Source organism: Salvelinus fontinalis, chromosome 18 (assembly GCF_029448725.1).
Source record: "Salvelinus fontinalis isolate EN_2023a chromosome 18, ASM2944872v1, whole genome shotgun sequence".
Classification (NCBI taxonomy): Eukaryota; Metazoa; Chordata; class Actinopteri; order Salmoniformes; family Salmonidae; genus Salvelinus; species Salvelinus fontinalis.
In genome coordinates this window covers 2,186,835-2,251,744 of record NC_074682.1, presented here as the reverse complement: position 1 = coordinate 2,251,744, position 64,910 = coordinate 2,186,835, and the positions used below count along the sequence as shown (strand labels likewise).

The 64,910-nt window shown below is 42.9% G+C and overlaps 2 protein-coding genes across 2 annotated transcripts; both read right to left on the bottom strand.

Annotated features, from left to right (window-relative positions):
* Positions 1 to 31,873: 31,873 nt before the first annotated feature.
* LOC129814812 (bladder cancer-associated protein) lies at positions 31,874 to 39,786 on the bottom strand. The gene is made up of 2 exons (XM_055867851.1): positions 39,355 to 39,786; positions 31,874 to 32,958 (listed from the first exon to the last, which is right to left on the bottom strand). The coding sequence occupies exon 2, from the start codon at positions 32,816 to 32,818 to the stop codon at positions 32,555 to 32,557; it is 264 nt and encodes an 87-aa protein (XP_055723826.1). The 5' UTR covers positions 32,819 to 32,958; positions 39,355 to 39,786; the 3' UTR covers positions 31,874 to 32,554.
* Positions 39,787 to 58,313: 18,527 nt separating this feature from the next.
* On the bottom strand, positions 58,314 to 63,441 carry LOC129814811 (transmembrane protein 74B-like). Its single transcript, XM_055867850.1, has 2 exons — positions 62,565 to 63,441; positions 58,314 to 61,536 (listed from the first exon to the last, which is right to left on the bottom strand). Exon 2 carries the CDS (start codon positions 61,477 to 61,479, stop codon positions 60,733 to 60,735), a length of 747 nt encoding a protein of 248 aa, XP_055723825.1. The 5' UTR covers positions 61,480 to 61,536; positions 62,565 to 63,441; the 3' UTR covers positions 58,314 to 60,732.
* Between the last annotated feature and the right edge of the window lie 1,469 nt (positions 63,442 to 64,910).

The window sequence follows — 64,910 nt, the reverse complement described above, 5'->3', positions numbered from 1 at the left end:
TTATGACTCCATAGTCTTGCTTCCTGTTTACAAGCAGAAGCTGAAACAGGAAGTAGAAACGATTCACTCCGTTGAGAAATGGTCTCCAGAATCAGAGGTTATGCTACAGGACTGCTTTGCTAGTTCTGATTTGAATATGTTTAGAGTCTCTGGCGATAACATTAACGAGCTAACCACCTCTGTCACCGGCTTCATTAGAAAATGCATCGGCAACGTTGTATCCATGGTGAGGGTTCGCTGCTTCTCCAATTAAAAGCCCTGTTCACCGGACGTGCTACCTGTCCCAGACCTGCTGTTTTCAACTCTCTAGAGACAGCAGGAGCGGTAGAGATACTCTCAATGATCGGCTATGAAAAGCCAACTGACATTTACTCCTGAGGTGCTGACCTGTTGCACCCTCGACAACCACTGTGGTTATAATTATTTGACCATGCTGGTCATTTATGAACATTTGAACATCTTGGCCATGTTCTGTTATAATCTCTACCTGGCACAGCCAGAAGAGGACTGGCCTCCCCTCATAGCCTGGTTCCTCTCTAGGTTTCTTCCTAGGTTCTGGCCTTTCTAGGGAGTTTTTCCTAGCCACCGTGCTTCTATATCTGCATTGCTTGCTGTTTGGGGTTTTAGGCTGGGTTTCTGTACAGCACTTTGAAATGTCAGCTGATCTAAGAAGGGCTATATAAATCAATTGGATTTGATTAACCCTGAGATTGGCACGAAACTAAAGAACAAGGCTACCGCACACAGAGCTCAAATCAAATAAAATAAAATGTTATTGGTCACATACACGTGGTTAGCAGATGTTAATGCGAGTGTAGTGAAATGCTTGTGCTTCTAGTTCCGACCGTGCAGTAATATCTAACAAGTAATCAACAATTTCACAACACATACCTTATACACACAAGTGTAAAGGAATGAATAAGAATATGTACACATAAATATATGGATGAGCGATGGCCGTGCGGCATAGGCAAGCTGCAGTAGATGGTATAGAGTACAGTATATACATATGAGATGAGTAATGTAGGGTATGTAAACATTATATAAAGTGACTAGTGATACATTTATTACATCCAATTTTTAATTATTAAAGTGGCTAGAGATTTGAATCAGTATGTTGGCAGCAGCCACTCAATGTTAGTGAGGACTGTTCAACAGCCTGACGGCCTTGAGATAGAAGCTGTTTTTCAGTCTCTCAGTCCCAGCTTTGATGCACCTGTACTGACCTCTGTAAAAGTTAGTGAGGGTTTTCGGTGACAAACCAACTTTATTCAGCCTCCTAAGGTGGAAGAGGAGCTTCTGCGCCTTCTTCACCACGCTGTCTGTGTGGGTGGACCATTTCAGTTTGTCCCTGATGTGTACGCCGAGGAACTTAAAACTTTCCACCTTCTCCACTACTGTCCCGTCGATGTGGATAGGGGGGTGCTCCCACTGCTGTTTCCTGAAGTCCACAATCATCTCCTTTGTTTTGTTGACGTTGAGTGTGAGGTTATTTTCCTGACACCACACTCCGAGGGCCCTCACCTCCTCCCTGTAGGCTGTCTCGTCATTGTTGGTAATCAAGCCTACCACTGTAGTGTCGTCTGCAAACTTGATGATTGAGTTGGAAGCGTTGAGGATCAGTGGGGTCAGATGTTGTTTCCTACCCTCACCAACCTCTCCTTGTCCCAGTCTGTAATCCCCACATGTTTTAAGATGACCACAATCATTCCTGTTACTAAACCCTCTAAAGCTTCATGCCACAATGACTACCACCCTATAGCAATTCTGTAATTATGAAGTGCTTTGAGAAGCTGGTTATGGCACAAATCAACTCCACCATCCCAACCACCCTAGATCCAATCCAATTTGCATACCGCCCCAACAGATCCATAGACAACAATCTCAATTGCACTCCACACTGCCCTCACCCACCTAGATAAGAGGAATGTGAGAATACTGTTAATTGACTACAGCTCAGCGTGCAACACCATTGTCCCCTCCAAGCTTGTCACCAAGCTTAGGACTCTAGGTCTGAACATCTCCCTCTGCAACTGGATCCTGGACGTCCTGACGGGCCGACCCCAGGTGGTGAGGGTAGGACATATCACCTCCGCGACGCTGACCCTTAACACAGGGACTCCACACAGGTGTGTGCTTAGTCACTTCCTGTACACCCTGTTCACCCACAACTGTGTGGCCACGCACGACTCCAACACCTGATCACCGACAACGATGAGTCAGCCTACAGAGAGGACCAAGGAGTTGATGGTGGACTACAGGAAATGGGGGCGAGCATGCCCCCAACCACATCGACGGGGGGGCAGTGGAGCAGGTAGACAGCTTCAATTTCCTCTGTGTTCAACTCACTAAAGACTTAAAATTGAAATCGATTACATGGCGCTACAGAGGGATGTGCGGACAGCCCAGTACCTCACCGGCTGCCGAGCTCCCTGCCATCCAGGACATCTATATCAGGCTGTGAAAAGAAGCCCCAGGAAATCGTCAAAAATCACCCAAGCCATAGACTATTTTCTCTGCTGCAGCACGACAAGAGGTACCAGTGCATCAAGTCTGACACCAACAGGCTCTTGAACAGCTTCTATCTCCAAGCAATACGACTGATAAATAGCTAACAAAATAGCTACACACACTATCTGAGTTAACCTTGTATCTTTATTGACCTTTTATTTCAATCTTTGCACTGTCTCTATGCACACTCTCAGGGCCCTACACACTCACACACACCGTCACTCCAACACACACACAAACACTCACTCCGTAATTTGCTCACTCACACATAATATGCACATATATTTATACTGACTAAATAATAAACAGAGTGGCAACAGTGTATTTGAAGAGTGTGAAAGTGTCTATATGTGAGTGTGGGTGTTTGGCGTCAATATGCATGTGTGTGAGAGTATGTAGTGTCAGTGTAATATGTGTGAGTGTGTGGGTAGAGTCTAGTCAGTGTGCATAGAGCTATTGCATGAGAGTCAGTGCAAAACAATAAAGTTTTTTTTTTAATTGAGGGAGTTCATGTAAATGGCATATATTATATTACTCTAAAATATTTATAGGATGGCTAACCCTCTTGGGTGCAAAGCCAACATTGGATCTGACTTCAACTTTCCCAAAAATTCTGTGCTGCAGGACGACACGCACTCGAAAATGCAGTCATGCAGAGCAAAACACATTAGTAGGGCCTTTTAAAATCAATTTAAATATTTTTGCCTAATTCTGTATTCATTTTTTTAAATTCTATTTTCTCAGTTTTGTTTTTTCAGGATTTGGATTTCCCCTGTTTTTTCTGGTTCCCCCCCAGTTTTTCAAACTTTTTTCATTTAAAAATACTACGACATTTGATTTTCTGTGTTCACAACAATGATTAAACCGCATCCGTGGACCACTTTTATGGTCTGTGAAAAATCGAAGAAACTTTTGTGTAGTTACCCTTTAAGTCAGTGCAAAGGAACTGTTGTTTGGTTAACAGTGTTCCTGTAACGCAGTAAGCGCACACGTATTGGTGTTCGCAAATCAGACAGAGATTTGTATTTATTTAAATTAGTTTTAGTAATTAAATGTTGAGTTAGATGACATAGCAAGCTACCTCAACTGTTATTTCAAATAATTTTGGTTACTTCACAGCAATTGCTAGCCTGCTAACGGTAGCTGTTAGGGATAACTTCCTAGGTGTTAACACATTTGTTTTTACATTTAAGCCTTTATATACAGTACCAGTCAAACGTTTGGACACACCTACTCATTCAAGGGTTTTCAATATTTGTTCTATATTCTCCAATATAGAGTAATAGTGAAGACAATTAAACTATGAAATAATAATTATGGAATCATGTAGTAACAAAAACAGTGTTAAATTAATCAAAATACAAAAGCTTCTTCAAAGTAGCCAGCCTTTGCCTTGATGACAGCTTTGCATTCTCTTTGCAATCTCTCAACCAGCTTCACTTTTTTTTTCAACGGTCTTGAAGGAGTTCCTACATATGCTGAGCACCTGCTTTTCCTTCACTCTGCTGTCCAACTCATCCCAAACCATCTCAATTGGGTTGAGGTCGGGTGATTGTGGAGGCCAGGTCATCTGATGCAGCACTCCATCACTCTCCTTCTTGGTCAAATAGCTCTTACACAGCCTGGAGGTGTGTTGGGTCACTGTCCTGTTGAAAAACAAATGTCCCACATAAGTGCAAACCAGATGGGATGATGTATTGCTGCAGAATGCTGCGGTAGTGTAACCGATGTAGAATGGCCAGCTAGTTAGCGGGGTGCGTGCTAGTAGCGTTTCAATCGGTGACGTCACTCGCTCTGAGAGGGACGGAAGCTAAACTCTTACATCGATGCTGTTGACCCAGATGACTGGTTGCTGCGGAAAAGGAGGAGGTCAAAAGGGGGGGTGAGTGTAACCGATGTGTAATGGCTAGCTAGTTAGCAGGGCGCGCGCTAGTAGCGTTTCAATTGGTGACGTCACTTGCTCTGAGACCTTGAAGTAGTTGTTCCCCTTGCTCTGCAAGGGCCGCAGCTTTTGTGGAGCGATGGGTAATGATGCTTCGAGGATGGCCGTCGTCGATGTGTGCAGAGGGTCCCTGGTTCGAGCCCAGGTAGGGGCGAGGAGAGAGACGGAAGCTAAACTGTTACAGTAGCCATGCTGGTTAAGTGTGCCTTGAATTCTAAATAAATCACCGACCGTGTCACCAGCAAAGCGTCCCCACACCATCACACGTCCTCCTCCATGCTTCACGGTGGGAACCACACATAAGGAGATCATCCATTCACCTACTCTGCGTCTCACAAAGACACGGCGGTTGGAACCAAAAATCTCTAATTTGGACTCCAGACCAAAGGACAGATTGCCACCGGTCTAATGTCCATTGCTTGTGTTTCTTGGCCCAAGCAAGTCTCTTCTTATTGGTGTCATTTAGTAGTCGTTTCTTTGCAGCAATTTGACCATGAAGGCCTGATTCACGCAGTTTCCTCTGAACAGTTGATGTTGATATGTGTCTGTTACTTGAACTCTGTGAAGCATTTATCTGGGCTGCAATTTCTGAGGCTGGGAACTCTATTGAACTTATCCTCTGCAGCAGAGGTAACTCTGGGTCTTCCATTCCTGTGGCAGTCCTCATGAGAACCAGTTTCATTTTCCAGAATCCGGCTATCTTCTGTATACCACCCCTACCTTGTCACAACACAACTGATTGGATCAAACACATTAAGAAGGAAAGAACTTCCACAAATTAACTTTTAACAAAGCATACCTGTTAATTGAAGCTGGTTGAAAGAATTCCAAGAGTGTGCAAAGCTGTCATCAAGGCAAAGGGCTGCTATTTTGAAGAATCTCAAATCTAAAATATATTTTGATTTGTTTAAGACTGTTTTGGTTTCTACATGATTCCATATGTGTTATTTCATAGTTTTGATGTCTTCACTATTATTCTACAATGTATAATATAGTAAAAATAAAGAAAAACCCAGGAATGAGTTGATGTGTCTAAGCTTTTGAATAGCCAAAGGTGTCTGACTTTATAGTAAGTACAGCATCATAAGATGCAAGGTATTTATGTATGTGTAATAAATGACCAAAGGGCTCATACTTTTAAGTAAGTACAGCGTCATGCGATATAGAGTCTTTATGGATGTGTTATGAATGTGCTGAATACAACAGGTGCAGACTTTACCGTGAAATGCTTACTTACGAGCCCTTTTCCAACAATATAGAATTAAAAAGTAAGAAAGAAATATAAAGAAAACATTTGCTAAATAAAAAAAGGGCAATAGTAACACAATAACATAACAATAAGGAGGCTATATACAAGGAGTATCAGTACCAAGTCAATGTGCAGGGGTACGAGATAGTTGAGTAAATTTAAGTAATATGAGTAGCTGCAGCATACAGTGCATTCGGAAAGTATTCAGACCACTTCCCTTTTCCCACACTTTCTTACGTTACAGCCTTATTCTAAAATGGGTTCAATAATTTTTTCCACATCAATCTACACACAATGCCCATAATGACAAAGCGAAAACAGGCTTTTAGAGCTTTTTGCAAATGTATTAAAAATTAAAAATAAAATCCCTTATTTACATAAGTATTCAGACCCTTTGCTATGAGACTTGAAATTGGGCTCAGGTGCATCCTGTTTCCATTGATCACCCTTGAGATTGATCGTCCTTGAGGTTCTCCAACTTGATTGGTCCACCTGTGGGAAATTCAATTGGACATGATTTGGAAAGGCACACACCTATCTATATAAGGTCCCACAGTTGACTGTCCATGTCTGATTAAAAACCAAGCCATGAGGTCGAACAAATTGTACGTAGAGCTCCTACCTCGGAGGGTACCAAAAAAATGTCTGCAGCATTGAAGGTCCCCAAGAACACAATGACCTCCATCATTCTTAAATCGAAGAACTTTGGATACACCAAGACTCTGCCTAGAGCTGGCCGGCCGATAAAACTGAGAAATCGGGGGAGAAGGGCCTTGGTCAGGGTGATGCTGGCCTAGATGGAGTCGCCTGGATTCGCCTCTTCACTATTGACATTGAGAATGGTGTTTTGCGGGTACTATTTCATGAAGCTGCCAGTTGAGGACTTGCGAGGCGTTTCTCAAACTAGACACTCTGATATACTTGTCCTCTTGCTCAGTTGTGCACTGGGGCCTCCCACTTCTCTTTCTAGCCGTGTTCAGCTACAATAGTCATTTGCAACATTAACAAGGTCTACACTGTATTTCTGGTCAATTCTATTTTATTTTAATGGACAAAAATTTTGATTTTCTTCAAGGACATTTCTAAGTGAACCCAAACTTTTGAATGGTAGTGTACATATTACCTCAATTACCTCGACTAACCGGTGCCCCCGCACATTGACTCTGTACCGGTACCCCCTGTATAAAGCTTCGCTACTGTTATTTTACTGCTGCTCTTTAATTCTTTTTTATTTTAATGTTTTACTCAATTTTTTCCTTCTTAAAACTGCATTGTTGGTTAAAGGCTTGTAAAGTAAGCATTTCACTGTAAGGTCTAGTCGGCGCATGTGACAAATACAATTTGAATTGATCAAGGTAAGTGTTTCCTGGTGTATTGCGCACACAGCAAATCTAAACCTAACCTTAACCACACTGATATCCTTATGTCTAAATCTTAAATTAAGACCAAATAGCACATTTCTGTTTTCAATCATTTTTATGATCTAGACAATTTTGACTTTGTGGCTGTGCTATCTAGTGGAAGCAATTCCCTCTGGCCTCAAAGGAAAAACAGCTACCTTCCAGCTAGCTAATTAGCAAAGAACATAGATAGCTAGCTAATGGTTTCACCGAGAAGAAGAAAGACTACACCCTTAAAATCTGTGGTCAACGTGTAAAATGCTTGTGGGGAAAACAACACCAATGAAAGTTACAAACACAAACCCTTTATTATCAAGACTTAGGACCGATATGACGGAGATGCACACGACACGTGGGGAAGGTGTTACAGGAAGTCATTGGTTGATAGATTAAGCCAATGAGTAATGCGTATCACGACACTTTGTATTGGCTAAGGAAGGCCAAGTTCGATGCATTGTTATTGTTACGTTGTTTTCACTTTTCATCATGTCACAATAAGCTTTGTTAAACAACTGGTAACAATGTTACAAAAACATTTCATATTTTTTCATGTTGAAAAAATGTTGCATTCAAAACTTTGGACACTCTTAGCCAGTGCTTCTTCTTGGTCAGGACGTTATTGTAAAAAATGTGTTCTCAATGACTATAGTTTGATAGGGCATTCATAAAGTCTTCAAAAGCACTCGTATCAATACCTCACAAATCATTTTGCCACCATTTAAATAGCATGACTAGTTATTGAATGGTTTCTTTTGCATTTAGTTAAGCCTTAGTTTTGAAAAAGCTTCTTTGAGTGTATAGTTTGTTCAAATTGGAACTGAAAGCTTTAATGCAAGTTGCTACAATGTTTCAGGTAGAAAATGCGACTTGGGCATTTGATGAGAAATATATTTGGTTCCTTAAGGGTTAAAGGAGTTAGCCATATGTTCCGTGCACCCCTGCAATCCCTGGCACTCTCCTGGTTTCCCTGTGCTGCCCCTCCTCACTCCTCCCCTCATTCGCTTGGCCCTCAGCCCAGAGAGCGCTGGAAAGTCCCAACATTTTCCCCCTAAGATTTAGATCTTAAACTTTTTTAAAGGGAAAAAAATGGGCCAGTCTGTTAGAAATGCTGTGCCGATTTCTGGTCCCAGTACATCCCTGTGTGAATGTCATGCATCTTTAACCCAACGTGCTGCTGCATGTCAATCATACTATCTTGCCTCATCCATGGAACATACGTATATATTTTTATTCATTTAACCATTATTTAACCAGGTAAGACCCATTGTTTGAAACCTCTTTTGCAAGGGTGACCTGGCAAGAAGGCAAAACAGGGTGTCACAATTCCAAAAGTGGTGATGAAGGAGTCTGGCGCAGAGAGCAGGGTAGTGAGAAGCAAGTGGATTTAATATTCCAAAGGAATATAACGAGACGGCTACGCCACACATACAAGGGCGCGTCAAGTAACAGTCCAAAACAAACAGGACAAAATCCACATGGAACAGACACCACAAGAAAATACAACACCACAAACAGAAAAACAAGCCCAGTCGGCGGGCCAACTGGGTTAAATAGCCCACAATGAACCTAAACACAAAACATGTGCAACAAATCAGACAAAACTAAATGAAACAGAAAAGGGGATCGGTGGCAGCTAGTAGGCCGGAGACGACGACCGCCGAGCGCCGCCCGAACGGGAAGAGGCACCATCTTCGGCGGGATTCGTAACACAGGGAAATGGCAGCGTGTAGATAAAATGTTACAGAAATACACATACACACAAAAGACAATGTTATAAATACATTTGAAGATTACCAAACCCTGCAGATGAGAAAGTTTAACGTGCATGTCACAGTAGGAATTAAATGATAACACAATCAGATCCCTCTGAAAGATCCAAGCTGATATACTATCAGTCAACGTAAGGTTTGGCGGGATCTCTGGGGTACTGCAATGGAGAGATGTCTAATTTATTTAGCAAGTTACACATTTAACAACAGAGGGCGCTATTATGTCACAATAGTCAAATGCACAGACAGGTCATATCCAGATCACTGGCTACATACAGAACAAGATATCAGTACACCTGAATGTATGATCGCTCGCTTTGATGGGGGGCAGTATTTGTGTTAACTCTGGGCCAGCAAGACAAAGAAGAGAAGTGACACTGAAAACAGTGGGAGAGGGGAAGAGAGATAGAGAAATAAAGCATATGGGGTTTGGGAAAAGAGAGAGTGCAGGGGAGACCAATAACTTGGATGTGAGATGGAGTACGAGGGGGAATGAAACGGAGCAGGAGAGAGAGAGGTTACAGAGGAGAGAGTGGGAGCAGAGAGAGGGAGAGAGAGTTTGCTGAGTGTGAGTAGTATTTGATGTGTCTAGCCTCTCTTCTAAGCAACTTCTTGGAATTAAGTGTCACTTCTACCTCCTGGAGCCTCTCAGTTGAGCCATCTCTCCGCTCTCAGGAGTTAGCAGGCAGCTGCCCAGCCTACTGTCACACACACACACACACTCACACTCACACTCACACTCACACACACACACACACACACACACACACACACACACACACACACACACACACACACACACACACACACTCACACACACACACACACACACACACACACACACACACACACACACACACACACACACACACACACACCAACAGCGCTGGAGAGGAGCAGCACAAAGGCACTTCAAGAGGCAGTCGGATACACAGTCACCCTGGGATAGGAGTGTGTTTTCTATCAGATAAGATCAAACATTTGCTGTCAGTACTACTACTACTGTACTTCCTGCCTCTTTGCTTGGGCTGTGTTCATTCAGTGTCCGCGTTTACATTCCAAGGCAATTGCTCATCAAGATGACATACATGCAATTGTGTTTTCAGGGGATGAAAAGGATACTTTTAGCACAAATGCATGTATGCATTTGCTGAGTGCCTATACAGTTGATAAAGTTGTTTACAGTGTCTACTCGGCCATAGTTTCTCATGAACCCCTTATGCTGTTGCTTGCCAGATCAAACATAAACAATGAGGCTTATCCTCACTCCTACTCAGTGAGTCAGTGGGTCTGGAGCAGGATTTGACATATTTTAAAACAAGTAAGCCTCGGGCCTTCTCACAAGTCTGCAGCCTCCGTGTTTATTTTTTTAAACTCTTGCTCGTGCTTACGGAAAATCTATCTGATTGGGAAACGGGAGGGGACAGATGTCTTTCAAGCTGTGCTTCCCACAGATGGTGGAACCTCTAGCTTAGAGTGAAATACTGTATAATGTTGCAGTGACATTTCAGGGAGGTTGTATAGAAGTTGTGGCTGTGTTTATTGTACACGAGGGTGCTCTTAGCTTGGGGTTTCTCCCAGAGATTGAAAAGCAGATTACGTATTTTTTTAAGTAAAACACGCTTTTGGATGCCTAATGAAGAGCTTTGACATGCGCTAATTCGAAAGCAGTGTCCATGGAAGAGTCGGACAGATCCCATGCAGGCTTAAAGCGTAGGGTGACAGGGACTAAAATATGACTAAATTACAAAAAATGGCTGAACTATGCCTTTGAAAAATGGCTCAACAATGCCTCAGACCCGGGACATATTTCCATTGGTACAATTCCACTTAGTAGTGTACTGTAATCATAACTCCCCATCCCCTCCCCCCTCGTCCACTCCATCATACCCCTGTCAGGATCTATTACGTTACACAGAAAAGCTATTAACTTGAGATTGTTGTGAATTTCCCTTTTGTGTACAGCACTCCCAGTGCCAAAAAATGTTCTCTAATAGTGTAAACCTATTTCCGTGATGATACTCAGGGATTCCTGAAAGTTGGGACAACTCAACTTTTTTTCCGACAAATGTTTTTCTTAATATTAACAGCATTTGAAATATATACACTACCGGTCGAAAAGTTTTAGAACACCTACTTATTCAAGAGTTTATCTTTATTTTTTACTATTTTCTACATTGTAGAATAATAGTGAAGACATCAAAACTATGAAATAACACATATGGAATAATTTCCAATCCCCCATATATTTTTATGGTAAATATATATATTTATACATATGTACATACACATAACCACATATAAATTCAGCAAAAAAAGAAACGTCCCTTTTTCAAGACCCTGTCTTTCAAAGATAATTCATAAAAAATCCAAAAAACTTCACAAATCTTCATTGTAAAGGGTTTATACACTGTTTCCCATGCAAGCCTACAGACGGTAGGCAATTAAGGTCACAGTTATGAAAACTTAGGACACTAAAGAGGCCTTTCTACTGACTCTGAAAAACACCAAAAGAAAGATGCCCAGGGTCCCTGCTCATCTGCGTGAACGTACCTTAGGCATGCTGCAAGGAGGCATGAGGACTGCAGATGTGGCCAGGGCAATAAATTGCAACGTCCGCACTGTGAGACGCCTAAGACAGCACTACAGGGAGACAGGACGGACAGTTGATCATCCTCACAGTGGCAGACCACGTGTACCAACACCTGCATAGGATTTGTACATCTGAACATCACACCTGCGGGACAGGTGCAGGATGGCAACAACAACTGCCCGAGTTACACCAGTAACGCACAATCTCTCCATCAGTGCTCAGACTGTCCGCAATAGGCTGAGAGAGGCTGGACTGAGGGCTTGTAGGCCTGTTGTAAGGCAGGTCCTCACCAGACATCACCGGCAACGTCGCCTATGGGCACAAACCCACTGTCGCTGGACCAGACAGGACTGGCAAAAAGGGCTCTTCAGTGACGAGTCACGGTTTTGTCTCACCAGGGATGATGGTCGGATTCGCGTTTATCGTCGAAGGAAAGAGCGTTACACCGAGGTCTGTACACTGGAGCAGGATCGATTTAGAGGTGGACGGTCCGTCATGGTCTGGGGCGGTGTGTCACATAATCAAACTGAGCTTGTTGTCATTGCAGGCAATCTCAACGCTGTGCATTACAGGGAAGACATCCTCCTCCCTCATGTGGTACCCTTCCCGCAGGCTCATCCTGACATGACCCTCCAGCATGACACTGTCACCAGCCATACTGTTTGTTCTGTGCGTGATTTTCTGCAAGACAGGAATGTCAGTGTTCTGCCATGGCCAGCGAAGAGCCCGGATCTCAAACACATTGAGCACGTCTGGGACCTGTTGGATCCCCCCAGAAATGTCCGGGAACTTGCAGGTGCCTTGGTGGAAAGTGGGGTAACATCTCACAGCAAGAACTGGCAAATCTGGTGCAGTCCATGAGGAGGAGATGCACTGCAGTGCTTAATGCAGCTGGTGGCCACACCAGATACTGACTGTTACTTTTGATTTTGACTCCCCTTTGTTCAGGGACACATTATTCAATTTCTGTTCGGCACATGTCTGTGGAACTTGTTCAGTTTATTCCTCAGTTGTTGAATCTTCTTATGTTCATACAAATATTTACACATGTTAAGTTTGTTGAAAATAAACGCAGTTGACAGTGAGAGGACGTTTCTTTTTTTGCTGAGTATAAAAGCTCAATAAAAGGGCCTCCCAAGTGGCGCAGTGGTCTAAGGCACTGCATCGCAGTGATAGCTGTGCCACTAGAGATCCTGGTTCGAGTTAAGGCTCTGTCGTAGCCGGCCGCGACCGGGAGACCCATGGGGTGGAGCACAATTGGCCCAGTGTCGTTAGGGGAGGGATTGGCCGGCAGGGATGTCCTTGTCCCATCGCCCTCTAGCGACTCCTGTGGCGGGTCGTGCGCATACACGGTCACCAGGTGTACGGTGTTTCCTCCGACACATTGGTGCGGCTGGCTTCTGGGTTAAGCGAGCATTGTGTCAAGAAGCAGTGCAGCTTGGTTGGGTTGTGTTTCGGAGGATGCACGGCTCTTGACCGTCACCTCTCCCGAGTCTGTACGGGAGTTGCAGCGATGAGACAAGACTGTAACTGCCAATTGGATATCATGAAAAAGGGGTTCAGAAATGTATAAATGCTCAATAATTGTAATGCTAATAAATGTTTAATAATAATATACTCATGTATTAGTAGTATGTATACTACTGATAAATCGTTTATTTATTCTCAAAGAGTCCTGGTATATATACGAAACATTAATCCATTACCAAAGGACAACACAAGCATCCCATCCTAATTATTCTTCACTGTAGCTGTAGTCTAGATCCATCATGCCTCCCTCAGTTGGTATGGTATTTATTACAATTGATTCAACTAAGACTCAGTGATATGAGCAGCAGTTCAAAGATAGTGTGAGGCAAGAGGCTGCAATCGTCAGCACCCACACAGATTCTGCAAATGCACGGGAGTTTGCTTCACTCTCTGCAACATGATAGCTGCTTGACAACTTTGGTTGAGATCAGCCTCTTACTTTGTGCTCTTTGTTGTTGCGGGTGGAAGGCATCGATTCTGCTAATGCTCATTTCATGTAGAGCAGGGGTGTCAAACTCATTCCACGGAGGGCCTAGTGTCTGCAGGTTTTTGGTTTTTCCTTTCAATAAAGCCCTAGACAACCAGGTGTGGGGAGTTCCTAACTAATTAGTGATGTTAATTCATCAATCAAGTACAAGGGAGGAGCGAAAACCCGCAGACACTCGGCCCTCCGTGGAATGAGTTTGACACCTGTGATGTAGAGTCTTTAATCATGGCCTTTACACTTGGGTTGAAAACCTCTCCCATGCTCAACCACTTTTTTAGTCCAGGACTAGATTTAATCTGAGTCTGGGAAAACTAAACATAAAGTCTTACTAAAAAATATGACATGCTATCATTTCAAAGTTGGATGGATTTTATGTCCTTATAGTCTTATTATCCTCCTAGGCTATAGTCTACTACACGGAAATCCTGAGGAACAAGCGATGTCCAGCTCCAGCAGACTGCCTGTCCGGCCCTCAAGTGTCTCAAAGTGAGTGCTCTTGGTTGTGTGCAATGTATATGTGCCAAAGCCACAGGGTGTCGCAAGAAGGGGACATGTGTCGCCAATTGCCACTCTGCATCAGCACACTTGATCTTATCCTGGACAGTAAGGCCTGTAGATTACTAGCCCCTGCCGCCTACCAATGCTTTAATTATGTTTGTTTTGGCATGGCAGTTCTCTCTACTGCCTTATTTCACTGGGATGTTCTGATGGCATATTTTAGGGAGCCACTGAAGTTGTAGACGTTTGGCCCTGCTTGAAAATAAAGACACCAAGCCAATTAAAAACTAAGGGATACCTTTAAGTGTTTGTATTTGAGATGTATTGCCGTCGTGTTTTTGGGAGACTTATCATGCACATGAGGGTTATCATGTGCAGAGACAAGATTACGTTTTGAAGAGATGGCAGCCTAGCTGTTTGGTTTATATGACAAGCTTTGAACTTTGATCACCTGTGTTTGGCAGGCGATGGAGAGCGTGGAGCAGGTGGCTGAGTTGTGGCGGTCATCTGAAGAGGACCTGCGCAGTGCTGTTAGAGAGACGGTGCTATCATTTGGTAATTATTCAGCCCTGTTCATTTGCATGCAATTACATTATTTGATAAGTAATAATTAACCTGGTAGGTTAGTCAAATGGAAATGTCTGTGCTCATCTGAATCGGAATATTGTGTTCTTGAATGAATGAATGAATAAATGAATGAATGAATGATGAGAAATCTGTGAATTCCTCTTGGCCCATATTCACAAAGCTTCTCAAAGTAGGAGTGCTGGTCTGGGATCAAGTTCCCCCAGGTATTTATTATGATTTAAAGGGTAGGTAGCATAAACGTAACCCCCTTTAACATATAGATTTGCATTAGTATACACATCAAAAGTCCCAATGCAAAGTTACCTCACTTTTCTATCTTTCATGTCGAAAAATATTTTTCCTGGGTGTGATGTAATATGGAGGACCTGGGAAGCCAGCATATTCCCTACAATGTAAGCTCCAACAGAAATAACTTCAAATTAAACCAAATCGTTTGCACTCATGACTACTGGTTTAACTTGCTAGCCAACTAGCCTATTAACGTTAGCTCTACTAGCCTTCTAACGTTAGCAATAGATGAGTCAGACAGTTGCTATCTACACCTATCTTAAAGGCTGTCTCATCATTGTTGGTCATTTTATTTTTTTATGTTATTTCTACATTATTAGCCCAGAACGTTTTTTGTGTTATTACATACAGCCAGAAATAACTTTTGGATATCAGGTCGGCCGTAACTCACCAGCATTCCGACCAGAAAATCAACTTTGACAAATTGGATCCTTTGTTTGTACCCCCCAAGGCAATTCAAATTATCTCAGAGGCTGCTCCAAGACGCCGCCGGCCCAGAAGAGGTTTAGGACTGGACTTCTAGTCCGACTCAAGAGACGTGCACACCATCCACCGCTTCCAAGTATATTACTCGCTAATGTTCAGTCCCTGGACAATAAAGGAGACAAGCTAAGGGCGAGGATCTCCTTCCAGAGAGACATCAGGGACTGTAACATACTCTTTTTCGTGGAATCATGGCTCTCTCCAAATATACTCCCCCCGTCCATACATCCTCCTGAATTCTCAGTACATCGCACAGACAGGAATAAAGAACTCTCCGCGAAGAAGAAAGGCGGAGGTGTATGTTTCATAATTAACTACTCATGGTGTGATTGTGATTACGTATTGGAACTCAAGTCCTTTTGTTCACCCAACCTAGAATACCTCACCATCAAATGCCGACCGTATTACCTCCCAAGAGAATTCTCTTCGGCTATCGGCCGTGTAGATTCCCCCTCAAGCCGAAACCACAATGGCACTCAAGGAACTACGCTGGACTTTGTGCAAACTGGAAACCACATATCCTGAGGCCGCATTTATTATAGCTGGGGACTTTAACAAAGCAAGTTTGAGGAAAATGCTACCGAAGTTCGATCAACACATTGCCTATAGTATTCGTGCTTCAAAAACTTCATCAAACAGGCAAAACGTCAGAAAAGAGACAAAGTGCACTCGTAATTCAATGGCTAATGTTTAACCCTTGCGTGTTAACCCTTGCAAGGTGCCGGTCCAGACGGCATCCCTAGCTGCGTCCTAAGAGCATGTGCAGACCACCTGGCTGGAGTGTTTACAGACATATTAAATATCTCCCTATTCCAGTCTGCTGTCCACACTTGCTTCAAGAGGTCCACCATTGATCCTGTACCCACGAAAGAAAGAAAGTGAACTGAACTAAATGACTATCGCCCCGTAGCACTCACTTCTCTCATCATTACTTTTTTTGAGGGGCTAGTTAAGGATCATATCACCTCCACCTTACCTGACACCCAAGATCCTCTTCAATTTGCATACCGCACCAATAGATCCACAGACGATGCAATTGCCATCGCACTGCACACTGCCTTATCCCATCTGGACAAGAGGAATAACTATGTACAAATGCTGTTCACTGATTACAGTTCAGCCTTTAACACCATAGTACCCGACAAGCTCATCATTAATCTCGGGGCCCTGGATCTGAATCCCGCCCTGTGCAACTGGGTCCTGGACTTCCTGACAGGCCGCCCCAGGTGGTGAAGCTAGGAAACAACACCTCCACTATGCTAATCCCCAACACAGGGGCCCTGCGTGGCCACGCACACCTCCAACTCAATCATCAAGTTTGTAGACGACACAACAGTAGTAAGCCTGATTACCAACAATGATGAGACAGCCTACAGCGAGGAGGTGAGGGCCCTGGCGGAGTGGTGCCAGGAAAACTACCTCTCCCTCAACGTCAACAAAAGGAAGGAGCTGATCGTGGACTTCAGGACACAGCAGAGGGAGCACGCCCCTATCCACATCGACTGAACCGTAGTGGAGAAGGTGAAAAGCTTCAAGTTCTTCGGCGTACACATCACTGACAATCTGAAATGGTCCACCCACACAGTGGGGTGAAGAAAGTGCAACAGCACCTCTTCAAACTCAGGAGGCTGAAGAAATTCAGCTTGGCCCCTAAGACCCTCGCAAACTTTTACAGATGCACTATTGATAGCACCCTGTCGGGCTCTATCACCGCCTAGTACGGCAACTGCACTGCCCACAACCGCAAGACTGTCCAGACGGTGACGCTGTCTGCCCACCGCATCACCGGGGGCACAGTACCTGCCCTCCAGGACACCTACAGTACCCGATGTCACAGGAAGGCCAAAAAGATCATCAAGGACATCAACCACCTGAGCCATAGCCTGTTCAGCCCGCTATCATCCAGAAGGCGAGGTCAGTACAGGTGCATCAAAGCTGGGACTGAGAGACTGAAAAACAGCTATTATCTCAAGGCCATCAGACTGTTAAATAGCCAACACTAGCCGGCCTCCACCCAGTACGCTGCCCAGAGAACTTATTCACTGTCACTAGCCGGCTACCACCCGATTACTCAACCCTGCAACTTAGAGGCTGCTGCCTTATGTACATAGATATGGAATCACTAGCCACTTTAATAATGGAACACTGGTCTTTATAATGTTAACATACTGTTTTACTCATTTCATATGTATATACTGTATTCCAGTCAATGCCACTCCGACATTGCTCGTCCAAATATTTATATAATCCATAATCCCATTCTTTTACTTTTTGATTTTTGTGTATTGTTGTGAATTGTTACATACTGTTGCACTGTTGGAGATAGGCTCACAAGCATATCGCTACACCCACAATAACACCTGCTAAATATGGGTATACAACCAATAAAATTTGATTTGAACTTGACGGAGCTTGAACAATAAAACTAATTATAATGTGCAAATATTGTACAATCCAAGTGTGCACAGCTCTTAGAGACTTACCCAGAAATACTCACAGCTGTAATCACTGCCATCTGCTCCTTGTTTACGTCACATTTTCTGTGATTAGTGGATTTTAGCTCACCACCGCCAACAGTTGGTCTGGAATGTAATTATATGCTAGCATGGCTAGTGGCTAACATTAGCCAGCTTGAGTTAGCTACCGAGCTAGCATACAAACTCGGTAGCACAGAGTACAGGCGTGGCCAAAAGTTTTGAGAATTACACAAATATTAATTTCCACAAAGTTTGCTGCTTCAGTGTCTTTAGATATTTTTGTCAGATGTTACTATGGAATACTGAAGTATAATTACAAGCATTTCATACGTGTCAAAGGCTTTTATTGACAATTACATGAAGTTGATGCAAAGAGTCAATATTTGCAGTGTTGACCCTTCTTTTTCAAGACCTCTGCAATCCGCCCTGGCATGCTGTCAATTAACTTCTAGGCCACATCCTGACTGATGGCAGCCCATTCTTGCATAATCAATGCTTGGAGTTTGTCAGAATTTGTGGGGTTTTACTTGTCTACCCGCCTCTTGAGGATTGACCACAATAATTCTCAATGGGATTAAGGTCTGGGGAGTTTCCTGGCCATGGACCCAAAATATAGATGTTTTGTTCCCCGAGCCACTTAGTTATCACTTTTGCCTTTTGGCAAGGTGCTCCATCATGCTGGAAAAGGCATTGTTCGTCACCAAACTGTTCCTGGATGGTTGGGAGAAGTTGCTCTCAGAGGATGTGTTGGTACCATTCTTTATTCATGGCTGTGTTCTTAGGCAAAATTGTGAGTGAGTCCACTCCCTTTGCTGAGAAGCAACCCAACCCTCAACCCCACACATGAATGGTCTCAGGATGCTTTACTGTTGGCATGACACAGGACTGATGGTAGCGCTCACCTTGTCTTCTCCGGACAAGGTTTTTTCCGGATGCCCTAAACAATGGGAAAGGGGATTCATCAGAGAAAATGACCTTACTCCATTCCTCAGCAGTCCAATCCCTGTACCTTTTGCAGAATATCAGTCTGTCCCTGATGTTTTTCCTGGAGAGAAGTGGCTTCTTTGCTGCCCTTCTTGACACCAGGCCATCCTCCAAAAGTCTTCGCCTCACTGTGCGTGCAGATGCACTCACACCTGCCTGCTGCCATTCCTGAGCAAGCTCTGTGCTGGTGGTGCCCCGATCCCGCAGCTGAATCAACTTTAGGAGACGGTCCTGGCGCTTGCTGGACTTTCTTGGGATCCCTGAAGCCTTCTTCACAACAATTGAACCGCTCTCCTTGAAGTTCTTGATGATCTGATAAATGGTTGATTTAGGTGCAATCTTACTGGCAGCAATATCCTTGCCTGTGAAGCCCTTTTTGTGCAAAGCAATGATGACGGCAAGTGTTTCCTTGCAGGTAACCATGTTTGACAGAGGAAGAACAATGATTCCAAGCACCATCCTCCTTTTGAAGCTTCCAGTCTGTTACTCAAACTCAATCAGCATGACAGAGTGATCTCCAGCCTTGTCCTCGTCAACACTCACACCTGTGTCAATGAGAGAATCACTGACATGATGTCAGCTGGTCCTTTTGTGGCAGGGCTGAAATGCAGTGGAAATGTTTTTTTGCGATTCAGTTCATTTGCATGGCACAGAGGGACTTTGCAATTAATTGCAATTCATCTGATCACTCTTCATAACATTCTGGAGTATATGCAAATTGCCATCATACAAACTGAGGCAGCAGACTTTGTGAAAATAAATATTTGTGTCATTCTCAAAACTTTTGGCCACGACTATAGATCCTCCATATGACATTGAGAAATAGTGCATTGTGGGTAGTTTAGAACATATTTGTAAATAATTTATTAAATATGTAATAACCCAAAAACTATTTTTGTAGTTATAGGTAGCCAGATTATGACTACAACTAAGTTACTTCGTCTCTGACCACATTGTGTTACATTGGTAAGTAAAAACTCAGGCTTTCTAGCCTTTAAAGAGCGACTGCACTTCCTGATTTGGCCTTGATTTTCATCAATGCTCATTAGGCCATAACTGAAGGCAAATGAGAGCCATTCAATCACAACAAACAAGGGCAGTAGTGAGTATGGTGAGGTAAGTTAAGATAGCTTTGCTATGAAGAGAACAAAGTTTTGAAGTTGAGGAGCACTCATCGATCCACTTTTAATTTTCCATTTGTTTTGTCTTGTCTTCCCACACACCTGGTTTAAATTCCATCATTACATGTTGTATATTTAACCCTCTGTTCCGCCCATGTCCTTGTACGGAATTGTTTATTGTAAGTGCAGGTGCTCGTTTATTCTGGTGTGCAACGGGTTTTTATACCCATTTATTGTTTGTTCTGATTCCGGTGGTTTTTGTTTTTAAACTGCTCCGTTGTAAACCCAGAGTTTGCTCTCCTGCGCCTGACTTCTCTGCCGCCAGTACGCACCCCGTACACAACGTTTCATCAAGGTCATGTAAATACAGTGCCTTCGGAAAGTATTCTGACCACTTGACTTTTCCCACAATTTATTACGTTACAGCCTTATTCTAGATTTTTTTTTCATTTATGAGTGTTACAAAGACAACACATGTGATGCTGTAAATATCATATTTTATTTTTATTTTTTATTTTTTATTTATTTCACCTTTATTTAACCAGGTAGGCTAGTTGAGAACAAGTTCTCATTTGCAACTGCGACCTGGCCAAGATAAAGCATAGCAGTGTGAACAGACAACAACACAGAGTTACACATGGAGTAAACAATAAACAAGTCAATAACATGGTAGAAAAAAAAGAGAATCTATATACAATGTTTGCAAAAGGCATGAGGTAGGCAATAAATCGAGTAATTACAATTTAGCAGATTAACACTGGAGTGATAAATCATCAGATGATCATGTGCAAGAAGAGATACTGGTGTGCAAAAGAGCAGAAAAGTAAATAAATAAAAGCAGTATGGGGGGTGAGGTAGGTAAATTGGGTGGGTGGTTTACAGATGGACTATGTACAGCTGCAGCGATCGGTTAGCTGCTCGGATAGCAGATTTTTAAAGTTGTTGAGGGAGATAAAAGTCTCCAACTTCAAAGATTTTTGCAATTCGTTCCAGTCGCAGGCAGCAGAGAACTGGAAGGAAAGGCGTCCAAATTAGGTTTTGGCTTTAGGGATGATCAGTGAGATACACCTGCTGGAGCACGTGCTACGGGTGGGTGTAGCCATCGTGACCAGTGAACTGAGATAAGGCGGCACTTTACCTAGCATAGCCTTGTAGATGACCTGGAGCCAGTGGGTCTGACGACGAACATGTAGCGAGGGCCAGCCGACTAGGGCATACAGGTCGCAGTGGTGGGTCGTATAAGGTGCTTTAGTAACAAAACGGATGGCACTGTGATAAACTGCATCCAGTTTGCTGAGTAGAGTATTGGAAGCTATTTTGTAGATGACATCGCCGAAGTCGAGGATCGGTAGGATAATCAGTTTTACTAGGGTAAGTTTGGCGGCATGAGTGAAGGAGGCTTTGTTGCGGAATAGAAAGCCGACTCTAGATTTGATTTTGGATTGGAGATGTTTGATATGAGTCTGGAAGGAGAGTTTGCAGTCTAGCCAGACACCTAGGTACTTATAGATGTCCACATATTCTAGGTCGGAACCGTCCAGGGTGGTGATGCTAGTCGGGCGTGCGGGTGCAGGCAGCGAACGGTTGAAAAGCATGCATTTGGTTTTACTACCTTTATAGAGCAGTTGGAGGCCACGGAAGGAGTGTTGTATGGCATTGAAGCTCGTTTGGAGGTTAGATAGCACAGTGTCCAAGGAAGGGCCGGAAGTATACAGAATGGTGTCGTCTGCATAGAGGTGAATCAGGGAATCGCCCGCAGCAAGAGCAACATCATTGATGTATATAGAGAAAAGAGTCGGCCCGAGAATTGAACCCTGTGGTACCCCCATAGAGACTGCCAGAGGACCGGACAACATGCCCTCCGATTTGACACACTGAACTCTGTCTGCAAAGTAGTTGGTGAACCAGGCAAGGCAGTCATTAGAAAAACCGAGGCTACTGAGTCTGCCGATAAGAATATGGTGATTGACAGAGTCGAAAGCCTTGGCCAGGTCGATGAAGACGGCTGCACAGTAATGTCTTTTATCGATGGAGGTTATGACACCATTTAGTACCTTGAGCGTGGCTGAGGTGCACCCGTGACCGGCTCGGAAACCGGATTGCACAGCGGAGAAGGTACGGTGGGATTCGAGATGGTCAGTGATCTGTTTGTTGACTTGGCTTTCGAAGACCTTAGATAGGCAGGGCAGGATGGATATAGGTCTGTAACAGTTTGGGTCCAGGGTGTCTCCCCCTTTGAAGAGGGGGATGACCGCGGCAGCTTTCCAATCCTTGGGGATCTCAGATGATACGAAGGAGAGGTTGAACAGGCTGGTAATAGGGGGTGCGACAATGGCGGCGGACAGTTTCAGAAATAGGGGGTCCAGATTGTCAAGCCCAGCTGATTTGTATGGGTCCAGGTTTTCCAGCTCTTTCAGAACATCTGCTATCTGGATATGGGTAAAGGAGAAGCTGGGGAGGCTTGGGTGAGTAGCAGCGGGGGGGGGGGCGGGGCTGTTGGCCAAGGTTGGAGTCGCCAGGAGGAAGGCATGGCCAGCCATTGAGAAATGTTTGTTGAAGTTTTCGATTATCACGGACTTATCAGTGGTGACCGTGTTACCTAGCCTCAGTGAAGTGGGCAGCTGGGAGGAGGTGCTCTTGTTTTCCATGGACTTTACAGTATCCCAGAACTTTTTGGAGTTAGAGCTACAGGATGCAAATTTCTGCTTGAAAAAGCTGGCCTTTGCTTTCCTGACTGACTGCGTGTATTGGTTCCTGACTTCCCTGAACAGTTGCATATCGCGGGGGCTCTTCGATGCTATTGCAGTTCGCCACAGGATGTTTTTGTGCTGGTCGAGGGCAGTCAGGTCTGGAGTGAACCAAGGGCTATATCTGTTCTTGGTTCTGCATTTTTTGAACGGAGCATGCTTGTCTAATATGGTGAGGAAGTAACTTTTAAAGAATGACCAGGCATCCTCAACTGACGGGATGAGGTCAATATCCTTCCAGGGTACCCGGGCCACGTCGATTAGAAAGGCCTGCTCGCAGAAGTGTTTTAGGGAGCGTTTGACAGTGATGAGGGGTGGTCGTTTGGCCGCGGACCCGTGGCGCATACAGGCAATGAGGCAGTGATCGCTGAGATCTTGATTGAAGACAGCAGAGGTGTATTTGGAGGGCAAGTTGGTCAGGATAATGTCTATTAGGGTGCCCATGTTTACGGATTTAGGGTTGTACCTGGTGGGTTCCTTGTTGATTTGAGTGAGATTGAGGGCATCAAGCTTAGATTGTAGGACTGCCGGGGTGTTAAGCATATCCCAGTTTAGGTCACCTAACAGAACAAACTCTGAAGCTAGATGGGGAGCGATCAATTCACAGATGGTGTCCAGGGCACAGCTGGGAGCTGAGGGGGGTCGGTAGCAGGCGGCAACAGTGAGAGACTTATTTCTGGAGAGATTAATTTTTAAAATTAGAAGTTCGAACTGTTTGGGCATAGACCTGGAAAGTATGACAGAACTTTGCAGGCTATCTCTGCAGTAGATTGCAACTCCTCCCCCTTTGGCAGTTCTATCTTGATGGAAAGTGTTATAGTTGGGTATGGAAATCTCTGAATTTTTGGTGGCCTTCCTAAGCCAGGATTCGGACACGGCAAGGACATCGGGGTTGGCAGAGTGTGCTAAAGCGGTGAGTAAGGCAAACTTAGGGAGGAGGCTTCTGATGTTGACATGCATGAGGCCAAGGCTTTTTCGATCACAGAAGTCAACAAATGAGGGTGACTGGGGACATGCAGGGCCTGGGTTTACCTCCACATCACCCGAGGAACAGAGGAGTAGTAGGATGAGAGTGCGGCTAAAGGCTATCAAAACTGGTCGCCTAGAGTTGGGGACAAGGAATAAAAGGAGCAGATTTATGGGCGTGGTAGAATAGATTCTGGGCATAATGTGCAGACCAGGGTATGGTGGGGCACGGGTACAGCGGAGGCAAGCCCAGGCACTGGGTGATGATAAGAGAGGTTGTATCTCTGGACATGCTGGTCTCAATGGGTGAGGTCACCGCATGTGTGGGGGGTGGGACAAAGGAGGTATCAGAGGTACGGAGAGTGGAACTACGGGGTCCATTGCAAACCAAAACAATGATAACTAGCCTGAACAACAGTATACAAGGCATATTGATATTTGAGAGAGACATACAATAAGGCATAAAGTGATTGCAGGTCTTGATTGGGAGAGCTAGCTAAAACAACAGGTGAGATAACAGCAGCTAACACAGCAACAGCAGGTAAAAATGGCGACGACTAGGCAGAGAGGGTCGGATTAACTACACACAGATCCTGAGTTAAAGCACAGAGCCGACAGATAAAACACAAATAAACGGAATGGAGTACCGTGAATTAATGGACAGTCAAGCAGGCATCAGCTATGTAGTTAAGTGATCATAGTGTCCAGGGGGCAGCCGTAGATGGAGCAGTGAGGCCTCCACTAAGCTAGCCCGCGGCGTTTAAAGTTAGTAGCCCGGGGGGTGGTCTGCTCAGACGGAGGGGGTCTGCTCAGACGGAGGCCGGTTGAGGGCACAGCGGATGGAGTATTCGTCTGCAGACCAGACGTGGTCGTGTCGACAGAGAATCCAAGCCGGATGGCGATGGCGAAAGAGAGGTTGTGAATTGTAGAATTGTGTTTGCTAACTGGTGCTAGCTTCGTGATTCAGACAGCTAGTCATGGGTAGCAAGCTAGCAGAAGATGGAGGTCTGTTTTTAGCCACGCCGTGCATTTCCGTCGGTAGATTAGTGGGGTTCCGTGTGGTAGAGGGGACCAATCCAATTGTCAAAATAGTTATAGTGGCCTAAGAAGATTGTTCGATAGACCTGTTCAGATAGCAGCCGATATGCTCAAGACAGCTAACGATTAGCGGGCCGCAGTTAGCATATGGGCGTTCAGGTTACGTCGCGATGGAGGGGCCAGTTGAATAACTCCCTCGGGCAGATAACGTCGGTATCCCAGTCGTGAAGGCCCGGTGGGGCTCCGCATCGGCAGTAAAACGGGTCCGGATAGGTGATTGTAGCCCAGGAGTGGCTGATGGAACTCTTCAGCTGGCTAGCTCCGGGATAATTGGTGTTTGCTCCGGAATTGATGTTAGCCAATAGTCACTCGGATAGCAGCTAGTTAGCTGCAAGATCCAGGTGTAAATGTCCAGAGCTTGCGGTAAAAATCCGGGGATATGGAGAGAAAATAGGTCTGGTATGCTCTGGTCTGAGTCGCGTACAAAACTGGCAATAGTTTTCCGAGCTAAAGGATAGCTGATGAGCGCTAGCTGTGGTTAGCTGAACTACTAACGTTAGCTTGTGAGCTGGCTAACTTCTGGCTAGCTTCTGTTGTAGATTTCGGATACGAGGTGAATAATACTTTTGAGGAAAAAAAAACAGTTCCGCACCACATTTGGTGAGGTGGGTTGCAGGAGAGTGTTTTGAAGTTGAGTTTTTAAGAAGAAAAAAAATATATATATAAAAAGATGTGCGAAGAAAAATATATAAAATATATATACACGGGACAAGACGAGGACAAAGGACGTCTGACTGCTACGCCATCTTGGATTCGGATAATATTGATATGCTTAAAAAGACAGCATAACTACATTTACCAAGAAAAAGTTAATCAATTGTGGGCTCCTGAGTGGCGCAGCGGTCTAGGGCACTGCATCTCAGTGCAAAAGGTGTCATTACAGTTCCTGGTTTGAATCCAGGCTGTGTCACATCCGGCCGTGATTGGGAGTTCCATAGGGCAGCGCACAATTGCCCCAGCTTCGTCTGGGTTTGGCCGGGGTAGGCCGTCATTGTAAATAAGAATTTGTTCTTAACTGACTTCCCTAGTTAAATTGTCTATTTGGCAAATCTAAGAATTGACTGTCTAGCCACACTGTGTGGCTCCATTGGTAGAGCATGGCGGTTGCAATGGCAGGATTGTGGGTTTGATTCCCATGGGGGACCAGTATGGGAAAAAGTCAAAATATGTAAGGTGTTTTTTAACCAAGGTAGCCAGGTGCACAGTGTTTCCTCCGACAGGGTCGGAGGCGCGCTGTGTTAAGAAGCAGTACGGCTTGTTTGAGTTGTGTTTCGGAGGACGCATGGCTTTCGGCCTTCGTCTCTCCCGAGCCCGTACGGGAGTTGTAGCGATGAGACAAGATAGTAATTACTAACAATTGGGGAGAAAAGGGGGTAAAACATTTTTTTTTTTTTTAAATGCAATTAAATCAAATCAAATTTATTAGTCACATACACATGGTTAGCAGATGTTAATGCGAGTGTAGCGAAATGCTTGTGCTTCTAGTTCCGACAATGCAGTAATAACAACAAGTAATCTAACCTAACAATTCCGCAACTACTACCTTATACACGCAAGTGTAAAGGGATAAAGAATATGTACATAAAGATATATGAATGAGTGATGGTACAGACGGCATAGGCAAGGTGCAGTAGATGGTATAGAGTACGGTATATACCTATGAGATGAGTACTGTAGGGTATGTAAACATAAAGTGGCATAGTTTAAAGTGGCTAGTGGTACATGTATTACATAAAGATGGCAAGATGCAGTAGATGATATAGAGTACAGTATATACATATACATAAGAGATGTGTAATGTAGGGTATGTAAACATTATATTAGGTGGCATTGTTTAAAGTGGCTGGTGGTACATTTTTACATAATTTCCATCAATTCCCATTTTTAAGGTGGCTGGAGCTGAGTCAGTTTGTTGGCAGCGGCCGCTAAATGTTAGTGGCGGCTGTTTAACAGTCTGATGGCCTTGAGATAGAAGCTGTTTTTCAGTCTCTCGGTCCCTGCTTGGATGCACCTGTACTGACCTCGCCTTCTGGATGATAGCGGGGTGAACAGGTAGTGCTTGGGTGGTTGTTGTCCTTGATGATCTTTATGGCCTTCCTGTGACATCGGGTGGTGTAGGTGTCCTGGAGGGCAGGTAGTTTGCCCCGGGTGATGCGTTCTGCCGACCTCACTACCCTCTGGAGAGCCTTACGGTTGTGTGCGGAGCAGTTGCCGTACCAGGCGGTGATACAGCCCGACAGGATGCTCTCGATTGTGCATCTGTAGAAGTTTGTGAGTGCTTTTGGTGACAAGCCAAATTTCTTCAGCCTCCTGAGGTTGAAGAGGCGCTGCTGCGCCTTCTTCACAACGCTGTCTGTGTGGGTGGACCAATTCAGTTTGTACGTGATGTGTACACCGAGGAACTTAAAACTTTCCACCTTCTCCACTACTGACCCGTCGATGTGGATAGGGGGGAGCTCCCTCTGCTGTTTCCTGAAGTCCACAATCATCTCCTTTGTTTTGTTGACGTTGAGTGTGAGGTTATTTTCCTGACACCACACTCCGAGGGCCCTCACCTCCTCCCTGTAGGCCGTCTCGTCGTTGTTGGTAATCAAGCCTACCACTGTAGTGTCGTCCGCAAACTTGATGATTGAGTTGGAGGCGTGCATGGCCACGCAGTCGTGGGTGAACAGGGAGTACAGGAGAGGGCTCAGAACGCACCCTTGTGGGGCCCCAGTGTTGAGGATCAGCGGGGTGGAGATGTTGTTACCTACCCTCACCACCTGGGGGCGGCCCGTCAGGAAGTCCAGGACCCAGTTGCACAGGGCGGGGTCGAGGCCCAGGGTCTCGAGCTTGATGACGAGTTTGGAGGGTACTATGGTGTTAAATGCTGAGCTGTTTAAATGAGGTGTGTTTGCTAGGGATCGGGGAAAAGTGTGACACTAATCTGGCCCCCGAGGACAGGAATTGACTAGGCCTGTTCTAAACAATTATATATGTAAAACAAAACAAGACAATGACTAAGTTTGATTTATTCTAAATGAAGATATATTAGGACACATAATAATCTATCATAACTAGCATGACTAGTAGAGTTACTTTGCTTATGCTCAATTATTTTCTTATAGTGAATCTAAAGACAGTTATGGGTAGGAAGTTGTGTTCCACATGGACATTAAGAGGTCTGAAATGCCTCCAGAGACAGGTGATGACACATCTTTGGGCTTCAACAAGCATGGGACAGGAATATATTGGGCATCTTGGCTAATGGATGATTATTGTTGGGATTTTTATAATGTACCATCAAATACTTGCCAAGTCCAGTGGTTCTCAACCTTTTTTTGGTAATTGAAGGTCCAATCACATATTGCTCTGCCCATAGTGCCCCCAAAGTACCGACTCATATGCATTTTAAATGTAGGCATATCATATGAAATGATTCTAAGTACCCCCCTTTGGATATTGGTTCCTGGTTATACGAATGGTGTAAGCATTGGCTAGAGTTTAAATCCATGCGAGAAAGTGTACTAGTGCACACTTAGGGAAAAGTATGGACATTTAAGACACAGAGACAGGAGACGCAGCCAAAGAAATTAGACGAAGCCGAGCAACGAAAACAGGAATTTACACCATGTCATGGTTCCCGGGAAATTTAAGTCGAAAAGACTGCTAGTTCAAAATTGCAAATCATTTTAAAATGAATATATATTCAGATCGAAATTCACTCAAGAAATGTTCAACCCTACTAAAAATAATGCGATTACGTACCTTTGACGAAGGGAAAGGGCGTCAGAAGATCTTCTAGTTCTAGTTACAGCACAATAAACATGGTCATGGCCACCAACAACATATAAGGGGTGTAATAACAGCCGTGGTTGATGCTTTTTGCCTATTCGGAAATTACGATATGAAACGGTGATTTGAACCTTCTGCCCAACACGTGGGTAAGGCGGCACCCCACTTCTGATACATATCGAGTGATTTCTGATGAAAGTTCTCGACTATATTGACTGATTGGTTCTGTATGGTGTATGAATGCCCTGACTTCTGCTGAGGCCATATCACTGTAAATGCTGCATGGCCAGTGCAGACATCGGATTGACCATGCACCCAGATGAACAATGCATTTCTCTCTCCAGTTTGCACTCTCCCGACAATTTGTGCACATTCATTGTTTCATACCTTCATTGTGTGAATTGTTTGCGTATATCAATTCCCCATCACATATATCACCAGTAGTACATTTACCGTTAATTCCTATCATTTCTAATCTACGCGTGTTACTTCGGTAACGGTCATTTATTTGAATGCGTTCAATATTATTATTCCAGTCTTCACATTCTCATTGTCTGAGTGAACACATTGTTTGCATAATGAACAACCTATGCTACACTTGTGAGAAACAAGTTTTGGTTTATTTCATTCCATTTACGAGTTTTGTCCATTTAATCAGTATTTTGTTTGGTGCGCTTCTGTCAATGTTGAGTAAGGACACGCACGCATAGAAGTAGGCCTATAGGCTACATGGCCTACATGCAAATGTAGGCATAGAAATGTGCCCATTTGGGGATCTGATAGTATTTCTGATTGACAGGTAAGGGTGCTATCGAGCGGCTAGATGTTCTTTACCATTCGGCCATCAGATTTGCCACCAATGCTCCTTATAGGACACATCACTGCACTCTATAAACTGGTCATCTCTGACTACCCGTCGCAAGACCCACTGGTTGGTGTTTATTTATAAAACCCTCTTAGGTCTCACTCCCCCGTCTGAGATATCTACTGCAGCCCTCATCTTCCACATACAACACCCGTTCTGCCAGTCACATTCTGTTAAAGGTCCCCAAAGTACACACATCCCTGGGTCGCTCCTCTTTTCAGTTCGCTGCAGCTAGCGACTGGAACAAACACTCCTACTGGACAGTTTTATCTCAATCTCTTCATTCAAAGACTCAATCATGGACACTCTTATGGACAGCTGTGGCTGCTTTGTGTGATGTATTGTTGTCTCTACCTTCTTGACCTTTGTGCTGTGAACTATGCCCAATAATGTTTGTACTGTGTTCTGTTGCTACCATGCTGTGTTGTCATGTGTTGCTACCTTGCAATGTTGTCTTGGGTCTCTCTTTATGTAGTGTTGTGTTCTCTCTCTTGATGTGTTTTGTCCTAAAATTATATTGCATTTATTTATAAAAAATAAAAAAAATCCCAGGCCCTGTCCCCACAGGAGGCCTTTTGCCTTTTGTTGGGCCTTCATTGCAAATAAGAATTGTTCTTAACTGACTTGCCTAGTTAAAGGTTAAATAAAATAAAGCACCACCACTAATGAGCCGTGGAGCTTCTCAAAGTAATGTTTTCTTCACCTCAAACAGCAAGAAAAGTATATTTTTAAATGCAGAGAATTATAATAGATCCTCAGCATATTTGAAAAAATCTTTCCAGTTCTCTCCCTTTCGATAACCACTCAGCGTGAAAGCGAAAAATGTCATGCTTTGATCCAGTGGAAATGTCGTAAAATAGGCCTACCTGATTGCATCTCGTGAATGCTTGACTCAGTGGAAACATCATAAAATAGGCCTACCTGATTGCTTCTTATCAGTGCTTGACATGCTGAAATAGGTTTGGGTACTCATTTTGGGTGCTCCTGCCTAAGTCAAGCACTGCTTCTTATCCCTTGAGCAAATAGCCTACAGCTGTGTCGGTACCTAGCTCACTGGCAGGGAAACAGAGGGCCCAGAATATTTTACACAATGTAACAAGCTCGCTAGGTAAAGCTTTGGGTTGGAACTAACCTAACAAGTTCACTAGGGAAAGCTTTGGGCTGGAACCAACTTTGTATAAACTATGTTTCAAGGTTGTTGCAGACAGCCAATGTGTAGCCAATGTGATTTATAAGATGTTTATTTTATCAGGATATTTTCTACCTGCAGACTGCAATGTTTATATTTGTTAGCTTTATGTAGACTATTTTTACATAGTTGGCAATGGCAATAGAAGTTACTTTTTAAACTTTGTATCATTTTAATTTAGATTTGGATCGAATTTTGATTAACCACATGACAAGGATTTTCAGATATGAAGACGTCATTAATCAAATGAAACTGTTTTACAAAATGTGAAAACCATAACGGCACACAGATTGGTAGAAATGGTAGGATAAGTTGGCATTCAAAATGAGAAAGGTTGCCAACTCCTCATGTAGCCTATTGCTGGCAACTTCAGGAGAGTAATTGCAGAATCTGCGAAAACCAGCAGGAGGAAAATAGTTGGGTCAGGTTACGTTTTTTTCCCCCTTCTGGTTTTGTCGATCTCTGGCGCCCTCAAGGCATTTGTCTTATTTCATCAAACTGTAAGCTTAACGCATCAGACAAGCTCAATGCGTATAGTTGATTTTTTTAAACACAGAGTGTGTCTATATATGGAAAAAAACTGCAGTCAATTGATTGGTCGAAAGAACAGACGACTCTCGGTTTACCAAGATCTTTTTTAGTCGGGGACAGACCTAATGCAAATATTTGCAATACAAACCTCCCATGTATTGAATGTAGCCTACAAATAACATTGGCAGCACAATATTCACAAAAGAGCAAATCGAGACGGATGATCTAACCTATTTTAATGACAAACAATATGTCATTAGCTACAGCATCCTAACAGAATATAGATCAATTGACTTGAGTATCATTGTCAAAAGTTCTCAAAACCAGACCGGGATAAATGATGTGAACATTTTGTTAGGCCTGTGGTTCACTGGATAGCCAGCTACAAAATGGTGACCTTTCCGTGATGGGTCTCACACTGGGCTGGAGTTAAAAATAATATAAAACATTTTGATCAAAAGCTCATTAGCTTGTTCAGCAGTCTCTTTATGGCCCAACTTAAAATAAAATTAAATGTTTGCCCTCCAGCACCAGACAACACGCAGTAATTAACCTTCTCATTTCAATTACTTTCATAATAAACTTTATAAAAGCAGACTTGTCTTTTCAAATATTGAGATTGTGAACCCTAAAAAAAAAAAAAAAATCTTTCACCAACAATATTGAGCTTTTCCTTCTTAGTCATGAGGCATTCTCACTCGCTCAAATGCAGATAGTGGGCAATTGATCAAACTTGCAGTTGACATAAAGCCTAGAACAACCGAGAAAACACACGAGGCCATGGTCAGTGATAGCGCCTTCAGACGTTGAACTTTAATAAATTAAAAGGCTGTGGTAACATTTGAGCTCTGCAGGGGAAGTGACATGAAGATGGTTCACATCACTCTTCTACTCTCGACATCAATAAAGCTCAACAAGGACGCAGGATATTCATGTTCACCTTCCTGCTACCATAACATATTGATAGTATGACTTGTGAAAATGCTGATTAACACACACACAATTTCTACCCTTTGGAAACTTTCAGCATTCTGTAATTAAAATTGATGTATTAACATAACATATGAAAACTATAAAAGGCAACCATTGCAAATGTGAGTCCAGGGTAGTGGACGTTCACTCAAGACCAGGGGATAAAGGCAGGGGTGGAGGGCAGTAGTGAGGAGGGAGATGGGCAGGATAGGGCATTTTCTGGAAAGTTTACATATACACTCCTCCCCATGCATTTAAAAGCACTGGATTTGTGTAATCGTTGGAGGGAATTACCACCCTATTTTTTGCAACAGTCAATTCCTTTGAAATCCATGAAGGGAAGTGAACAAGTGCACACTAAGGGCAGAGGGGATGAGAATCGGGACACTGTCTAGGTTTCTCAGCATCTCGACAGTCAACTGGGGGATTTTATTCACAGCCTAGATACAGATTGTCCAGGGTCCGTGTGCTCCTAGTGTCAGTGGGATCCTCTTAGTTGCCCACAATGCTGGGGTCGTGTGCAGAGTCTGGCAGTGTGGAGTCATGGCAGTGGTACAGAAAACAGTTTCCCCAGCAGCTGTAGCAGATGAGAAACAGGGCTGCCAGGAACACTAAGGCACAAATGGTACATGGCTTCCTCTCCAGAAGGAAGCTGAGCAGGTAGAAGCCCATGAACATTGAGTGATTGAACCATAAGGCCGGATTCAGGGGTTTCGGGATGAGGAGGACTGGGAGCAACCACTGAAGGCAGTACATTGTCTGCGAGGGGGAAGCGAAATCACACCAACCTCAAACAGTTGGCCACAGGGCTAGATGGAATGACACACAGTGCGGTTTCCTAACCACGGCAGATGTGACGTGGGAGCAGGTTGTAACCGTTTACCTTCAGGTTAGGCCTAAAGAAAGGAAAGGATACAGTAAATAAAAAGTTGCAGACAAGCATCAGTTATACGTTTCTCTTTGACATGACATAGTTAGCCATATTTCCCTGCAAATGCAAAAATAGCTCAACTTGGTCACGCTCTCATCACCTAGCTACGCTAGTCTGCTCACCCAAAAGGCCCAAGCAGCTAGTGCTACGGATATGTTGGGTTAGATCGAGCACAACAAATATCTTTCATTGCATTAAAGGCAAGTTAACTATGGTGGGGTTGATTTGGTTGACTAGCTGCAGTTAGTAACACTATAATGTTAGCTAGCTAGCTTCAAGAAGAAAACAAGTAGGGACATCAAACATTCAGCCTGCTGCACAGACTATGGATGCTCTAGTCTAGAGCACCTGGTTAAATTGTCGTTAATAGCATTTTCTAACTCTCTCCATGGTTAAAGTAGTAAGAAATTCATGTCATTGTTGTAAAAATATGTGAGGGTGCTAAATTTACAATCATCCTAATTGGAAATTCTTTTGACATTGAATTCTTATATTTTGCAAAATGTCCCTATGGTGGACAGAACGTGTTACTAAATTGCAGATTAACGTTTCCACCACAAACCAATTACAGGAAATACACATACTTTTTACCACAGATTGGTGTTGATACTATAAAAGATTATAGTCATCTGAATTACACAAAATCTATGGATTAAAACAAATCTTTGGTTTTGTACCATTGGTTTGGTCGTGTACACTGGTATTCGCAGGACTTAGAACTCTGTTGTCATGTTTCGAATTCAAATGGAATGAATGGCCACACATCAATACGACGATTTGAGAGTCAAACTATCACTTAAATTACAGACAACCGTTGATATTAGGGCAGGGACGATACCAGTATGTCGATACTCAGTACCATGGCAAGGAAACAAAACACGAAGCGGATTCTTTAGGAAAACAGCCCTAATGCTGGAAACATGTTGTCATCCAGAGTCACCTTTATTCTTTTCCAAGCTATAGCACACGATATTTTACATAAAGAATCTTTAAAACACACTGTTTTCCTTTTCGGCATTGGAAAAAATTACTGCGATACTGGCATTATCACAGCCCTAGTTCAGATCCTATGACGGGTCATGATTCGTTAAATAAAAGTTTAATAAAGCAACTGATTTGTTTCCTTCCCCGTTTCGGCAGCCTCCCAAAATCTCCAATGCCATTCTAGAATTTAGATGACTGTCTTCAACAAATTCTCTTCTAACTAGTGATGTAAAAATTATTCTCCGATTCTGTGTGGCTTTTGATTAGTTTTAGTTTAAGAGCGCATACAACCCAAACGTTTACCCCGTTCTATTGATTTCAATTTGATATTGATGGACAGAAAAAGTGTTGCATTACAATACCATTTGAATCAAAATTCAACACTTAAGAATGTAGCTAGGTGTTTCTACAAGTTGTCCTCTAAGCAGTGATTAGTGCTGAGCGATTAACCCAAAATGTCTGTTATTTTTCGGCTTTTAAAACACATAATTGACTGAAGTCGGTTCAATTATTTGAATTACATTTAGTTCTGGGGTTTTCCTGTGAGCTCGATGTGCAGAACTGTTCGATGTAGTAGGGAATTGTAGTTTCCAACAGGCCAATATTCCACATAGTTCAGCACAGAAAACGTGGTAATTAACTACAATGACCATAATCCACTGTGTGCACCCTTAAACTTCAGAGCGGGCGCCCGATTGACAGGGATAGAAAGCAGTTGCTTCGCGAGCCTGAAAATACATTATCTAAGTGATTGATAGTTTGTATTCAGCAGTCATAAAAATATCCCTTATTTAACTTTGAAGAATACTATAAATTGTGATTTTGTCAGACAGCATAAGCAGCAGCTCTAAATGAGAACTTGGAATGAAACAAAGTCACCAAATATTTTATTAAAGTAAGGTGAATAAATTATGATTAATAAGCGATGAGCAGCAATGGGCAGTCACTACCATCATTGGACTTTTAATTGTTTTATTCTGTGTTACAGCATTCAACGCACATAATGCATAGTACATTTAATGTCAAAACAAATAATTCAAACCAAAATCCATATTTTTCTTATTTTTTATAATCGAACTAAAACCAAACCGACCTCAAAAAGCACTAATCGTTCAGCACTACCAGTCAGGCATTATTCCCTGATTCCTGTGGTTTTGAGCAATGTTAGTTTTAACAGGACGTGCAACCTAATCTCCCCCCTCTTGCGCTATTGAACATAATCGATGAGTGATTAACAAAAAAGTGTTGCCTTTCTCTTTCTACTGCCGTATCAAAATGCTAAATTCCAAAATGTAGCTGACCGTCCTCTAAAGCCGGGTGTACACTACATGATTTTGGTCCTGATTTAGCTGTCACAGACAAGTTTGAGATCGGAGACAAAATCCCCATGTCGTTGCCAACTCGGGGCGCGGCTGTCACCGACGCTCGTTTAATGTGAGCAGGTCAGAGACGCAATTTGAGGGCTACCGATCGCGTCTGAGCAATCCCAGACAGCCCGATATTTTCAAACGTTTGATTTTATTGGCACAAAATCTGCAATGCTCTTGTAGTGTGAGTTGTGCAATGACATGTTATAAGAACGATGATCAGTAAGACAATGAGAGCTTGCCAGAGAAGCCAGAGAGATATTGTTTTACTTCACCCGGAATGTGTAGACTCTCGAGCAGGAGCGATGACTACTAGTATGCGTTTGGACTTGCCTTTAACCAAAGTGTCAAATCTTTACAGCTCTGTTCACAAGCAACGTTACTCAACTCAATTACTCAAATGTTGGCTAGAAAATAACTCCGTATTGAACGCATGAATGTCTGACTGTTTTTGAGAGACAGCGTGGTGGTATAGAGAATCCTCATGACCAAGTAAAGAATTGTTGATAAAAATGGCATAAGGAAGATGGTTTGTTAAAGAAGAATGGTAGAAAGTGTAAGCAGAGTAAGCTTGACGCCAGATTGAAGACAGGCTGAGAAATAGAAGAGAGTGAGGGCGAAGTATCGGAGGAGGTAGGTGTGGTGAAGTTCTCGGAGCCCAAGGCTTGTACCAAGGGTCAGGATAAAGATGAGTCTGACGGTAGGAGTGGAATTTTGGGAAAAAGTGGACCCTTGCCTTTTGGCTGGTCCATTTGTGGTTTCAGCGTGGATTTCAGGTGTTGTGGAATCGGTGAAGGTAACCAGAAGTGGTCTTGTGATAATTGTTTGTGTTTCTTCTGGACAGAGGGTGATGCTCGTCGTTTGGTGCGACGCAGAATGGTGAAACAGAAGAGTCGTTGTCTGTTCTTTTGAGTTTTGATGTTGATTCTTTGCCCGACAAAGTGATGTTAGGAGCTTTTGTGACGATAGCATTATGTTGTTACAAGTGTCAAGCTTATGGGCATGTGGCAGCCATGTGTGGGAGGGAGGTTCCTAGGTGTGAGAAGTGTGCAGAAGGGCATGAGATAAAGGAATGTGTAGCATTGGGGAAAGTAGTGGTAGGTGTTAATTGTAAGGGTGCCCATGGGGTTGGGGATCAGAAATGTCCGATGCGAGAGAGGCAGGTTGAGGTTTCCAGGGTTAGAGTTGTGCAGAAGTTGTCATCTGCTGAGGCAGTGAAGAAAGTAGAGGAAGATAGGTCAAGGGGGAAGGATCCTGAGAGGAGTGGTGTGAGTAGTAGATCTGAACCAGTAGAGGGATAGGCCAACAAGTGATAAACATTTCAGTAAGATTGGATTTTTTACTGATTACAGGGTTAGATGGTAGGGTATTTGTTTATTTTCATGCAAAGTATAAGGAAGTTATACTCCAGTCTAGTAGCTGGCGGTAATGCAACACTTATTGGATGTCAACTGCTGTTAAACCTCATTGAAGAAGTGAAGCATCTTGTGTGTGACACCCTGGTTGTGTTCGGATAACCATACATACATACTTAATGACCATTTACTACATACTATTAGTTAATTTGAATGTACTGTAAACAAACGGTACCCTTTCACTTGAGCATACTAGCCCTACACCTGTGTACCGGAAATTGATTATGTTGTTATGCAACCTCTTGATAGCTTGATAACATAACAAGTCAGACATTTTTGTGTTTGTAAATTCAATCTGGAGTGCCATAGTAAACGGGTGCTGAGCGTTCGTAAATTAATTAGTTATTCTGCACTCTGGTACACTCAGACAAGAGTGCTCTGAAATTGAGTAAATAGCCAGAGCGAATGTATGTCCATTGACAACGCACAACAACTACACCACTTAGCTAAGAATGACGTGAATAATCAAGTCAATAAACGTTGGGTAGTTAGTTAAATAGCATATAATTAATATACTGGCAAGTTGAATGTATTAGTAGCCAACTAACGAGGTAACGTAAACTCACGTAAACTCGTACATCGCCTTGGTCCGTACAATTGCCCTTATTTTAACGCCCCAAAAACGTAATACTTCCAGATCAACTGTAATGTCAATACCATTGTAAAGCACTATTTCTCCCCTTTCCAACAAAATCAATTACATGACCTAAACACTGCCCGTTTCTGCATAATTCAAGCAGGCAATGAGCCCCGTCGGGTCTTTTTAAAAATGGCGGTGGGGAAGCAAAACGAATGCGTGATAGTGAGAAGGACAGATGTCGTGCGTGAAAATTGCTTTTTTCACTTGATCTGTCCAACTTATCACCTTATTGCCTCTAAAAATGTAAATAAAACACTATAAAGAGTTTATATAATGTGTCATTACATACCTATTTGAAGGTTTGTGTCGAATTTGAATCGGGGTTTTAGGGCGGTGCTAAAGTGATCTTAGAAGTAAACAGCGGCTTTGAGAATGATGATCGCATGCAATGATGCCGAAAAAAATTACTAGGTATCCACCCCTTACCCCTGTCACTGTTCATTTCTTGTTTTTAAACAATGAGAGAAGTGCTACACCTGGTGGAGAGAGATTGTAAGACAGAAATAGTTGCTTTATGCGTGCTGTACGTTACGACATGACACGTCAAGATGTAACGGAGGGTCAGTTTTTTCAACTTTTCTCCAATACTATAGAGCCATTACCATGTCGATCAACGCTTGAATAGAAACCTAGTTCACACCCCCGATTTTGAAGTCACCACAGTCGCTACAGTCCCATTAGTTTTCTTTGTAGCCTTGTTTGAATGTTGCGGTTACGCACATTTGTACGGAATGGGGTGAGTTTACGTTAGCTAGCTAACTAACATACCGGTAGTACCTACTGCTGTAATGAATATGTATGCTATGCGGTTCGTAAGGATAGCGTAGCCAACACATTGTCAGCCAACGCCAATGTAGCGTAAATAATTATTAAGTCATTACTTTATTATATTGCTCAACATTTTCTTAACATTTGTCATAATTAGTTAATGCAGTTCATTTGTATCCACTCTCGTCGGACTTCGGCTGCATATATTCCGCCCTTTTCTTCAAATCTGAAACTGTGAAACCACATCGATTTCCTGAAGAATTGCATTATGGGCCCAAAAAGTAAGGAAATGTGTCGAACTGCTTTGCTTTATCTTGGCCAGGTCTCAGTTGCAAATGAGAACTTGTTCTCAACTAGCCTACCTAGTTAAATAAAGCTGGGGGAAAAAATTTGGGGAACTTTTGGCATACTAACTCTATCCATACTATGACCAATAACCATACTACATGCTCAATTTACGTCAAATAGTACGTTTAGTACGAGTATTCGAACACAGCTCCTGTCTTTAGTGTACACCCGTCATGTAAAAATATCCAATTTAGGCTACATATGGTTTTTGAATGGTAGTAGTTTCAACAGTGCATACAACCGGATTTTCCCTCTAAATCGTTAAGTGATTTATTGCCAATTGTCAAAGTTTTTTGTGCGTGTGCAGTTTACAAAGTGCTTGTTTAAAAAAATACATAGTACATTTTAGGTTTCCCGATATATCACGTATTGTTTCTGCATATTGGTTATTGATTTGGACACGTTCAAACTGTTTTGACTTTGGACTATTTATCAAAAGGTCTTGTCAACAGGAAACAGTGACAGAACATTATACTGTAATGTTAAACTTAAGTTTTATGAGTAACGTTATACATTTAACTTCCAACATTAATTGCCAATGGTATCGTAATTCATTGTGTAAAAACTGCTGAATAAATCCAAAAACATGCTGTGAAAGATTTATTTTGATAATATATCACCAAAACGAGTAGTTAGCTAGAGAACGTTAGCTTGTTCGGTTAATAATTAACGTTAGCTGGCTAACGAGCTACTAGCTAGCTTACTTGCATAGCTAGCTAAAACAATCGTGTTGAAATAGTAGTTTGTAACAACTTGTCCAATTGAATTATACATAGCTAATATTTCGCGTTTGAAGCTAAGTATTTGAATAACACATCATACAAAGAATAGAAACAGACCTGTCAATTTCCAGGTTCATTCTTGATAGTTTTTTTTGACGGACTCCATTGCTGCTGCCTAGACGACTGCGTAGCAATCCCAGAGAGGAAGAGGCGGCGCCAGATTGGTCCCCTCCCGTCAAACTCTGTCCACGCGGGAATACAGAGATAAGCAAACCGATACCTATAGCAGACAACTCCCATTGTCAGGACGGACACAAGACCATCTCGTCATTAAACATTATACAGTATCTCTGGCTTTAATTACATTTCAATTACAAAACAAAAATAAATAGATGGTAACAAATTTGCCTTAGTGTAAATTATGTTCAAATTATTTTATTCACAATAAATATTATGAGGTCAATAATTCTATAGTTCCAAATTTTAAATAACGTCAAATATTTTTCAGGCTTTATTCTATTGTTCCTTATCCAATATTGCTGTCAGAGAAGCGGTAGCTTGAGCCCTCCAGATATGTTACAAAGGAAGGAGACGCGAATTCTCCTTCTTCGGTGGGGTTTATCGTCAGTTGGCATCCAACGTTATGGTGCATTACCGCCACCTATTGTATTGGAGTGTGGGCCAGAGACAGGGAGAAACTAAATCCTACCTGCCAGCCCTGTTGCTCTTAAAAAATATAAAACATTTGAGGCTATATCTAATGACGTTCTACTCAATATAGTCTTTAAATAAATTTCCTGTATCCCCTTTTCCCTCATACTAGATCTCATCATCTCTCTTTCCCTCCAATAATGTCCACACATTATCAATACATGCTCCACAGTCTCTGTTTCCTGGCAATACATTTTCCTGTTGGATGCTTTCCTATCACATGTAAGATCTTATTCAGCTGGCTCTGTCCCACCCTTAATCTTGGAAATACAGCCTCCTCTCTTCTGTCCTTTCCTGCCGTTATCCCCTCCCTAACTTTCCTCTGTACTTGAAATAAATGCCTGCCCTTAATATCTCTATTCCACTACTCCTGCCATTTCTCCAACATCACTGTCCATGTCATGCTTTTTGCATCTGCCTTGCTCATTGAAACTACCACATCAACATCCCCACTACTTAGTGCTTGTTTAGCCAGTACATCAACTGCCTCATTCCCCTCCACCCCCACATGAGCTCAGATCCATGTAAATATTATCTGTATACCCATTTGTTTACACCTGCCATGGGTTTGTAGCACCTCATAAAGCAGGTCTTGTCTGCTACGTGATATAAAGGACTGGATAAGCCTTAGCACTGCACATGAATCAGAACAAATAACTACTCTTTCTGGCTTAACTTCCTCCACCCACTGCAAGGCCAACAGTATGGCCATCATCTTCGCCATATATACAGCCAGATGATCTGTAATACGTTTCCTGACTCTCACCCCACATTCCTGCACTACAAATGCTGACCCAGTACGTCCTGTCCTTGGATCTTTTGAACCATCTGTGTAAATGGCCACAAAATCCTGATACACAGTATTCAGATGTCTCTTAAACAAATCAGATGGATCAACACCCTGCCTATCTTTCCCTAGTCTCTCCAATCAGATGGATCAACACCCTCCCTGTCTTTCTGTAGTCTCTCCAGATGGATCAACACCCTCCCTATCTTCCTGTAGTCTCTCCAATCAGATGGATCAACACCCTCCCTGTCTTTCTGTAGTCTCTCCAGATGGATCAACACCCTGCCTATCTTCCTGTAGTCTCTCCAATCAGATGGATCAACACCCTCCCTATCTTTCTGTAGTCTCTCCAATCAGATGGATCAACACCCTCCCTATCTTTCTGTAGTCTCTCCAATCAGATGGATCAACACCCTCCCTATCTTTCTGTAGTCTCTCCAATCAGATGGATCAACACCCTCCCTATCTTTCTGTAGTCTCTCCAATCAGATGGATCAACACCCTCCCTATCTTCCTGTAGTCTCTCCAATCAGATGGATCAACACCCTCCCTATCTTTCTGTAGTCTCTCCAATCAGATGGATCAACACCCTCCCTGTCTTCCTGTAGTCTCTCCAATACATCTAGATCTACTACTGGAGGTGGGAGTAGCCATGATGGATTCACATGGATAGCTTCCGTTGGACTAACCTCCCTTCCATACAGTCCCATCTCCTTCGCCTGGCTATTACCCGCCCATCCAAAGCTTGTGTTCTGTCTTCACTCATGTTCCCAGCATGCCTGTAAAATCCCTTTCGCAGGATGAGACACCCCATGTCCCTGTAGGCTGACCCAATAATTCCTTGCCAGCTGCTGTCTCCTGATCTGCAATGGCATTTCCCCCATCTCCACCTGTAGTGCAGCTACTGGGGAAGTCCGAAACGCCCCACTATTGAGTCCTTGTCCCTGTATGACATCTAGCCTTTCCAATGACGGACGGGTTGCCGAACCATATGCTATACTTCCATAGTCTATTACAGATCGAATCAATGCAACATATATGGTCTTCAATGAGGCACACCCAGTCCTTCCCTGTCAGACAGCGCATCACATTTAGGCCTACCTGGTTTGTTGTTGGTTTGTTTCAGGGTAGGGGGAAAAATGATGATTTTGATGATGTATCCTATACATTGCTCTAAGTCCAAGACTATCACATTATTACAACAGGCCAAATATTTTATTTTAGGCTTATCTTGCTATGATGCAGTTGTTGCTGCTTGTTGCTGTAAGGCATGTAGCTGAGGCACTACATGGTCATGACTCATGTAAGTAAGCCTTGTCCGAGCTATAATGCAGGAGCCTATCTCCTGTTTCTGTAGCATGAGGCAGCTGATGTAAAATTACACCCCCTGTGCTGGACTAGTCCGTTGTAGGGCCTTAATACTGAATGCCAAGCAAAGAGCATTTTATAGCCTTCGGTATGACTCAACAGGGATCAAACCTCAAATCTTCCAATCTCAGGGCCGACACTGTAACCACAAGGCCACTGAGTTGGTCTCATTACTTGACTTCAACTGGGGTTTTGAGAATGAACAGTGGTTTCATTAGGTAGCGGAGCTGTTGGTGAATAAGACAGACACATGCATGCTGAGAGAGACTGTTTACTGTACTGTATGGTCAGGTTTTCAACATATTGTGCATCATACCATTAAAGCTGGAATCCGTAGCGGTGAAACTCCCACGTCTGTTTGCAATATTTCAACAACAATGTAGTTACTTCAAACAACGAACACCATTTTTTCCCCCTCTGACATCATTGCACATCATTGCCGCAGGATTCTCCTCTACCCAGTTTCAAAAACAAAACAATAAGAAATGCGCCAGGGGGCGACCAGTTTCACCTTATGCAGATCTCAGCTTTAAAGGGTGACTGCGCTTCCTGATTTGACCTCGTTTTAGATTTAGTTGATTAAGAAATTCTAGCGGCCATGACTGAATTCAAACGTGAGTTGGTTTCGGGGTGTGGTTTGATTTGGCTGTCTCATGTGTGTGTTCGCAGGTGGGAAGAGTTAGCCAAATTATTTAGCCAATTAGCTTCAGCCAGCTGGTGTGCGACCGTGGCAAAATTGATTTGACTTTGGATAGCCTATATCCGGGACTAGGTATGAGGTTAAGTCATTGACGCATGTGGGCAGGACTGAAACAAACCCAACCTTCATTTATGCAGTCATGACCACAAGTCTGACAAAACTCCGTTTTGGACGAGACTGACTTTATGACCAAAGTTGTCCTATAAACACTTTGTAGTCCATTTTCACAGTAGAATATATGTTTCTGGCTCATATCGATGCCACATAAGCTGTTTTCGAGCCAAATAGGCACCCCATGTATGGAACAATCTACAACTAACTAGTGTACTGGTGCATCTCAGGCAGTTCAAATTGTGGATTGAGGACCTCTTTGCTGAGGAATATGATTGTTTCTCTTGAGTATGTTTTGTAATCTTGTATATTTGTATTATGCTGTAGTGGTAAATTGTGTATATGCAGGGCTCCCTTGTAAACTAGATATTGGTCTCAATGCTGCTAAAATAAAGGTGAAATAAATGTTTAAATATAACTTGCCTCATGGTCACCATATCACCTCCATTATACCCACCTTTGACCTCCTCCACAGATCCAACTGGGGCACGACACGAATGTGACAGCCAGGGTGAAAACCCAGGTCTCCTGTGTGCTAGAAGACAGCACTAGCCTGCTAAGCCAAAGCAACTCTTTAGGGTTAGGTTACTCACATGCGAATGTGGTCACCAAACTGGCTCCATTACACTTGCATCCTGAAGACAGTTGGCAGATTCTTGTATTGGATGCACACACTTAGAATTACAGATTTGTGGAGGAACTAAATTAGTGTTGTGTCTTTGGCATCATTAAAATGAAGACTGTTATTTTATCAAATCGATTCTCTATAATTATAAATGTGTGATTATTCTAATCATGTAAATGTAATTAACTAGGAAGACCAAGGAAAATATTCAGATCGCAAAGTTATAATTTTCCTAATACAACTTTTCAGATATTTTAATATCTGATCAATTAGTCTTCTAATTAATGAATTATTCTTTACCTCACGTTAGTCTCATTCCAAACGTCGTAAATTGTTGGTTATCTGCACGAACCCAGCATTTACTATGAATCATCCATACATCAATTGTCTCAATCATTTATTTACTAACTAACTAAATAATCACAGAAATGCATAAACAAACAGCAATATATATGGTTACAAGGAAATTATATTGGGATAAAGCGATATTATGGCTTGGTGGACAAAAGGGAAGTGGGTGTAGACTGAGAAAGGCTGGAATTACGCAAATAAGTCACTACACACTTGATAATTATATTCTTTGAAATGCTAATCCTTTGCACATGAACGCTCACTCATTCGGGAATAATTGCAATCAATCAATATATTTACGCTCAGTGTGTCGTTGTGATCTCTGTTGAAATCGTCAGTCTTTCCGTTGGAAAGTTCGTCCGCCCTCTCTCTCTCTTCCGTGGTTAGAATGAATACTTCAGAGTCCCATTCAGAAATATTCTTATAGAATAGATGTGTCGGCGGTTGTCGGTCCTCGCATTCACGGGTACATAATTACTAGCTGCAGACTAGTAATTAGTATCGAAGAGTAGCTCTTATTCTGTCGGATCGATAGTCTCAGAGTTTAACCACGTGGTATGGTTCAAAGATTCAGCAACCATTACAACCTTAGCTCCCTCGATGGTCAAGGTACGCATGGTCTCTACTCAAAACTTAGCTCCCTCTGTGATTGAGGTACTGATCTACTGGGAAATTCCCAAGGTGGGGGCTATATCCAGAACAGTAGGAAAGGGCTGTCCCATGACGCCAGATCAATGTCTGTACTCATGGGGCGGGCCTATGACTTAGTTAAACTCCAAAGGGAATTGGAGTTTCCTTCAATAAACAGTTTAAAATCACATTACATAATTTCACAAATAGTTTCATCTTTACTCATTCATTTTATACAACAATTAGACGCAAACCTCACAACTGAGACTCTTGTATGAACAGAGTTATGGTAATGTGGCTGTATTGTCTCTCATGAGTTTCACAAACATTAAACGAAATGGACCGGTCATAGCTGGATTCTCCCCCGACTGTATACACATTCTCCAAAACATGGACATTGTTCAGTTCTCAAGTTCTGTCATGTGGAAGACGTTCCTTTGTTCTCCTGTTAAACCATCTCTCTCTATACTGCCTGGCCATGAGGAGAGAGTCTCCTCTAGGAATTTATGACCTGAGATAACAGAGCCTGGGTGTAGGGGGAAGAGAGAGGTGGTGAGAGAGAGAGGGGGGGGGGGGGGGGATGGTGCTCGCTGTACTCAAAGAGGGCCAAGTCATGACATTAGGAATTCATGATGATATAGAGATACTGTAATTTGTAAACATGCAAACTGAATTGAGCCTGACTATAGTCTATGCCTTTAGCTACAGTAACACATTAGCATTAATTCCCTGGTAGTTTATTTCATTTTATAAGCCATAATCCTTTAGACTTTCCTATATCAATGATAACAATAGTAGAACATTTTATTCGCATAATGTTATTGGAAAGAGCTGGACCTAAGTATATGAGATGGGATGGAAGTATAGATAATGCATAGCCTTGGCTTGATTCCCCAGTTTCCATGGCAATCCTACCACTTCTCAATCTCTGAATCCTAGTGCATCCACCCATGTAATAGGCTAATATCAAAGTCGAGACATCTGAAGATACGCTGCTTAGAATATTTAGCCTGTGAATTGATTTCACTCTGAGAAGGGTGTTTTCTGCATACAAGGACTTGAAAAACGGGTTTTGCCATTTAGCCAAGCAGTACAAGCGATTAGGACCTCATAATCTCAATGAATTGGCTTGACAAAATTATATCAGATGTTATAAAACCTTTTCCCAAAGCATTTTTCCATGATAGGGTTCGAAAGAACAACTCCATCTCAGATGAAAAGGGTTCCATGTAAACCGTAGGGTTCCTGTAGAAGGTAAAGTGGAACCCCGTGGAACCCTTTTCATCTGAGATTAGTTCTTTGGAACCTCTATGGGAAAAAATGGCGTTTAAAATGTTTATTTGTGGGTGGAAGGGTTCTATCTATCTCCGACAAGGACAAGGCCGAATAGCAATTTTTTTCTAAGAGTGATGGATATGGGTAAGTGGTTTAAATATCAAGAAGTCGATGATAGGCCTATGTTTAGGCATTGATGTGCTTCTACACCTGCATTGCTTGCTGTTTGGGGTTTAAGGCTGGGTTTCTGTACAACACTTCGAGATATTAGCTGATGTACGAAGGGCTATATAAAATAAATTTGATTTGATGTCAGAGATGTCATTGACTTAGGACACTTCATTCAATATGCAAATTGAGTCCTAGTATACAATTTAAAAATGGTATTTGGAGAAAAGCAAAAACATTATCAAAAAGCCATTATCACATTGGCTGCTGTAAATTCTTTCACCTCAGTCTATCTACAAACACATTGCCTATTAGCTATATAATTGTAACAGTATACCCCTGAAAGGGAGGAAATGTGAGAAATGATTCACACTGACACGTAGCATCAGAGACTGTTGAGTCAGTTGTAATGATGAATTGCATAGAATCATCAACTCTACATAAAGATCTCTTTTCTCAAATTACATAGCATTCACATTTGCATTCCTAGGCATTACTATTCAGGCTCCGCACAAACAGACATCAATGGAGCACACAGATGATCGTATTATTAGATTAATTATTAGAATATTACTTACGATTCTATATTAACATCAGTGATGTAGTGGTAAAAAAGGTGGGTAATGGGTAAACTATAAGGATGTGCATCTTTCACTTTCAAGGTGATTCGATACATATCTAGATGCATGCTCCGATACGATAAAGCACAGGTGTCAAACTCATTCCACGGAGGGCCGAGTGTCTGCGGGTTTTCGCTCCTCCCTTGTACTTGATTGATGAATTAACATCACTAATTAGTTAGGAACTCCCCACACCTGGTTGTCTAGGGCTTTATTGAAAGGAAAAACAAAAAACCTGCAGACACTAGGCCCTCCGTGGAATGAGTTTGACACCCCTGCGATAAAGGAACGGTGTGATTCGGTTTGATTAATCAAGCAATCAAATGTATTTATAAAGCCCTTTTGATATCAGTAGATGTCACAAAGTGCTTATACAGAAACCCAGCCTAAAACCCCAAACAGCAAGCAATGCAGATGTAGAAGCACGGTGGCAAGGAACAACTCCCTAGAACTTAGGAAGAAACCTAGAGAGGAACCAGGCTCCGAGGGGTAGCCAGTCCTCTTCTGGCTGTGTACATGGCCATTAAGAATACATGGCCATTAAGGCCAGATTGTTAATCAAGATGTTCAAACGTTCATACATGACAAACAGGGTCAAATAAAAATCACAGTGGTTGTAGAGGGTGCAAAAGGTCAGCACCTCAGGAGTAAATGTCAGTTAGCTTTTCATAGCTGAGCATTCAGAGGTTGAGACAGCAGGAATGGTATAGAAAGAGAGAGAGAGATAGGGAGATTAGAAAACAGCAGGTCCGGGACAAGGTAGCACGTCCGGTGAACGGGTCAGGGTTCCAGAGAGAGGCAGAACAGTTGAAACTGGAGCAACAGCACAACCAGGTGGACTGGGGAGAGCCAGGAGTCATCATCCCAGGTAGTTCTGAGGCATGGTCCTAGGGCTCAGGTCCTCCGGGAGGGAGAGAAAGAGAGAATTAGAGGGAGCATACGTGTGTGTGTGAACACTCAGAGTGTGGTGTCAGCAAAACAACCTCTCATTCAACGTCAACAAAACAAAAGAGATGATCGTGGACTTCAGCAAACAGCAAAGGGAGCACCCCCCTATCCACATCGACGGGACAGCAGTGGAGAAGGTGGAAAGTTTTAAGTTCCTCGGTGTACACATCACGGACAAACTGAAATGGTCCACCCACACAGACAGTGTGGTTATGAAGGCATAACAGCGCCTCTTCAACCTCAGGAGGCTGAAGAAATGTGGCTTGTCACCTAAAACCCTCACAAGCCTTTACAGATGCACAATTGAGAGCACCCTGTCGGGCTGTATCACCGACTGGTACGGCAACTGCATCGCCCACAACCGCAAGGCTCTCCAGAGGGTAGTGTGGTCTGCACAGCGCTTCACCGTGGGCAAACTACCTGCCCTCCAGGACACATACAGCACCCGATGTCACAGGAAGGCCAAAAAGATCATCAAGGACAACAACCACCCGAGCCACTACCTGTTCACCCCGCTCCCATCCAGAAGGCGAGGTCATTACAGGTGCATCAAAGCTGGGACCGAGAGACTGAAAAACAGCTTCTATCTCAAGGCCATCAGACTGTTAAACAGCCATCACTAACACAGAGAGGCTGCTGCCTACATACAGACTTGAAATCATTTGCCACTTAAATAAATGGATCACTAGTCACTTTAATAATGCCACTTTAATTTTTTTTTACATATTTTACATTACTCATCTCATGTACAGTATATGCTGTATTTTAAACCATCTATTGCATCTTACCTATGTCGCTCTGTCATTGCTCATCCATATATTTATATGTGTATATTCTTATTCCATTCCTTTACTTAGCCTTGTGTGTATTAGGTAGTTGTTATGGAATTGTTAGATTACATGTTAGATATTGCTGCACTGGTGGAACTAGAAGCACAAGCATTTTGCTACACTCGCAATAACATCTGCTAACCATGTGTATGTGACCAATAAGATTTGATTTGAATTGGACACCAGATAAGACAGGATAATTACACCAGATATAACAGACTGACCCTAGCCCCCCGACACATAGACTATTGCAGCATAGATACGGGAGGCTGAGACGGGGGTCGGGGGACACCGTGGCCATGTCCGACAATACCCCTGGACAGGGCCAACCAGGCAGGATATAACCCCACCCGCTTTGCCACAGCAGAGTCCCCACACCACTAGATGGGTATTAACAGACCACAAACGTACTACCCCGAGACAAGGCTGAGTATAGCCCACGAAATTGTCCTCCACCGCATGAGCCTGTGGGGGTGCACCACCGGACAGGAAGGTCACGTCAGTGACTCAACCCACTCAAGTCAAATATAGCACAAAAAAAGCCTGGCACGATGTGACACACCCCTCCTAGGGACGGCATGGAAGAGCACTAGTAAGCCAGTGACTCAGCCCCCGTAATAGGGTCAGAGGCAGAGAATATCAGTGGAGAGAGGGAAGCCAACCAGGCAGAGATGGCAAGGGCTGTTCATCATGCTAGTGCCTTGCCGTTCACCTTCACACCCCTGGGCCAGTCTACACTCAATCATAGGACCTACTGAAGAGATGAGTCTTCACTAAAGACTTCAAGGTCGAGACCGAGTCTGCATCTCTCACATCGATAAGCAGACCATTCCATAAAAATTGAGCTCTATAGGAGAAAGCTATGCCTCCAGCTGTTAGCTTAGAAATTCTAGGGACAATAAGGAGGCCTGCATCTTGTGACCGTAGCGTACGTGTAGGCATGTACAGCAGGACCAAATCAGAGAGATTGGTAGGAGCAAGTCCATTTAATGTTTTGTAGGTTAGCAGTAAAACCTTAAAATCAGCTCTAGCCTTAAAAGCACTGTGTGTGTGAGTGAGTATCACTAATCTTGCCAACAGACAAAGAACTATGAATGGATCAGTGGTTCACCAATCAGGGCCTTGTGTGGTAACAGTAAAAATGCATTATGTATTTTTAGGGGCACTAAATGTTCTTGCAACATGTTGTTCTTGCAACATTCCCATGAAATATGTCAAGAACATTAATATCTTATGTTCTGAGAACATGGCAACCATGTTCTGTGTATGTGTGGTTGGACGTAGATTGAATATTCTCTAAACCCCTGAATACTGGACACATGAATGTTCTTGCAACGATCCCATGAAACGTGTCGAGAACATTAATATCTTAAATTCTGAGACCACGGTAACCACGTTCTGGGTAAGTTCTATTTGACATGTCTATTTGGGAATGTCCTCTAAAGTTGTGGGAACATTTGTTGTTAGCTGGGAACTTTTCAATTGAGCCTTGTATCATGTGCCATATTACTTTGCTATATTTTTTATTGGTTTGAAGGGGATCCCCATTGTATAGAATGAGCAATCTTAGGTATTACAATTTGGTACCAGGTCCTTTCTAAATGTGACCGACGACTCGATTCGGTCTTATGTATCAACATTTAAAAGTGTATTTTTTACATTTGAGAAAATGGCCCTTGAATGTTTTGGTACACCTACTGTAGAGCACATCTTTGTATACACCCATTCAGCATCATTCACACCCTCTTAAGCCTTAGCCCCACCCACCTCTTTAAGGATTCACATGTGAGGCCATGTACTAAACAACCAAAAGTTTCAAGACTAAAAGCTCATTTAATCTGTAGTGCCAGAATGTGCTCTGCGAGTTCGTAAACTCTGAGCTTTGTCAGATTGTCTGTTTGTAAATTCAGAGTTTTTCGCTCCCTGAGTATTTAGCGCGCACATTGGACACTCTGGCCGAGGAGTAGGGTTGATCCGAGTGGTTTGACCCAACAACAGCAGTCAAACACCCAAGCTATCTGGCTAATGTTGGCTAGCTTACTAGCTACTTCCAGACACAAATGAGAAAACAGCTCACTCTGACCATTTTACTCTCCCTAGCAGAGCTGGTTAGGCTGTTTTTTTGTTATCCAGAGCGTTGATGACTGCAACTGTGCTGTAGGCAAAAAATGTATTACGCTTTTTTGCCAAGGTTAACTGACACGCGTTCGTAAATTCGTCAGTTATTCTGCGCTCTGTCACACTCAGACAGAGTGCTCTGAAATTTCAGTAGATAGACGTAGCTGGTAAATTCGCTCTGGCTATCGGCAGTTGTCGCTGTGTCATCATGAATATTCTATTGAAATGGTTACTTGCATAGTGGAGTCATTTGTTTAGACATGTAGCTAGCTAGCTAAACAATGAACCATAATCCCAACTCACACCGTTACTACCTGGCTCTGAGATACGAATAATGTTTCTACAAAGATCATACACGTAACGTTAGCTAGCGAGCCAGCCAGCTAGCGAGCCAGCCAGCTAGCGTTAGAAGGCCAGCATCTCGGAGTCGCTTCTTCCCTGTTGGCGTTGAGACTGGTGTTTTATGGGTACTATTGAATGAAGCTGCCAGTTGAGGACTTGTGATGGGTCTGTTTCTCAAACTAGACACTCTAATGCACTAGTCCTCTTTCTCAGTTGTGCACCGGGGCCTCCCACTCCTCTTTCTACTCTGGTTAGAGCCAGTTTGGCTGTTCTGCGAAGGAAGTAGTACACAACGTTGTACGAGATCTTCAGTTTCTTGGCAATTTCTCGCAGGGAATATTCTTCATTTCTCAGAACAAGCATAGCCTGATGAGTTTCAGATAAAAGTTCTAGGTTTCTTGCCATTCTGAGCCTGTAATTGAACCCACAAATGCTGATGCTCCAGATACTCAACTAGTCTAAAGAAGGACAGTTTTATTGCTTCTTTAATTAGCACAACAGTTTTCAGCTGTGCTAACATAATTGCAAAAGGGTTTTCTAATGCTCCATTAGCCTTTTAAAATGATAAACTTGTATTTAGCTAACACAAAGTGCCATTGGAACACAGGAGTGATGGTTGCTGATAATGGGCCTATGTATGCCTATGTAGATATTCCATACAAAATCTGCCGTTTACAGCTAAAATAATCATTTACAACATTAACAATGTCTACACTGTATTTCTGATCAATTTGATGTTATTTTAAATGGACAAAAAATTTGCTTTTCTTTCAAAAAATGGAACATGTCTAAGTGACTGTAACGGTAGTCCTCCTACTCTTCAACCGAAAAGGAGGAGTAGTGATTCGACCAAGGCGCAGAGGGTTGTGAATACATAATTTTAATTAACAAGACGGAAAAAACACGAAACGAAATACACTTGAATGATTAACAAAATAACAAAACGGAATAGACAGACCTGGACATGGAACTTACATAAAACACGAAGAACGCACGAACAGGGAAAATAGACTACACAAAATGACGATGTACAAAAACAAACCGAACAGTCCCGTATGGTGCGACAAACACTGACACAGGAGACAACCACCCACAACGAACACTGTGAAACAACCTACCTAAATATGACTCTCAATTAGAGGAACGCCAAACACCTGCCTCTAATTAAGAGCCTTACCAGGCAACCCTAAACCAACATAGAAACAGAAAACATAGAATGCCCACCCAAACTCACGTCCTGACCAACTAACACATACAACAAACTAACAGAAATAGGCCAGGAACGTGACATAACCCCCCCCATAAGGTGCGAACTCCGGGCGCACCAGCACAAAGTCTAGGGGAGGGTCTGGGTGGGTATCTGACCACGGTGGTGGCTCAGGCTCAGGGCGAGGTCCCCACCCCACCATAGTCAATCCCAGCTTACCTCTCCCCCTACAAATGACCACCCTCATATTACCCCCACTTAATCTTTTGGGTAACATCGACACAAGGGGCAGCACCGGGATAGAGGGATAGCTCAGGACAGAGGGATAGCTCAGGACAGAGGGATAGCTCAGGATAGAGAGGTAGCTCAGGATAGAGAGGTAGCTCAGGATAGAGGGGCAACTCCGGACTGAAAGGCAGCTCCGGACAGAGAGACAGCTCTGGACTGAGGGGCAGTTCTGGATAAATAGCCGCTCTGGGCTGAGGGACAGCTCAATACTGGCTGACGACTCTGGACGCTCATGGCTGGCTGACGGCTCTGGACGCTCATGGCTGGCTGACGGCTCTGGACGCTCATGGCTGGCTGACGGCTCTGGACGCTCATGGCTGGCTGACGGCTCTGGACGCTCATGGCTGGCTGACGGCTCTGGACGCTCATGGCTCACTGACGGCTCTGGCAGATCCTGTCTGGTTGGCGGCTCTGGCAGATCCTGTCTGGATGGTGGCTCTGGCAGATCCTGTCTGGTTGGCGGCTCTGGCAGATCCTGTCTGGTTGGCGGCTCTGGCAGATCCTGTCTGGTTGGCGGCTCTGGCAGATCCTGTCTGGTTGGCGGCTCTGGCAGATCCTGACTGACGAATGGCTCTAGCGGCTCCTGACTGACTAACGGCTCTGACGGCTCGGGACAGACGGGCGGCTCTAATGGCTCGGGACAGACGGATGGCTCAGACGGCGCTGGGGAGACGGATGGCTCAGACGGCGCTGGGGAGACGGATGGCTCAGACGGCGCTGGGGAGACGGATGGCTCAGATGGCGCTGCGGAGACGGATGGCTCAGATGGCGCTGCGGAGACGGATGGCTCAGATGGCGCTGCGGAGACGGATGGCTCAGATGGCGCTGCGGAGACGGATGGCTCAGACTGATCCTGTCTGGCGGAAGGCTTTGGCTGCTCCTGTCTGGCGGAAAGCTCTAGCGGCTCCTGTCTGGCGGAAGGCTCTAGCGGCTCCTGTCTGGCGGAAGGCTCTGTAGGCTCATGGCAGACAGGCAGCTTTGCAGGCTCATGGCAGACGGGCGGCTTTGCAGGCTCATGGCAGACGGGCAGTTCAGGCGCCGTTGGGCAGACTCTGGCCGGCTGAGAGGCACTGTAGGCCTGGTGCGTGGTGCCGGAACTGGAGGCACCGGACTGAAGACACGCACTTCAAGCCTAGTGCGGGGAGCAGGGACAGGGCACACTGACTTCTCAAAGCGTACTATATGCCTGGTGCGTGGTACCGGCACTGGTGGCACCGGGCTGAGAGCACGCACGTCAGGACGAGTACGGGGAGAAGGAACAGTGTGTACAGGGCTCTGGAGACGCACAGGTGGCTTAGTGCGTGGTGCCGGAACTGGAGGCACTGGGCTGGAGACACGCACCATAGAGAGAGTGCGTGGAGGAGGAACAGGGCTCTGGAAACGCACTGGAAGCCTGGTGCGTGGTGTAGGCACTGGTGGTACTGGGCTGGGGCGGGGAGGTAGCGCCGGAAATACCGGACCGTGCAGGCGTACTGGCTCCCTTGAGCACCGAGCCTGCCCAACCTTACCTGGTTGAATGCTCCCCTTCGCCCGACCAGTGCGGGGAGGTGGAATAACCCGCACCGGGCTATGTAGGCGAACCGGGGACACCATGCGTAAGGCTGGTGCCATGTAAGCCGGCCCAAGGAGACGTACTGGTGGCCAGATATGTAGGGCCGGCTTCATGACATTTGGCTCAATGCCCAATCTAGCCCTACCAGTGCGGGGAGGTGGAATAACCCGCACTGGGCTATGCACACGTACAGGGGACACCGTGCGCTCTACTGCGTAACACGGTGTCTGCCCGTACTCCCGCTCTCCACGGTTAGCCTGGTAAGTGGGCGCAGGTCTCCTACCTGCCCTTGGCCCACTACCTCTTAGCCCCCCCCAAGAAATTTTTGGGTGGTACTTTTCGGGCTTCCGTGCTAGACGCGTCCCCTCATAACGCCTGTTCCCTTCTCCGGTTGCCTCTGCTCTCCTCAGTGCCTCCAGCTGTTCCCATGGGAGGCGATCCCTTCCAGCCAGGATCTCCTCCCATGTGTAGCAACCTTTCCCGTCCAAAACATCCTCCCAAGTCCATTCCTCCTTCTTGCGCTGTCCCTTCCTCCGAGTACACCGCTGCTTGATTCTGGATTGGTGGGTGGTTCTGTAATGGTAGTCCTCCTCCTCTTCAACCGAAAAGGAGGAGTAGTGATTCGACCAAGGCGCAGCGGGTTGTGAATACATAATTTTAATTAATTAACAAGACGGAAAAAACACGAAACGAAATACACTTGAATGATTAACAAAATAACAAAACGGAATAGACAGACCTGGACATGGAACTTACATAAAACACGAAGAACGCACGAACAGGGAAAATAGACTACACAAAATGATGATGTACAAAATGGTGCGACAAACACTGACACAGGAGACAACCACCCACAACAAACACTGTGAAACAACCTACCTAAATATGACTCTCAATTAGAGGAACGCCAAACACCTGCCTCTAATTAAGAGCCATACCAGGCAACCCTAAACCAACATAGAAACAGAAAACATAGAATGCCCACCCAAACTCACGTCCTGACCAACTAACACATACAACAAACTAACAGAAATAGGTCAGGAACGTGACAGTGACCCTAAACTTTTGAACGGTAGTTTAGATGTGATTGAAATTAGATAATAATTGTTTGATTTACACTTTGTTTTAAGCTTGAGCTTTTATTGAGTGTACTTTTGAGTTGACATGTCTTCCTTTTAATAATAATTTGTAACTGGTAATTGGTTGTTTGTGTTTAATTCTTATCTTCAAGGGACATTTAATCATTGAGCAGTTCTCCATACTGTGTGGGTTTTATTATATTTCCTATTAAGTAAATGCATATCTTTAGGAGTGCCTTACATGTTAGGTGTAGGCACTGCTCTACATTATTTATGGTTATGCCTATACATGCTTACACACATTAACCGTCACATGCTGACTACTTACAGACCACCTAGTCTAATGGACCTATTATTTAGGTGTGTGAGAGTACTATTAGACTAGATGGTCTCTATGAAGTCAGACTGTCAGCCTTTGATTAGCTAGCAAAAATAGCTAGCTCAAATCGTGTCTCTTCCACTCTCTGGCCTTGGACTGTTGCCTAGCAACAGGTCAATTCCCAAAATATGTCACACATGCAGTCAGGTAACCAAAACAGTCCCTGACAGAAAAAGCTAACCAGGGGGAAGAAAAAAAATGGTGTCTCACTACACTCCACTGTAAACAATATGGCAGTACTTGAAATTGATACAACTTAATTTGATAGGACTTTGTGCAGATTCAGATTCCCTTTCTTTAAATGTATGGCCTCCGTTCTAGGAATAAGGCATGCCTTTCATTAAATAGTAGAAAACAAACAATTCAGTTGACATTATGATGACATCATCTATATCAGTGTTTCCCAACTCCAGTCCTCGAGTACCCCCAACAGCACACACGTTTGTTGTAGGATTTGGGAAACTTAGCTTTAAAAATGCAAAATTCTCTCAGCCTCATTGCAAAAAAAATTGTTGAATAGCATGAGATTAGGTATAAAACGTAACATTTTTCTTTCTCCCCCATTGCAATATGTGTAGAATTGCAGAAAATTTGCTTTAAAAGAGCAACATTTTCTCTCAGCCTCATGAGCTTCAGCGAGGGACTCTCTACCACAGTACGATGTCATGCAGACTGGTACTGACAAATCAGGAATTAAAGATGATACAAGAGGTATTCAATACACTATAGAAAATCCAACCCTGCCCGCGTTCCCCTTCCTATATCAATCCCACCAATCAGATAACCCCTTTTATCACCGGCCAGTCTTATTTAAAAGTCCACAGATTGAGCTGAATGTTCATATTGGGCTGATAAGCAGCAAAAATAACTGAGTCAACCACTAAGAGAAACAATAAAGAGGACACAATAGAAAAGTAGAGTAGAGAGAATAGAAATAACAGCAACAACGGTTTATTTGTCATACTGAAATTATTCTTAAAAATTGTCACATATACAGCTCTTAGATATATCATAAATGCAACAAAAATGGGGCATTGGATTTTCACAATATCTCACAAAACACACATGCAGTTTCAACAGCTTACTCTCTGTTACTCTTGTATCGCCAAATAAGACTTCATCACTAAGTAACTGTATGACTGCTCCTTAAGAACAAGACACACATTGGCTAACAGTCGATGGTACACATAGTTGTCCTTTACTGATCCTCAAACATGCTAGTTCATTTTGCTGTGCTGATCATTAACATGGGTTAATAACTTAAAATCAATTTGAGTTATCACTGGTCAGTTTTCCAAGGTCTCAGGGTGTATCCACTTCCTTAAAGGTTTTGTGTCCTCAATTTTTTTAAACATTGAGGGCATTTTAACACTTTAAGATGAAGCCAAAACAAACATGATTGTTTGGAATACACAGTGTGGCGGCTAACTTGGTGATAATGTACAGTTGAAGTCAGAAGTTTGCATACACTTAGGTTGGAGTCAATTAAACTTGTTTTTCAACCACTCCACAAATTTCCTGTATCACAATTCCAGTGGGTCAGAAATTGAAATACACTAAGTTGACTGTGCCTTTAAACAGCTTGGGAAATTCCAGAAAATGAATTCATGGCTTTAGAAGCTTCTGATAGGCTAATTGACATCATTTGAGTCAATTGGAGGGGTACCTGTGGATGTATTTCAAGGCCTACCTTCAAACTCAGTGCCTCTTTGCTTGACATCATGGGAAAATCCAAAGAAATCAACCAAGACCTCAAAAAAAATTGTAGACCTCCACAAGTTTGGTTCATCCTTGGGAGAAATTTCCAAATGCCTGAAGGTACCACGTTCATCTGTACAAACAATAGTACGCAAGTATAAACACCATGGGACCATGCAGCCGTCATACCACTCAGGAAGGAGACACAATCTATCTCCTAAAGATTAATGTACTTTGGTGCGAAAAGTGCAAATCAATCCCAGAACAACAGCAAAGGACCTTGTGAAGATGCTGGAGGAAACAGGTACAAAAGTATCTATATCCACAGTAAAACCAGTCCTATATCGACATAACCTGAAAGGCCCTTCAGCAAGGAAGAAGCCACTGCTCCGAAACCGCCATTAAAAAGGCCAGACTACGGTTTGCAACTGCACATGGGGACAAAGATTGTACTTTTTGGAGAAATGTTCTCTGGTCTGATGAAACAAAAATAGAACTATTTCGTTATGTTTGGAGGAAAAGGGGGGACGCTTGCAAGCTGAAGAACACCATCCCAACCGTGAAGGATTGGGGTGGCAGCATCATGTTGTGGGGGTGCTTTGCTGCAAGAGGGACTGGTGCACTTCACAAAATAGATGGCATCATGAGGCAGGAAAATTATGTGGATATATTGAAGCAACATCTCCAGACATCAGTCAGGAAGTTAAAGCTTGGTCGCAAATGGGTCTTCCAAATGGTCAATGACCCAAGCATACTTCCAAAGTTGTGTAAAGATGGCCTAAGGACAACAAAGTCAAGGTATTGGAGTGGCCATCACAAAGCCCTGACCTCAATCCTATAGACAATTTGTGGGCAGAAATGAAAAAGCATGTGCGAGCAAGGAGGCCTACAAACCTGACTCAGTTACACCAGCTCTGTCAGGAGGAATGGGCCTAAATTCACCCAACTTATTGTGGGAAGCTTGTGGAAGGCTACCCGAAACGTTTGACCCAAGTTAAACAATTTAAAGGCAATGCTACCAAATACTAATTGAGTGTATGTGAACTTCTCACCCACTGGGAATGTGATGAAAGAAATAAAAGCTGAAATAAATAATTCTCTCTAATATTATTCTGACATTTCACATTATTAAAATGAAGTGGTGATCCTAACTGACCTAAGACAGGGAATTTTACTAGGATTAAATGTCAGGAATTGTGAAAACCTGAGTTTAAATGTATTTGGCGAAGGTGTATGTAAACTTCCAACTTCAACTGTAATTGTGATAACATAAGTTCTTGTGTGTAAAATGTGTGTAAAATGTGAAGACGATATCATGCTAACCGTCATTCAATCGTCAAATGTCAACATACATCAGTATTGCATCAGCCATAACATGAATACTGTGAGCATTATTGTGATGCCACAGTTGTTCACCTTTTGGGATAGTTTACATTCATTCATGCTCCTTGACATGACGGCAAAAACAGACGGGTACCCAAACTAAGTGAGAAGGTATTGAAGTGTATTCCAGTTGTGCATACGTGAAATGTATGTATTCACGTGTAATAACTGAAAACGTAGACTAGCAGGGCCTTTATGAGTCCAACATCTCTGTAGTAATACAACATTACCTAACATTCATCAAACACAATCAGATTAACATGGACATTCAACGTAAGCTCTCTTTTTAACAGTTTGAATAACAAGCAATGCAACATTACTCTTGGTCGTAACCTATAGACAGACACTTTATTGATGGTTGAAAACACCATTATAAGAAAAAGCCTCCTAAAACCTTGAACTGATATCTACGGCTAGAGTACTCTGCAAGTTTCATCAATGTACAATACTTATGAGTAGGCCTATGACGTGAACAGCAGCAATTGTGGAGGTCAAATATTTTCTACGTTACATTGACCCAACAATGGTTCTGTATATACACTGTTTAGAAATAGTTGTTAAATATCTGTAAACTTAATTCTCTGATATATTGTCTATATTTGTTGTGAATATAATATTAACTCCATGATTCAAAATGAAAACAAACGGCCACCTTTACATAACTTACAGTATATATGGCTAATAGCAGTAAGCCAGACATTTGTCATTTCTTCCAGGAAAATGTGCTTCTCTTTTCCAAAAGTGCACTTGCCAATATGGACCAACAATGAGTGTACAACACAGCATTTGAATGATTTTATATGATTTTACTTCGTATTATTACTATTATTATTTGTTAGTATTGTTTCACTCACTTCTCGTTGACCTGCATTGTTGGAGCTCTGAGCATACAAATTTCAATGTACCCTGCAAACACATCTGCAACCCTGTGCATGTGACTAATACACTCTGATTTAGATTTGGTTTTATGTTGGGCTATTACATGTATTACATACACTGACGGGATATCAACTTCGCAGTTGAATTGTAAGAGAAGACAAATTGACAAATGCTTAGCCTCAGTTGATGTTAAAGGAGCCTTCGCTTTTAGTCATTAATATGCTTTCTGAGCCTTATAAATTGTCTCATTCAGTTGCTCTATATGTAATGCATCACCGGATGGTAAGAAAATCGTAATCTGTATACTAGCACTTTATTCTTACCACTTTCTTTATAAGTGATTAGCTTTCTCCATTAAATCATTTGAAAAGGCCTTTGGTTTGCATCAAATAATTTGGTCTATAGTAATATTTCATTTGGATAATAACTGTCATCTGGAGGCGATATATTTCATTATCACGAATGTTTGATATTTATAATAAATAAATATATATTGTGCTGCTGCTGTTTAACATGCTGATTTGAAAAGAGAGGGGGGGGGGGGGGAGAAAGAGAGATTTATTCTTCCAGCGCCATTATTCCATTGCAAAGTTTCATAAGGACTCCTCTGATATTTGATCTATGTTACCAAATGGCTCTAATGTATTTTTAAAGATAAAGGCTAAATTTGTAGCAAACAACTGGGACAATTATAGTATATAATTATGACCCCATTTCTTTGGTCAAGACCTTGCATGATGGTGTGTGTATGGACATTCTCCTTAACACATTTTGGAGGAAAAGTTGTTGCCAGTTCTCCACATTTGGTATATATATTTCTACACCATTATGAAATAAAATAATCTGTTGTTTTCCATAAATTCAGCAAAAACCTGGCCAAAGCCTCTGATGCAAATCTAACATTTCACTTGCTTAGATGTTTTTGTTTGTGCTGCTGTATATTCTTGCCAAGACCACGTTATAATAACAACCAACAGGTTAAGTGGCTCCAGTGAGTTGCTACATATTTAACTTGGCTTATTGGCTCACATGAGCTTAGTATGTTAGCATATGTGTACACAATTTACAGCGACTAACTTTTTAAGGCATTGTATCCTTACATGATAATAATAATAACAACAACAGCATTTGTAGGCCTATACATATTGTACATGTTTTGTTCATTAACAATGTGATACATATATTATCCAGACATATATTCAAGTCTTGAAAAGATGCTGATAGCTGATAGCCATCTGTTTACAGCATGTCAAGTTAGCCTATACAGATCCATCTCAGTCTCTGATTTGATCCTACATCCATCAATACATGATGTGCAGTTCCAGATGTGCTCGTAGTCTTAACCACATTCAGCTTACCTTGCTTGCTTCACTTTTCACAAAGCCCCTCAAGCAATGATTTACAACCCTTCACATAGTCTGGGGATAGAAATGTGCTCAGATTGTGCTACTCCTGTTGGGTCCCACTGGACATCTGTGTTCCATCTGTACTTGTGGCTGGAGCTGTGGTGCCAGTGTGACTAGGTTCACATTCAACAATAGATTCTCCCCCCTCGCCCAACTGTCTCATCCGCAGGTGAATCGACCCGTACGTCTTCCTGGGTTGGACAAAAGTCCTCTGGCGGTACAGCTCACCTTTGCATATGGACACCATTAGCAAGATGGACAAGAGCATCCCCCCTAGAGTCAACAGTCCCAGGCCTGCTATGATACACTTGTCGAGGTGCGAGCCCAGTTGTGCGTAGTACATCTCCAGTTTCTCCATCTGACGAGCTGACACCAGGTCTGGGTTGACCTTAGCCTCTCGGGGGATGGTGTAGGCAATGATTACCAGTACTATTCCACCCACCAAGAACACCAGGGCAGATATAAACCCATAGTCGACAGAATGGTCATTGAAGTCAGTCACATGGCCCTCCTCAGACCGGGGTGAGAGTTCATTTCGCTGGAAAGGCTGGGGTTGTGTCTGGTAGCCCCTATCATTAGACATGGAACGATGAACAGTCGAGCTGGCTGGGTCACTGAACCTCATCTCGTGCTCTTCTTCCTGATATGACGTGTTCTCGATTCCAGCTCTGGGCGCTGTCCGGGGTCCTTGTCCCTGTCCCGGAGTTGTAGCGGCCTCGCAGGCAGCGCGCTTGTCCCCATCCCCCAATTCATGGAGCTCTACGGCATTCACAGACTCCATCGACATTCAGTGGATCTGCTCATGTCGTTAAATTATTTCGCCCTTAATTATTTTGCTGAACACCTGCAGGAATTTATGAAATTATGAAATAGACATTGACATGTAGGCTATTACGCATGCTGTGCCTGCCTCTCAAATTTGAATAGTCCACCATATTTAGTGAAATCTAAACGTAATTTAAATCGAAATAGAATATTCTAGGTTAACAAAGGCCACAATATATTTCTTTAAATTAGATAGAATAACATATGCAGCCGTCACAAAACAATAATTATTTCAAATTAAAGCGTTGAAGTGTGTAAACCTTGGTAATGGACAGCGTATTCCTTAATCAGGAAAATCACTGCCTAGAAGTGCACTAATCACATTGAACGCTGCCAATGTTAACAATCCAAACCCGCATTGACTGATCCATATAGGCGATTTTAATTATACGTATATTAAACACTTCACTGTTGATTCGCAGATTGTAGACTATTTATTTGGGAATAAATGCATCCCTCCCACCATTTAACCTCGATGGAACGCCACCATGTAGTGCTACTGCTGGTAACACAGATGCTCCGATTATCATTAAACGGGGTGGAGAGAGTCAAAAAACGTTGATATATTATTAACAAGAACAGCCTTTTTCATGATCATAATCATAGCTCATCCGCTAATTGTAGGCTACCAGATCTAGAGATTGACGAGGGTCTAGCTGTGTGACAATAGGCTGTAGGCTAAATATTTACCTTAAACAGTCGGCTACTGACACATTTTCTATATGAATTAGGCCTACATATCATGAAATCCCTTCAATTTTAGCACACGATAGAGGTTTAATAGTTTTTAAAAACAGTGCACAATCAACACTGGCATGACCTTGATGACCATCACAATAACGTTGCCTATTTATTAGATGAAATGTTACGTTTTGAGAGGTCGATATCTATATATAGGCCTATGCGTCAATGAATCAAAGAGGACAAATATTTAACAAGAATCACATTAGCCTACAATACTATAACAAACATCCTATGCATAAAAAAAACAGACGGCCTACTACTCTCTTGATATATCAATATTAAACACAGTAAAGGAAAACCTACCCCAGGTGTTGATGCACCAGTGCTAAGATTTTTTTTGTACAAAGATGCAGGTTGCGAGTGAGACGGAAAGACCTCGAGAGCGACTGGCCATGCGCAAACAAACAGTGTCGTGAAATTGGTGGTTGAAAGCGAGCACATCACTTCAGTCGGTAGTAGAGCCTTCAGTCATATTAAAAGCATAACCTGCACACAGAGCTGTAACTACGTATGAGGACGAGATCCGGACCTCGGTAATTTTTCCTAATTTGTAAAAAAATAAATAAAAATAACTATATATAGCCTATTTATGTATTTTATACACAATAAAGAAATCAGTTACGGATGAACATCTAAATATTATTCCCAGCATTGATCAAAGCTCAGAACGCTTATAGACCTATTCTTGATCGGACTGCGTTTCTAATCACGCCTGTCTCTTTGTGAACGAGTAGAATCATTCCTTATATTCGCCTGTTTCCCCCGGATTTGCCTCCTGGATTTGCCTTTTTTAGCAGCACATTCACCCCTCTCTCAATCGGCTTCCTCCGAGGGCCTGAGACGTGAAACGACCTAGCCTACCCCAGCTCGCAGTCGGCTCAAGTTTGTAGCATATCGTGATTCACACGTGTGAATTTCACAGATAGAACAATGAGACAGAAATTCCACCGGATGTATAAATGTAAAGCATTCCCTTGGCTTTTCCACTCACTACAAAATTTAGTCCACTCTGCAGTGGGAGACGATGTAACGTGATGGATTACATTTCATCTCAATACAATTTTCTCTTCCCCAAACTAAAATCTGTTACATACAGAGTGAACAAAGTTTTGTAGACCTTACGCTTTGCCAAAGTTTCAAAATATTGTGTTGTTTTGAAGGAGTGCAAAGGCGAATTTAGTTATTACACACGCGCACTTCACGAAGTAGGCGTTCCCTAAAGGAAATATGCAAATATATGACAGCACGCGCCAATAGGATCTCTCTACCTCTGCTTGGCTCCACCCATCTCCTTGCTTGTTCTTCCACTATGACTCATTTGTTACCATTTGAAATGACAGGCTGTGGTCTTTCTTGGTTTATTTATTCATTTATTTGCTTGTATCATGACGTGTGAAAAATGTAACGTGGCAAAGTTGTAACTTGACATTTGAATACATTCAGTACTATTTGCAAGCGTGCAGCGTGCAATTTGAGCATTTAATAAACTTGTTGTAATATTCAAATGTGTAAACATACTGAATTGTAATTGGATGCATTTTACCGCCATATCATACTGTGCTATGATTGGTTAAGACCAACCAAATGGTTAAGCATGCAAAACAAGACACTTGTGACTGTTGAATCTTCTTCTGTGAATATAAAATACATTTTACAATGTCGAAACTGCGTGCTGAAACAAGTATAGGTGCTGCGTCCCAAAGCATGGTTAACTTCACACGTGAAGTGTATGGAAGTGGGCGTGTCAACCGAAGTGGGAGGATCAGCAGCAATAGGCGTTAAACAAAAAGCCAGTCTATTGTTGGAGAATCATTACTGTGCCGTTTGAATGTTAATAACACAGTGTATAGTTGTCTAATGTTTGTGGGGCATATAACTTGTTTAACGATACTACTCGAATCACTACGATCAATAAAATATTTTCTTGGGTGTACTTTAAACAGAGCTGAGATTTGCTTCAAAGTGCATTCCCCCTATTGCTTTTTCCTATCAAGTTGTTTCAGATATACACAAGTGCCTAGGGAAGAGGGGTTAGGGATTCTTCTGGTCAGGGCCTAACTATACTAGCCCAATATTCACATGGCCTAGAGATATCACTTATTGGGACAGTGGTTAGGGTGTTTGTCATTGATGCTGGTGACCTGGGTTCAAAACCTGTATAAGGGAGACACCCTACTCTCATATTCTTAGTAATCTACTATATGTTAATGTTATTATTGCTGTTTTAAATAGAATTTATCAGACATTTCGATTGTTTATGTCGAAATTGAGTTGTTTATGCATATTTGTTTATTACCATAATGTGTATAGATTTCTACGCATTTCTGGAACTTTGGCTACCGGCTTTATGCCTTTGTGCACGACCTCCAGATGCTTCTTCAGGTTTGATGGGGTGTTTCTGGACAAAGAGATCAATGCTGCCTTTGCAGAGTTTGCATTTGACTAAAATGTTGTTCTCCTTCTCCTCGATTAACTCAAAATAATGGGACCATTTTCACAAGGAAAAGGTTAAGTGGGGTAACAACAACAGCTTTAAGATAGCCAACAGCATGATTTCTGTTAGCATTAGACAAGGCTTTAAAAAATATATATAATACGCCGGTAGAGATATGCTTCTGAAAGTAATATATAGCTTACTTGAAAAAGTAA

Coding starts and splice junctions, on each gene's coding strand:
- LOC129814812 (XM_055867851.1), bottom strand. CDS start 32,818: ATGTACTGCCTTCAGTGGTTGCTCCCAGTCCTCCTCATCCCGAAACCC.
- LOC129814811 (XM_055867850.1), bottom strand. CDS start 61,479: ATGTCGATGGAGTCTGTGAATGCCGTAGAGCTCCATGAATTGGGGGAT.